At 40.3% G+C, this 65,645-nt stretch overlaps 3 protein-coding genes across 6 annotated transcripts in view; 2 read left to right on the forward strand and 1 right to left on the reverse strand.

The window, feature by feature from the left end:
- ATAD2B (ATPase family AAA domain containing 2B) overlaps positions 1–22,939 on the reverse strand; it is a 93,389-nt gene extending 70,450 nt beyond the window's left edge. For both annotated transcript variants that reach the window (XM_042469199.1, XM_042469192.1), the window contains exons 1-2: positions 22,535–22,939; positions 2,589–2,743 (exon numbers count right to left, since the gene is read on the reverse strand). In XM_042469199.1, coding sequence (XP_042325133.1) covers positions 2,589–2,743; positions 22,535–22,720 — 341 coding nt within the window. In that variant the 5' untranslated portion in view covers positions 22,721–22,939. The remainder of the gene's footprint in view (positions 1–2,588; positions 2,744–22,534) is intronic.
- Positions 22,940–31,044: 8,105 nt separating this feature from the next.
- UBXN2A (UBX domain protein 2A) lies at positions 31,045–57,519 on the forward strand. Its single transcript, XM_042445950.1, has 7 exons — positions 31,045–31,152; positions 41,090–41,140; positions 42,790–42,928; positions 45,498–45,607; positions 48,210–48,347; positions 51,051–51,209; positions 52,242–57,519. The coding sequence occupies exons 2-7, from the start codon at positions 41,100–41,102 to the stop codon at positions 52,432–52,434; spliced, it is 780 nt and encodes a 259-aa protein (XP_042301884.1). The 5' UTR covers positions 31,045–31,152; positions 41,090–41,099; the 3' UTR covers positions 52,435–57,519.
- A 4,844-nt stretch (positions 57,520–62,363) lies between these two features.
- The window catches only part of MFSD2B (major facilitator superfamily domain containing 2B), a 47,751-nt gene continuing 44,469 nt past the window's right edge, over positions 62,364–65,645 (forward strand). For 2 of the 3 annotated variants that reach the window (XM_042477322.1, XM_042477328.1), the window contains exon 1: positions 62,364–62,605. In XM_042477322.1, coding sequence (XP_042333256.1) covers positions 62,450–62,605 — 156 coding nt within the window. In that variant the 5' untranslated portion in view covers positions 62,364–62,449. Of the gene's footprint in view, positions 62,606–64,594; positions 64,663–65,645 lie in introns of those variants that run through there. The other variant, XM_042477337.1, reaches the window with a different exon arrangement.

Raw genomic sequence — 65,645 nt, forward strand, 5'->3', positions numbered from 1 at the left:
GTTTCCTTGCCAAACTGAGCAAAAACAAATTCTCTGAACTTTTGAAAATCCAACATGCACATGTTTTGAGCTGCACTATACTTCAGAGATACATACATCTAAAATAAATATTTAATCGTCAGGAGAGATACAGAATTAAAAGCTCTTGTTACAAAAACGTATTTTACTTTTGGGAGATTTGTTTTAAGATCAGCCAGCTCACAAACTGAGAAAATGAAGTGGGTTTGCTTGATAAAAGCTATCAACAGAAAAGACTTTTCAAAGAGTCACTCTATGTATGTAAGCTCAGACACACCACCGACTGCAAGATTCATCACTACAAAGGTAACCTGAGAACCACAAATCCTGTTTCAACATTACAGGTGCAAACTACAATATGTCAGCATCCATCTGTGCAAATCTGGAAATCTCACAGATGAATACATTTTATATCATACAGTTGGCCATTTCCTTATGCGGGGATCCATTCAGGACCCCCCACCACCACCTATGGGAAATACTACATATGTTTGAGCACTTGGGGCTCATGCATGTGGTGCGGCACAGCGCACGCACCACAGACACGCATGCATGCCATTGCTGCTTCTGCTGCACGGTTTCAGCATATTCTGAAAGCCACATATGGTGCATCTGCGTATGGCGTGGGTGCACTGTATTATCAATGAACAGGAAGTTCCCGCTTATTCAACACTCTAGGGACTGTAGCACTGTCAGAAACTGGAATAGTTCAAAAAGCAGGACCTGTGTAGGGATCATGAGGAGGTTCTTGTGGCATGCTTAGAATTCCATGCTCATGTACTGCTTGGAACGCCTTTCAGTTGGCTTGATGCCTTTTTCCCCTCTTTCATCTCAATTTATGAGCAGCATGCATGTGCACAGTAGATCCCAAGAACCCCACCCCTGGTAGGCAAGAAGAACTGACAAAAGAGTGGATCCTAATGGGATTAATGGAATTTATCCTTAATTTGTAAATGTTGAAAAAGCAAATCGAAAGGAAAGGGCTTGGTATACAGTGGACCTGCTAGGGTTTAATTCCAGGACCCCCTGTGGATATCAAAATCTGTGGATTCTCAAGTCCTATTATATACAATGGCATAGTAAAATTGAGTCCCTTATAGAAAAGAAGGAAAATCAAGGCTTGCTTTTTGGATCTGTATTTTTGAACCATGGTGAGTTGAATCAATGGATGTAGAATCCATGGACATGGAGGGCCGACAGTACAGTGCTTACTCTAAACAAATGCAACAAGAAAAAAAAATCCTACGTACAGCAGAATAAGAAACTCCCACACATTCTAGACACATAATACATGCTGAAGACAATTTTAAGTCATATTTGGGTAAGTAAGCTTCACAATACAATTTGCTTACGTTAATTCAGGGAAACCATGCCATTGTCATGGAGCAGTCCCATAGATCAAACATGGGACTGAGCCATTTAGTACACACTGAACAAACACAGAAACATTCACATGCTTTCAGCTGCTGCATGTAGATGTTTGAATTAGTTAAATGTTTGGGATTTAGAACAGTGTCCACAGCAGACAAAAAACTGCACTGCAATCACAAGGAATTCCAGATGTTTTAATGTAAGCAACAGATGGAGTTTCCACAAACAAAGCTCTGTCATTCGTAATAAAATGTTTTGGAGGGGGGCATGGAAGAGGAACAAGCTACATCTCACGCACACATGCATAAAGTCAGAAACTTTGGGTAAATGCAGAAAATAAAAAAGAAGGTTCAGATTATGAGAAACACAGGACTTGCACAAAAAGCAACACGCCAACATCTAATCTCTCCCTTTCCTGCCCCAAGAAGACACACACTTAAAGTTCATTTCCCTAAACCCATATCACTGACTGTCAGTGGATTTATAACCTCATGAAATCAGGACACAAAATACATGTTACTAATGGGAACCAACATGTCATAGAGAAGCTGGTTTAAGCAACATCTTAAACCAAACCTGAACAGATATTACTCTAACATCTTTTTCTGGAAAAGAGTGTACATTGCTCATGATTTTATCAGTGGATTTCCAGAGTTTAGGAAAATGATGAGGATGTCATCAGAACACTGATTCTCAAACTGTGGGGCAAGATCCCTAGGGGGAGGGGGAGAGTTGTGCTGGCGCGGTGTGAGACTTTGGAGACCCTGATGTCCCTTCTTCTTCCTCCACTTCCCAGACTGTTTCTGTCCTGGACAGGAAGAGAAAGGCAAGGAAGGCACTTGCAGCCACTGTCTGAAGAGGAGGAGGGGAAAGAGGAGGAAGAAAGGGAAGACTACTTCTTTATTAGATGTTAAAATAGTAATATACATGAATATGAGGATGAAAATATGCACACTAAAGCAAATAAAATATTTTTATCTATACACTAAGTCAAATGGGGAAGGAGGCATGACATAAACGAAGTTACAAGGGTAAAAGGTATGAGAACCACTACATTAGACAAAATATATGAATACTTTTTAGATTGTAAGCCTGAAGGCAGGGAAATGTCTAAATGTAAGCTGCTCTGATAGTCTTTGGTTGAAAAGCAGGATATAAATAAATAAATATTATTAATAATATTATTTTGATTTTCTTACCGGGACTGTCCAGTTGAGACGCTCCATTCCTCTCGCTGCCCAGTACTGCGAGATTTTGATTTGTCTTTGCGTACAGAATCAGCATGTTTCAACGTACGTTTGGCTGGAGGAGAAATGTGACTATCACTCAAGCTACCATCGCTGCCATCATCTCTCTAGAAAACAAAAAGTTTTGATGATGATTTCATTTTAACTCGCTTCTCACAATTAAATAATTATTCTTCTGCTACTTAGGTGTAGAGAAGGATTCAGGTTTTCAGAGAGCAGTTTTATTCAAACCAAGGAGTTTTAGACAAACATGTAATAACACAAAACCAGAAATCTTGTCCTAGAAAAAAATATATGGAGAAAATGGAAAGGCTGCATTATATCTTTTTCAAGAAGCTATAGCAGATTTCTCACCCAAGTTCTAACACTTAAATTGAGGGAGGAAATAACAAACTAACATTTCCTCTTAGCAGGCTGCAAAACATGCAAGAACAACAAGCTTACTTTCTGCTGTTCCAGAGAATAGGGCATGCAACAATGGATGAATGCTACAGGAAAAGAGATTCCACCTCAATATTAGGAGGAACTTCCTGACAGTAAGAGCTGTTCAAGAATGGAACACACTCACTCAGACAGTGGTGGAGTCTCCTTCTTTGGAGGTCTTTAAACAGAGGCTGGATGGCCATCTGTCAAGGGTGCTTTGATTGAGAGTTCCTGCATGGCAGGACTGGATGGCCCTTGTGGTTGCTTCCAACTCTTGTGATTCTTTGATTCTATAATTCTGAGGATCACCATAATGTATTTACATGCCATATAACCTCTGCAATTTACAGGGTAATAGAATATGCATCCTACATAAGTTTTTAGTATTTCTTTCTTTTTAACTAAGATCTTCATAAGCAGTGTAACTATAAGAATTTTTCTGTGGTGCTTACAAATTATTCCTAGCAAACAGAAATTTGATGACTTTTTCCCCAGCTCTGTCCAATAATGAATTCAAATAAATCAAAGACAGGCACTTTGAAGATGTCATATGCCTTTAAAAAATAGTTATGAAACATTTTTTTCTATTAAGTCAATAAACTAAAAATCCAAGAGCCTACATTGTCTAACATAACTGCAAAGATGGAATTTTGTCATCATAGTTATGTCTGATGATGCCACTCCAAAAAAGTAGCATTTCATCCTGACAGTGCGTTAACCAAGGGGCTTCTGGGATGCTGTAGACGAGGACACTGGTATATGATCTCTGCAGCACTCTCTCAGTTGTGGAGCACATCAAAAACAAGAAGCTGGACAGACGGCTTCAGTTCCTGCCACAACAGCTTTTCTCCAGGTGCGCAGCAACCCAGAGAGCACTGCAGACCTCATTTCAAAGCAGTCTGATCAGTGGCATTACAGAAACCCTTTTATTAAGGCACTGGCAGGCTGATACAGTAGATGTTTGAAGTCAAGTTCAACAGTTAATGATCATACATGTGAATTGTCAACAGCTATGACATCACAAGTCCAGTTAACAATTTGGACAGGATACCAACCAAATCACATGCTCTCAGCCTCAAGGGAAGGCAAAGGCAAATCCCCTCTGAACAAATTTTGCCAAGAAAACCTATTATAGGCATGGAAACCTTCAGTCTGGCAGAGGATTATGGGCTGTGCTTCTCAAAGTGGTGATCCCTAGTCCAGACTCAGACTGAAAGCCATTGTCTGCTACATGTGGAGAGCTTCTCAAAAAATAAGAAACAGTGATGGCGAACCTATGGCAAGCGTGCCAGAGGTGGCACTCAGAGCCCTCTCTGTGGGCACATGTGCCATCGCCCCAACACAGAGTTTGCCAGAGTTTGTTACTAGAAAGCCAGAGGGACATGGAACTTTGCAATTAATAAGTGGGTTTTGGATTACAATTTGGGCACTCGGCTTCTAAAAGGTTCACCATCACTGGTATAGATTATGAGCACAAATATTTTATTAACTTTTGACACATTAGGAAAAAATAGGTTAAGAAGCATTGTCCCAAAACACATTCACACTGACACCATGGAAATGTTTGTCTAAGCCTCACAGCTCTGCTTGGGTGGGATTACCATGGCGGGGGGGGGGATCACACCTGAGGAGACTAGGAATAAACCTCTCCTCACCACTCAATAGGAATCTCAGTAAAATTTGGAACTGTTTCCTTATAAAGGTAAAAGAAAACCTAGCTGCTGCTACCTAAATTATTAATGTAACATGTAGTTTTCCCTCCACCTCTTACTAGGCACTAGACATCCTTTACCCTGTGGGAAGCAAGAAAGTGCCATGGAACACATTTGGCTCTCTCCAGGAGTTGCACGCTGCAAGGAAAGATCAGCAGCGGCAGACATGCTGTCCATTAAGCAAACTGTGGCTACCAATCATTTTGTCAGTCTGGACTTCACAGAATATAATGTCAACATCACACTATTTCTAACATTTCTGAATAAGCTACAGCCAACGACTCTGTACTGAAGAGCGGAATACTGTATATAAATTGTACAGATATTTTATGTAACCTCACTCTGTTTTTTAAATTTTAAACAGCTACCTACCAAACCACAGACACGTCTGTGCATGCTGTGTGAACTAGCCAACGGTGCTCTTTTATTAATAATGAATTATGCACACGATGCAATCCAGCTCTTAATTAAATATTCTGAGTAATTCTGAGTAAGCAGAAACTGAAGGTACACAACCAGTTTGAAACCTGTTTGATTAGTGTAGGAGAGCTTAATTAGATAAAGCAGGCGGAAAAAATGTTGCATCACTATCTGAAGAGATTAAGAAACAACCTATACTCGGTGTTCTGTAATTAAAATAAAACACTGAAAATATTAAAATAGGCAGCAATAGCTTTCAATGATGTTTTCAGCTTATCTCTAATGACAGTTTCAAGAAAATTAAACAGGCTGACAGTTGTTAACATTTACCTGCCTTCTAACTTTGGAGAATTTCACAAAATCTGCCAGAATCTGGGTGTGAAACTGTCAGGCTGCATTTAAATGGGAACTGAAAAGTCTGGACTTGTTTTGATGAAGACGCTGCACAACCCTCATCATGTTTCTAAACTAGTAATGGGAAAGGCTAATGTGCAAAGCAGTATTTTTTTTTCCACATTACCTAAGAAACCAATGACTTTGCCCCTCAACTTGCCAAATACCTGAACCTGTTTCTAGCATGGAGAGCGAACAGAGAAGAACCAGGGCACACAAAAATGTGTATACAACAAGCAATGGAGAACTGTGGAAAATCAGATAAGCTAGGAAAAGGACAGCTTAGTTTTTGAGACTGGAAGGCAGTATTCCATTTATAAAATGGTAGTGTCCCATTTGCCTTATGACAGAAAAGACAAAAAGTATGTTAGGATGCCTGCTGCTACAACTCCCAATCAATCTTTAAACCAATCCTGTCTTTTAAGATAGGACTGCATATACGTAGCATGAAGTGGTATGTTTTTGTGATCTAGGAGGGTGAACCATATCTCAGATTGTGAACCTATACCATTCATGCAACAAAAGGCTGACAACATTACACTGATCAGTGAACTGGTCTTCAGAGTTTTTTAAACTCCAATGAACATTTACTGGCAAAAAAATGTATGTTCAACGCATTGTCAGATAAGTTAGTCCTGTACATAACTTCTAATAATTAAAGGAAGTATCCAAGCACAGGAGCAAATCACACTTTTAAAGTGAAAGATTTATCTGGTGTCACCTCACACAGGGCCAAAATCTATGTGATCTCTCAGACTTTGAAAGAGATGCTTCATTCAATCATTTAAAATGCTAGTTCATATTTGTAGGAAATAATGAATTATCCTTGTAAAAGAAGCAAGCACACCAACTTTATAGATATTTTAAGCCATATGTGATAGCTGGCCTCTGTACCTTTTTAAAATAATTTGATTATTTTGATTTATTTCAGACTGCTCATGGATGAACATAATATATTTCTCAGACTATAGAAATCCACAACTGTAACAGCATTTTCAAGCACCCCTATGGTACCACACAGTATAAGAACATTTATTCAGCTAAGATAAGCTCATGTAATGAAAACTTTGTGTAAAACAACTTGTGTACAAAATCAAATATGATACAGCAAGCCTGCAAGCTTTAAGTATTTATCATCTTCTTAAAAACTGGTAAAACTGAACACCTTAGAGGTCAACAAAAATTGTCTTTGGTTTTTACACTAAGCCGGCTCAGACCCTACCCTACCCAATGGGGAACAGAAGAGCTATGCTTGGTGTTAGTACTCCAAGCATATTTGTTTTTATATGTAACAAAATGGGGAAAAAATCAAGAGAGCACTGAGTATTTTTCCCCCTATAACTGAGCTGGAGATGCAAAAGTTTGTTTTCTAGAATGCAGCGTTTCTTTTTCCTACTTTTCTAGCATAATTCAAAGTTCAAGAAAAGTTTCATTCACATTTTCTCCTGATCAGCATGATCCCAATTTGTAATTAGAATCAAAACAGACTACACAAAAGAACTTGATTTCTTTCCTTTAGTGTAAAGGATAAGATATTCTTAAAGTCTTTAGTGTCTTCTAAATCCAGCACCACATCAATTAATTCCTATTACAGTCAGTTTGTGACAGAAGCCCAGTAAAATGCCCAGTATCAATTTAAAACCACTTATAATTTTAATACCAAACAAAAACCTTAGACTGAACTAGACATTACACAGTATGAAGTTATCTCCTGCCCTTTTCCTATCTGAAAAGTAGGACAGAAACTGCAACAAATAATGAAAGAAGAGAAGAGAGAAAAGCTAACCTAATCCTTTTAAATATCTAAAACATTTTTAGAATAACCCCATCATCATTCTACCACCCTCAGGAGAAAAGATACAGGGTTTACACTACTTATTTTTCCCCTTGTGCTAAGAAAATTACTTAGAGCATGAAATGTTACACAACTGACAGAAGGAAAAGGCAAAGTGCATTGGTTGTAACAGTCCACTGGAAGGGACACTGTCCTGTAGTGATCTTTCAGGAAAAAAGAAGTCAAGATACTTCACCTATCTCTCAAACAGTTTGGGACGCTCATCATTGTGTAGCTATAGGTGCAAGTGTGGAAAGGTGGCTTGTATATAGCATATACAAAATACTATAGTGCCTCAAAAGAATACTGGAAAATGCATTTTTTGAATGTGAGATAATAGGTTTAGATTTCTATCCCAACTCTCCCAGGGCACTCCTACAATACCAGTGGCCCCACAGGTAACTTTTTTATTATTATTTTTAAAAGGCTTGTGAGGATCAAAGAGGGGGCCTTCTGAGTAGCTGCTCCCAGACTATGAAAAACCACTGTAAAGGAGTTGAGGCATATATTATTATCAGTATCGTCAACATAATCATCCAGATTGAATATCTCTTATCTGAAATGCTTAGGACCAGCAATGTTTCAAAGTTTTTTGGATTTTGGAATACAAGTAGCGTAGTATGTACATCCACTGTATTTGAGAAGCTGGAGAGAGATACAAGCATCTGTGAAATGATGGGAATCCAAGCACAGTGCTTAGCACAAATCCACACCTCCCACAATTCCACAGATCCTTACATCTTTCTCCAGCTGCATCTCCCTCCAACCTCACATTATGAAAATTGAAGTGAACACAGGCAGTGGCAGCAACAACCAGTAGCACTTCACTGAGAGTGAAAGAGGTGGGGAAGAAGATGACAACGATAGGGGTTTGTTTTGAGTTTACCAGTAACTTTTTCCATGGTGGAGACAATGAAAAATGGGAGTTGGAATCTCTAGGTCCTCCAGTGTGACTTGATGGTCAACATCTGGCAGAAACAAACCTCCGAATCACACTAGAGGACCTAAAAAAGGCCTAGAGAGAACACAATGGTGGGTTACAGATGGCTCTCAAGGGGCCGTTTTCCCACTGCCGCCATTCGCTGCGGAGGGAAGCCCCAGCGACCAGACTGCGAGGCTTCCCGGTGCAGCGAAAAAGGAGTGCCAAAATGGTGCTCCTTTTCGAAACATGGAAGTGGCGCTGCGAGGGGCGAAGCACGCCCTCATGGCGTCACTTCTGGATGCACAGCGTCCAAGACATCAAAATGGCGGTGCCCATGTGGATGGGCGCCGCCATTTACGACGCGCTCCATGCGTGTTGAAGCCAGGGCAGGTTAGGAAGGGGCGACTCTTCCTAACCCTAACACACCCCTTCCTAACCCTAGCACGCATGGAGTGCGTCGTTAGTGGCGGTCTGTAACCCGCCTATGTCATTCATTTCAGGCAGGAAAAAGAGCTTTCTAGATTATATGTGACTTTCATATTACACAAAGGGTCTCCTTGAACAATCTCTAACGTAGCACAGGATTTGATTATGCTACTTATTTAATCCAAAATACTCTAAAATTGAAGTCTCAAAGCATCACATCAGTGTTCAAAGGTGTTTGGATTTTGGCAGTTTGGAGATTTCCAGATTAGGAGTTCTCAACTTGCATTTACAGCCCATCTTTTTCTTAGTTTGGGACTCAAAGCAGTTTACAAGAAGTTTTTAAAAATAGTTGAAAATTCATAAAAATACAACAGTTAAAAAGTGATGAAATTATGAAGAAAATTTAAGCCAGTTAAAATCCATTTTAAAAAACCAACACAAAAAAAAAACGAATAAAAAAATCAGCATGCTGTTTAGGCAGGACAGGGCCCTGTATAGTCATTCTGTAAAGATTAATCGAAACAGAACCACGGGGGGGGGGGGACACCCAGCATGCAGCTTTACTTCCAGGTAAAGCCACGTGAGACACGGAGGAAGAGGGCCCAGCACTGCCCCACAGGACAGGGAGTTGAGCGTGTGCCCTTTTGGCTGTGCCCCCAAGCCCCACTTTCTGCACCGGGTGACACCCCAGTGTGGGACACCACTGGTGCCAGTTTAACCCTTCTGGGAGGGGAGTCCCAGAGCCTGGGGGCAGCCAGTGAAAACGCCTTTTCCTGTGTTTCCACCAGATGCACCTGTGAGACAAAGAGAAGGACCTCCCCAGCAGATCTCAAAAAATGGCCAGGTCCATAAAGGAGAATACTGACCTCCAAATAAGCTGGACCTCAGCTGTATAAGGCTTTACAGGTCAAAAACAGCACTTTGAATTGTGCCCAGAAACAGACTCAATAAGTGAGTTGTGTGTTCCCTGTAGCCAGCCCCAGTCTGCAAACTGGCTGCAGATCTTTGAACCAGCTGAAGTTTCTGAAGACTCTTCAAAGACAGCCCCATGTAGAGTGAGTGTCAGCAATCCAACAGGAATGTAACTAGGCCATGTGTTACCATGGCCAGATCTGATATCTCAAGGAATAGGTGCAGCTGCCACTCAGACCTTAATTGTGCAAATGCATTCCCGGCCACTGACAAAACCTGAGCTTCCAGGCTCAGGGTTGAATCCAACAACACATGCAAACTGCAGACATGCATCTTCAGGAGGAGCATAACCCCATGCAGCAAAGATTGAATCCCTATTCCCTGATCTACCTTTTTACCGACCAAGAGCACCTCTGTCTTGTCTGGATTAAGTTTCAATTAGTTCACCATTATACAGTCCATTAGTGATAACAGGCATCAGTTTAGGACTGAAACAGTTTCCCTAGAGTCTAGTATAGTTCCCTTCTCTGTTATTCTTCCACTGGCAGATCTTTGGCAATTGACTGTTTGATACAGACAGGACTTTTTAAGGACAATTGAACTTTTAAATATTTTAGTTTATAATTGTGTTTTTGCTGCTATTTTTTAGATTCTACTAAAAGTTGTCTTGCATATCGGCCATGAAAGAAATATAGAATATAAATCAAAGAAAGAAAGAAATCAGAAATAAAAAACAGAAAGACAGAAGTTAAGTCCAACTGAACGCAATTATAATGACAAACAGATAAAACACAGCAATGTACCCTTAATCTCACTCTGTATAGCACTGAATCCTGAATCTCAAAAAATTAACTTTGTAAATTAGAAATCTAAAGAAAATGATCTTATGAACAATAATTTATTTCAGTACAACTTCAACAGTTGTGTGAAACTAAGATATGTTATTTTTTCAAATATAACCTCACTAGTTCTGTTTACACTAGACAAAGCGATAAAACCTAAAAAATCAAACATACATATTCTACTGTATTTCTTCTGTACAGTAGCAGAAAAGAACAGGTTGCTTACCTGCAACTGTGATTCTCTGAGTGGCAATCTGTGCCATCACACAAATGAGTTTCATGCCTCCACAGAGACTCCATTCAGAAAGTACTAGAGCTGAGTGGCTTGGTGGAAACCCTGTCCCCTCACCCTGCCCCCTCTCAGTTACCACACATGTCCTAGAGTTAGCCCACCAAGTTACTGTTCCTGCCATGTTTTGAAGCCTGCCATGACGTGTACAGGGACCTGGAAAAGGGGAAGTAGGGCGGGTTTGTGCGAGGGTAGACATGACCAGTGGAAGAACCACAGTTACAGGTAAACCATCTGTTATTTTTCTTCGTGGTCTCTGTGCCTCACACAAATGGGTGACTACCTACCATAGGTTGGTGGGTCAGATCATTGAAGAACAGAATAAAGTACAGCATGTCCAGGCTTGGCATCCATTTCGGCTCTGCAATCCAGTCTACAGTGTTGGACAACTATGACCAAGCAGCAGCTTTGCAGAGTTCAAGCAAGGGAATGCCATGAAGCAAAGCAAATGAAGAAATGATTGCTCTGCTGGAGCGTGACCACAAGCTGAGTGGAACAGACTGTTTAGCCAATTCAGAAGTGAGTTTGATGCCCTGTACAATCCAATTGGAGAACTGCGCTGAAGAAATCTGCTGCCCCCTTTTAGCAAACAAACATAACAAACTAAGAGCCTGTTGGAACTACGAAATGCCACCATGCAGTGAATGCCAAATGTCAGAACCTGGTGTACATCCATACAATGTAAAGTCGGTTGTGGATAACAACTAAAGAAGATGATGTTCTGGATGAGATGGAACTACAACACTACTTTAGGGAGAAAGGTAAGGTCTGCCAAGCTCCTCAGCTCCAGAATTTTTCAAATGGAGTTTCTACACAGATGTGAAATCCATGTGTGTGAGCCAAAGAAACCACAAAGGACAGTGCCACTTCAAACAATCTCATCCCTTGATCCATTTAGAAAATAGAGGATTAGCTAGTAGATGGTCCAGCTATTGAGAAAATACATCCATCTTCAACTATGCTCATCTGAGAAAAATTGAAATCATCTTTCAAAACTATAACAAAATATTATCAAGCAGCTCTTCTTTAAGATATGTAGCTCTTAAAGAAAAACTGCTTGGCTGTATAAAGTGAGTCCTTGGTATCCACTGTTTTGTTCCAGAAGCCCCCATGGATACCAAAATTCATGGATGCTCAAGTCCCATTAAATACAATGGCATAGTAAAATGGGTGTCAATTATATAAAATGGCAAAATCAAGATTTGCTTTTTGGAATTTACATTTTGTTTTGAGTAATGTCAAGCCAAGGATGGCTTCACCATAATTCAAGTATATGCACCAACCACAGAGGCAGAACAGGAAGAAATTGATAGATTCTATTAAGAAGTACAGGAAGAAATTGACAGCGCACCAAAACACGATGTCAAACTGATCACTGGAGATTGGAATGCAAACACTGGACACAAAGAAGAATAAAAAATGTAGGCAGATTTGGATTAGACAGAAGAAACGAAGCAGGTGAACATCTGAAGCCAACAACTTAGTCATTGCAAACACATTTTTATACAACCAGAAAGAAGGCTATACACATGGACATCACCAGATGGTCAACACAAAAATCAAACAGATTATATAATTGGAAGTAAAAGATGGCACAACTCTATACCGGTGGCCAAGACTAGACCAGGTGCCGACTGTGGCACAGATCACGAAATACTCATATTAAAAATAAGAGTAAGACACAAGAAAAAAATTAAATCAATGATTATACCAACATATGATCTAAATAATATCTCAACAGAATTTACTGACAACATAAGAAACAGACATAAGAAACAACATAAGAAACAGATTCACAGTACAGTTGGCCCTCTGTTTGTGTGGGAGATCTGTTCTGGACTCAACGAACTCCCGTGAAAACAGACGCTTGCGTGTATTCAAGCCTCATAGGCTTGAATAGGGCACGCCTGTGCATGTGGCCCGGGCGCACGCGCCATTAGACATTATGGAGGTAAACTTTCCGCACATAATTGAGGTCACGGATGTCAGATCCATGAGATAGGAGGGGCGACTGTACTAAATATAATAGACCAAGAACCAGAGGGACTATGGTCTGAAGCTAGGGTCATAATAAAAGAAGAATACAGACAGACATTTTCAATAAACAAAAAGAAAGAGAAAAAAACATGAGTGACAGAAAAAATACTACAAGCAATAAAGAAAAGAAAAGAAAAACAATATGGAGATAGGAACAAACTAAGGCTTAATGTTGAACATAAAGAAAACCAAAATAATGACCACCGAGGACCTTCACAAGTTCAACCCAGAAAATGAAGAAGTAAAAATAGTAAAAGAATGCCATGTCTGGGATCAAACATTGATAGAAATGGGGACTGTAATCAGGAAATCAGAAGAAGATTAAAAATGGGGAGGGTGGCTATGAAAGAACTAGAAAAGATTCTAAAATGCAAAGATATACAACTCAGCACAAAAGTTAGAATCCTACAAGTCATTGTTTTCCCTGTTACCATGTATGGATGTGAGAGCAGGACAGTTAAGAAAGAAAATGGGATGAAAATCAGTTCATTTGAGATGTGGTGCTGGAGAAGAGTGCTAAGGATCCTATGGACAGCCAAAAGGACAAACAAATGGGTCCTAGAACAGATGAAGCCGGAAACCTTCCTGGAAGCCAAAATGACCAAACTGAGGCTGTTGCACTTCGGACACATCATGAGAAGGACTCACTGGAAAAGACAATAAAGCTGGGAAAGGTGGAGAGAAACAGAAAGGGAGGAAGGTCACATGCCAGATGAATGGATTCTGTTTAGGTGGTCATGGGTATGGGGTTGCAGGACCTAAGCAGGGCGGTGGGGGACAGGGGGTCTTGGGGATGTTCTCATCCATAGAGTCACCATGAATCAAAATTGACTCAAGGGCAGTTAACAACAAAAATGGTTGGATGGATAAAGAATCCGTGGCTACTGGAGGCCAACTCTGTGTGTGTGTGTGTGTGTGTGTGTCTGTGTGTGTGCGCATGCTTCTATGACTAAGTGAGATTCGAACTCCGGTTACCCAGAATTTTAGTCTGACATCCAAACCACCACACCAACTCTTTGTTACATGAGTTTAAACCCAATTATAATCATATTTATGGAGATACATCCCATTCATTTCAACTTATCTTACTCTGAAGTAAGCATGATTAGGAATGTGACTTTAGACTAGGATGAGCAACTGGGACAGATCCCAAGAGCAATTCTGTGCCTCTGAAACCTTCCTGGCAACTTAAAATGCCTCTTCAAGACAAAACAAATATGGAAATGGGCCAGATGCACACTTCTGGTTTTGTAAAAAGAAAATTAATTAGTGCGGGGGGGGGGGGCTGCAACCTATTTAAAAAGTAAACTGTCATTCCTTAAACTGTCATTTCCAGAAGACACAAGTCACCTAAGTGGGAGACAAAGTGTGTTACAGGATGTCTGGTGGGATCAAGGCCTTCAAAAATAGTCTTGGGGGTGCATGTAGGCCCAAGAGCACACTCATGTCTTGAACTATCATCAGATTGAAACTGACAAAATGGTTTATACTGTAAAATTCCTCCAGTTGTATTATCAATGTTTGAGACTGATTTATCCCTTAAATATGTGAATATGACCCACTGTGCTCATTTTACAATGACTAGCTAATTTAGCAACAGTAGTTCATGCACTGGTGATCTCCTGATTATACTACTATAATGTGCTGCGCTTGAGGACAGCTTGGAAGCTGCTGCTACTGCAAAATGCAACAGCTAAAATGAGCACAAAAATACCATATAGACAATTCTTACACGACTTTTACAGCTGTCACTGCACTTTGGTTTGAATTCAAGGTGCCTGTTATGACATTTAAAGCCCTAAATGACTTGGTGCCTAGATATTAAAAGGAGCACAACTCACAAAATATGTCTGCTCAAGAACTGAGATCTTATGGAGGGAGCCACCTCTATGTCTCACCAATGAGGACTATACAGTATAAAGATGTGGGACAGAACTTCCCCACTTTTAACACAGCAGTTGAGGAATGTCCTCCCTTCAAAGGTCCAACTGATTTACTTTTGATGCCATGTAAAATGATATCTGCTTTTGGGGCCTAACTAATTTACTACAAAAATGTTTATACGTGTGGTTTTAAATTGTTTTAACCATTTTAAATAATGTTTAACTTTTCAAATTATTTAATATGTTTTTGTTTAATTTATTAGCATTATTTTTAATTTTTTTAATCTGCATAAAATGATAAGGTCACCATAAGTCACAAATGGCTTGAAGGCACACATTATTTTACTTTTACTGTGCCATGAAATTTTGATATAGGGCAGAATATAAATATTTTTATAAATAATAAATAGATTAATATTTTAATATAATCCTTTTTTTCAACTGAAACCACTGCAAAGATGGATATGATCTGTTTTTTTAATAAACAATCAGAGATATGCACATCTAATTGTGTGTGTAATATGAATATAGGTGAAATTATTTTTTGTTGTGGTATGCCTTCAAGTCATTTCCAATTTATGGCAACCTTAAGGTGAACCAATCAGTGTTTTCTGGGCAACATTTTTTCAGAGGAGCCTTGCCACTGCTATCCTCTGAGACTGAGAGAATGTGGGTCTGGAAACCATGCCCTATGAGGAACACTTAGGGAACTGGGGATGTTTAGCTTGGAGAAGAGAAGGTTAAGGGGTGATATGACAGTCCTGTTTAAATACTTGATGTCATATTGAGGAGGGAGCTAGCTTATTTTTTGCTGCTCCAGAGACTAGGACCCGGAGCAATGGATGCAAGCTCCAGGAAAAGAGATTCCACCTCGACATTAGGAGGAATTTCCTGACAGTAAGGGCTGTTTGACAGTGGAACAAACTCCCTTGGAGTGTAGTGGAGTCTCCTTCCTTAGAGGTCTTTAAGAAGAGGCTGGATGGCCATTTGTTGGGGACGCTTTGATTTAGATTTCCTGCATGGCATGGGGGTTGAACTGGATGGCCCTTGTGGTCTCTTCCAACTCTGATTCTACTTGGTTTCCATGGCTGGGTGGGGATTTAAACCCTGCTTTCCAGAGTCATATGCCAATGCTCAAGCCACTGCACCATGCTGGCTGGATACACATGTTTCTGCATGTTATAGCAATGTTTATTGTATAGACACACAAACACAAAAGACCTACCAATAGAAACCTATTATGCTGAAGAGAGTCGTCACCAGATTTTTAAAAAGCCAATATAAAAAAAAAATCTAAGCAAACTAAATCTTCAAAGCCACAATGTAAAAATTCAGATTGATAAATATGGAATTAGTATGGAAGACTGTTAAAATTGAAGAGATGTTCATGCAAAGTCTTCCTCTTGAATGAAAAGAACTGGGCACAAAGATTTCCACAAATAAGAACATTCCTGCACATAAACAGAGCTCAATATGTGCATCAGAATTATTGCCTCACATCCACAGCCTTTCATGCCATCTTGAACTCCCTGGAGGAGAGGCTGGACTACAAGTAGAATAAACAAACATATACATTTCAAGCCCAGGCAGGATTGCATATGGAATAAATACATACATACATTTCAAGTTTAAAATTTCAAGATTCTCAAGCAGAGGCATGAAGTGAGAACAAGTCTGAATTCTTGTTCGTCTGGTTTGAAAGCTATTTTAAAATATCATACAATGCTTACCAATCCCAGGTATCACAGTCAATATGACCAAGATGACACAAAGTATGACCAATTTATTGACCCTATTGTTGAGAGGGAAAATCTCAAGATATGCAATGTATATAAAAACTATGTGCCTTAAGCATAAAGCTGAGAACTGCTCCACTTCTTAGGAGAGTTATATAAAAATGCTGAATTCAGATCTTTCACAGAAAATATACCACTGAAGGATGCCAACAAGGCATAAAAATGTCATTTGCTGAGCAAGCTGAAAGAGTTCTTATGTTTTGTAAAAGCAATGAACTTTACCACTTTCACTGTAATAATCTCTGTACAAATGTGCCATACCTGAACCACTTATGTTCAATTTAAGCTGCAACTCTATGCAACATTCACCTGAGCAGGAGCTTCACTGAACTCAGCTGGACTTACTTTTTAGGATTATGGACATGATTATAGCATTAAACACAATTTTATTACTCCACATCTGCTCAAAATGAGATACAGACCTATGAAATCCTTTAACATTTCTTGCAAGTCATATTATTGTATGAAATTTTAAACACAAAGAAAACAGTGTCCTTTACCGCTCCAATGTAAACTACTGTATATATTTGTTTGTAAGTCTAGACGTTTTAGTCAAAAAATTGACACCCAAAAAACAGGTCAACTTATCCATGGGTCAACATAAGCACTGTACAGTACTGTAAATCCAATCAAAAAAGGAACCATCCCTTTCTTTGCTTAGAGTAAGGCAAGAGCTTAAAGCATCCTATAAGAACCTTAAAAACCATCAACCTCCTCTACTCTCTTTGCCGCAGTACCATGTCTGACCTTTTTTTAATACAGTACCTGGATGGGAAAATGGTGGTGGGAGTTTCCTTCTCATCCATCCAGCTTTTAGGGTGAGCACAAACATTTATGGCCTTGTTTTCTTTGCTTCATCCTTTACATCCTTTGTTACATGCCCCTAGGTTTTACCCTCTACTAATACACAGGTCATATCAAAATCCATAATTTTGGCCCCAAAACCTGTCCTTAACTTACACACAAGGTTACACACATATACGGTAGCTCAGAGATCATATCACACCTAAGTGCAGCAGTAAACTTTCTTTCCCCTTACAGTGCAGTTATTTTAATGGTTAAGCAAATTTAAAAGTGGGTGAAATTATGAAGATGAAATAAAGCAGACAAAATAATAAGGAAGAAAACATAAAGAGTTTGGAGTAAGATAACAAAAAATATATATGACAGACAACAAGAAAGTTTCTTAACACAAAGTTTATTATGTATGCCACACACAACTTTACAGCAGAAAACACAGCTGCACTGCCATTCATGAACTAGAAAATGCACTTGTATACCTTTTCCAACATAAAATTTAATGACAGTTTTGTAAAAATTTAAATTAGCTCTATCGCTCCCACAGACATTTTGTTATAACTAAACACTGTTTTGTCATTTAAAATTTTCTTATGTGTCTTTTTACAAGATCCAGATGCTTATCTCTATTATGTAATATAAAAGAAAAGGCATATAAATGTCAAAAATGGAGGGTGTCACTCAATATTCTATGATGCTTTATAAGACTACAGATAGCTAGACCTTTTTCAATTTATAACTGCCTTTTAGCCATCTGCAGGGAACACAGTAGTTCATGTTGCGGTAGCATCTTCTGAGACCATTTGCTTATACTACCCTGTGCTGTTACAAAGAAGAGAGCAACTTTTCTTCCTGTTACTACATGCCTGTCTGTGTAGGAGGCACAGACAAACTGGCAGACTGTTATGCCAGGCAGCAGATTGGGAGGAGGGAGAGATTTGAAGTTTTTAAGACTGTGCCGCAAGGCCAGTACATAGTACAGTATTCAGACTAAATCACAGTAATGGTGGATGGGGCACCAATTCAACATTCTTCATTTTGGAGCCTTTCAGAGGTAGCTGTGCTAGTTTGAGAATAAACAAGGAAAAAAGGGTGTTTGTGGCACCTGTGGTTGGGACATTTTTTTAGCATGTGTTTCGTGGATTATAATCATTTATTCAAATATATAATGAAGCCCAATATGCAAGCTTCAGGTATATACACACACAGGATTGCAGTGATATGGGACAAAGAAAATGTCAACTATTTTACTACCACTGGCCAAAAAACCCCCTTCAAATGATTGTTTTTGCAATCATTTTGCAAGGGCTGTGTGTGGGTGAGTGTGTATGTGTCCTCAGGTCACCTGATGACTTATGGTGACCCCATGAATTTAACAGATTCTCTTAGGCAAAGAAAATTCAGAGGCTTTGTCAGTTCCTTCTTCTCAAATATAGCCTACAGCATCTGGCATTTATTGGCCATCTCCCATCAAAGTAGTAACCAGGTTTGACCCTGGTTAGCTTCCAAGATCTGATGGGATTTGGTGCCTTTAAGGTATTTAGGCATGCCGCATGAGCCTGCCAGAAACGTGAGATCTTCAGAGGAAACCTGATGGGTGTCCAAGCACCTCTTGAACGTAGGTTGGTGGTTACACATAACAGGGCTTTGTGAAATATTCAGCCTTTTCTCTCAGACAGCCCTGGTGTCACAATAAGCTACAAATCCCAGGATTCCACCATGACAGTTAAAGTGGTGTCAAACTGCACTAATTTTGCAGTGTTGTATCATCCACGGGTTGGCATCTTGCTAGTTAGTTCCAACTAGACTAAAAACATTTTATCAATCATGTGAACAGATAAATCTAAGAAATCCAGTCGGTGTACAGTGGTCAGGACTAGAAGAAAATTTAGCCCACAGATTATGAACACTGAGCTGTAACCTGACATATTTGTTTCAAACCAGGTTTAAAAAACATTGTACTTCTACAGATTTTTCAGAAACAAAGCTGTGTCCCTATAATGAGAAATTATCCAAACGAATGGGATGAATGAGAATTTCCTCCTCCCATGGGGAAAACAACAGGCAATATATGGGAAGAGACCAATACAGGTTGAGTCTCACTTATCTGAAATTCTGATATCTGAAATATTCCCAAATCCAAAAATGTTTACATCGGTGGCTAAGGCAGTGACACCTTTCTTTCTGATAGTTCAGTATTCGTTTTATGCTCAAAATTATTTTAAGAAACCGTGCATAAAAATGCCTTGGATCCCATCTCCATGACCCCTCATTATGTACATGCAAATATCCTAGAACAGATCAAGCCTGAACAATTCCTGGAGGCCAGAATGACTGACTGGAGACCAGGGTTCAATTCCAGGTTGGCCATGAAACCCACTGGGTGACCTTGGGCAAGCCACACTATCTCAGCCTCAGAGGAAGACAATAGCAAACCTCCTCTGAACAACTCTTGCCAAGAAAACTCCATGGTAGGTTTATCTTACGGTTGCCACAAGTCAGAAACAATTTGAAGGAACACAACAACAACAAGTAAGCCAGTATTCTAGAACAGATCAAGCCTGACCTCTTCCTGGAAGACAGGATGACTAAATTAAGGCTGTTGCACTTTGGCCACTTCATGAGAAGGCACAACTCATTAGAAAAGTCATTAATGTTAGGAAAGGTAGAAGCTGGTAGCAAGAGAGGAAGACCTCATTCAGTGATTCCCCAAGTTTGGTCCTGCAAGTGTTTTGAACCCAGCCACCTTGGCCAACACTCAGGAATTGTGGATGCTGAAATCCAAAACACTTGGGAGGACCAAAGACTGGGAATCACTGGACAGGTACAATCAGGGAGGTCAAGGGTCTGAATATATATACATTTAATGCAGTTACAACTCTTTAAACCCCTCACACACACACAAAATTGGGTCCATGGTTTTAGGAGCAATCCCGCTTTGAGCCTTGGGGGGAGCAAAGGCCCCATGTTGTGTGACAGAAAGAGACACAACACACCAGTCTCTCCATTCCCTATCAATGCCACACTGAAAGGGGCTGGGGAGGGGATGGTTTGCAGCTCTCTCCCCCCATATTATAGACAGTGAAGGGGGCCAGGGTCAAGGAGGTGGTGGTTTGCAGCTCTCCTCCCCCCCCCCCCCCCCCCGGCCCCCCTCCCGTATTTTAGGGCAGGCAGTGTGTCCTCATCCTCTTTCTCTTGCTGCTGCTACTGGGCTCCCTGCCAAAGCTTTTAAGCATAAGCAGCCTCCTCCCTTGCAGCGTGGAGCTGGGAGCCATCATCCTCCTCCTACCTCAAATGACCTCCCCAGGATCCAAGCGCAAAAGCACAGCCCACTCCCTTTGCAACACACACACACACACAACCCTGGTCTTTTGGGGGTTGTGCAGACAACACCGCCCCAAATGCAAGAACCCAATCTTGGGGGAGAGAGAGAGAGAGAGAGAGAATAGCATTATTTCCCAAATAAGGGACCCCCAAATCCTTCCCTTCACATACACAGAGAGAAAGAGAAATACATCTTGGTCCTTCCTCTCTCAGGCCTACCATGACTCCTAGTCAGCAAAGGAAAACCCCACAGCAGAAGGGCCCCATTATTTTCCAAACAGGGGGATCTTCACTCCTTCCCCACTCCACAAATACACACAAACACACACCCAGACGGAGAGAGACATTTTGGCCCCACATCTCTCAACTCCACCAGGCCTCCCAGTCCCCTAAGAGGAAGCCCCACACCAACAGTGGCCCACTTATTCCCCCCAAACAAGGGACCCCACTCCTTCCCCATCTCATAAACACAAACACACACAAACAGAGGCATACATCTTCACCCCAGGCCTGTCAAACCCACCAAGTCACCCAACAGAAAACCCCACACCAGGAAAAGAAAACCTCTTCTTTCCCAGGTCACAAACACACACACACACAAACATATACAAACACAGAGAGACTTACACAATGGTCCCACATCTCTCACACAAACACAAACACACAGAGAGACATCCTGTACATTTTGTCTCTCAAGCCCACCAGGATTCCTAGTCATCAAGGGCAAACCCGACACCAGCTGAGACCCACTTTTCTCCCTCAAACAGAGGACCCTCTCCCTTTCTTCCCCACCTCTCAAACACACACACACACCCCTAGAGAGATATACATATTGATCCCACATCTCTCAGACCCACCAAGACTCCTAGTCCCTAAAAGAAAACCCCATACCAACTGGGACCCACTTTTTCCCCCCCAAACAAGAGGACCCTTCCTTCCCCACCTCACAAACACACACAAACACACAGAGATATATGTGTGCGTGTCCCACATCTCTCAGACTCATCAGGACTCCTAGTCCCTAAAAGAAAACCCCACACCACCTGGGACCACTTCCCCTTCCTTCCCTACCTCACAAACACACATCTTGGTCCTACATCTCTCAGACCCACTAGGACTCCTAAGCCACCCAAAACACAAACCCCACCACCACCATCACCACTGATGCTGATTCAGGAGTTTGCCTAGAAGCCTCACACAATCACAACCTCTCACTCTCTCACACATACACAAACACACAGAAACCTCGACACACACACACACAAACACGACTCTTTCATTCCTCTTCCCCTCCCTCTCTCATTCATTGTTGGAGAAATAAGGGATTATGTAGTATTACTTTTATACGTACTTTATTATTTTTATTGATTTTTTGGGGGGTGCCATTGTAACCCGCCTCGATCCGTAGGGAAAGGCGGGACATAAATCCATTTGTGAGTCTTATTCTTATTATCATTGTTGTTGTTGTTGTGCTCTCGCCTAGAGTAAGTGAACACTTCCAAGCCTTCCAACCCTCGCATCGCAAACCTTGTATTGTATTGTAACCCGCCTCGATCCGTAGAGAAAGGCGGGATACAACTAAATTTTATTATTATTATCATCATTACCATTATTGTCATTATCATTATTATTATCATTATTGTGCTCTCGCCTAGAATAGAGTACAAAACACCTCCGACCTTTGCATTGCAAACCTCGTATTGTAACCCGCCTCGATCCTTTGGGGAAAGGCGGCTTAGAAAAACAATAATTACAATTATTATTATTATTATTATTATTATTATTAACCTTGACGACAGCAAGGAGACCCCCCCCCAAAAAACACACACACACACACACACACATGAGACACAAAAACACACACACACACACTCGTTGCTCTCTTACCCGGGCCGCCTCCTCTTCCTGCCCGGCCGCCGCTGCTGCTGCTGCTGCCGCCGCGGCCGCCTTGGCGCTGGTCCTGGACAAGCGGGTCCTGGATGAAATGAAATGGCCGCCGCCGCCGGGGGTCGCCGCCGCCGCTGCTTTCCCTGCCAGGCGCTGGGACTGGGAGCTCTTGCGGGTGTTCACCATGGCGCCTCCGCTGCTACTGCTACAGCCTTGGCTCCGGAGGCGGAGCAGGGGCCCCAGGGCACGACAGCAGCAGCAGCGTCCTCTTCCTCCTCCGCTCCGCCGCAGAGACTAACTGGCCGCCATTACTTCCCTTTCTCTCCTCGGCCGCCGCCACTGCCTTCGGCTGCCGCTAGGGGGCGCTGCTCCGCCTCCGCCGCTCATAGGACGGCCTCTTCTTCCACCTCCTCCCTAGCCCTGGCAACATACAGAACGGAGGCGCAAGGTTAGCCCTGCCCTGACGCGCACAGGACTTCCGGGAGGAAACGGAAGTGGTCCACCATGTTATGAGCCATGGAGGACGCTCTGGCCCTTGGTGGCGTCTCTATGGTTGCACAGCCCCCATTCTAGAAATGAGCCAGTTTGACAGCATTTGCTTTAAAATAATAATAATAATAATAATAATAATAATAATAATAATAATAATAATAATAATACTTTATATTATTATTATTTTAAAATAAATGCTGTCAATCTGGATTATTTTAGCATGTAAGATAAAAATACAAAAGAGTGCAAAAGCATTATACATACATACATACATACATATATATACCCTAACTCTCCCACCATTACAGATAATAAGGTACACTGTCTATATGGTAATAAAGTCCTGAAATAATAAACTTGAGTTTCCAAAACACACTGCAGAAATAATCTAGTTTGAGACTGATTTGTCCAGCCTGGTTCAGTACTAAGGAATTCTGGGAATTGTAGTTTTTTGGGAGACATTTAGCTGCCTCCTCTGGTCCAAAGCGCACTGCGGATATAATCCGGTTTAATTTTTTATTATTTATTTATTTATTGTTTTTATTGCACCTTTCTCCCAAAACAGGACCCAAGGCGGCTAACATATATAAGACACAGCGATTAAAAGTATACAATTAAAATCATAAGAATATAAAATTACAAATACAAAACAAATTAAAATATACAGTGTTGAGGCCACTTTAACTGCCCTGGTTCAGTGCTAGAGAATTCTGGGAATTCTAGTTTTGGGAGATATTTAGCCTCCTCTGGTCCAAAGCAGACTGGAGATATAATCTAGTTTGAGGCCACTTTAACTGCCCTGGTTCAGTGTTATCCTGACAGAGAAGGCTAAATGTCTCACAAAACTACTGTTCCCAAGATTCCCTAGCATTCAGCCAGGGCAGTTAAAGCGGTCTCAAACTGGGTTATTTCTGCAGTGTGTTTCAGACCTTTAACTACCCTGGTTCAATGCTATGGAATTCTGGGATACATAGCTGGTTGTGGCACCAGAGCTTCTCTGACAGGGAAGGTAAAATGTCTTACATGCTCTGGTGCCACAACCAAGTAAAGAACAGAACTCCATAGCATTGGAGTTTATCAAATGGGACGGGAGGCTCTCAATTTCGAAAGAGAAGATAGCACCGTCAATTCAAAAATTCATGCAATTACGTTATTACTTATCACACCTTAAATTCACTGTAATGGCCTCACCGAATGCAACCCAGATTCTGTGCAAAGTAAGCCATCACATTGGTGGATTCTTAATTGCGAATTGGCCCCCTTGCGCATGCTCAGTGAGACTCCAGATGACTGGAGCATAGCATATTTAGGCGAGTGAAAGAGAGGAACCAAGGAACCCCACAATTTACAAAAGAGGTTGGAGGGGGGGGTGGGAAGAATGGTTGAAAGAACATGCTTTATTCACATTAAAACGAGCATATATTCACTCTTGTCACATTAACAATGTGAATATAATGGTTATCCAATATCCCCCCCCCCCCCAGCAATGCTGAAGGACAAGCGGAAACAAAATTAAAGAGGAATTGCAGCATGGCTTAATGGGAAACCCCCTTCTGGATGGGGGGGGGAACCAGGCCCAAAGCAGATACAGTATGCACATCACAACAAACAACAGCGCACTGAGTGCAAAGTTGCTTAGGAATAGGGTTTGTGACTTCACTTGTTCACTGAATTTACGTAACAGTGGATTGATGCGTGATTACGTTCGGAGTGCATTCGGACTGCCAAATATTGCATGTGGTAACCTTTTGCGCAATAACGGGAATACACATGATTGCGTTCAGGATGATACTGGAATATATTTCCAATTTCAGTTGTGTGATATCCTCCATTGAGCCAGGGCAGTTAGAGTGGTGTCAAACCAGATTATTTCTGCAGTGTGGATGAGGTGCTAGACTGTACATTAGAAGTAAGAGTGGGAGCCTCAGTCCGATTTTGTGCTGGAAGGTTTCCACAGGATAGCTGCGGCATAGGAATCATATATTTAGTATTTTTAGTACCGAGCATTTATTATCACTCTGTAAGCACCCGAAGAATTGGCTTTCTATCCACAAAAAAATCATGCAAGAATAAAAAAGAAATAAGTCTCAAATGTGCTGCATGCAAAGGGTTCTTGTAGCACCTTTGAGACAGGGTGAACAGGTGTCATTTTTGCCCAGGACATGTCCTACATTTTAGTCCAGGAGGAATTCCAAAATGCCCTCCATTTTAAACATGGCTGAGAAGCATGGATTTATATTGAATGTTTTTAGCTTTGGTTTTGTAAAGTCCTGCATTTCTCTTGAATGCCCCCCATTTTGCAGTGCTTTGCTCTCCTTTCATGCAGGGCATCTGATCACCCTACTTTGGGACTACTAACCCTCAAGATGCATGGAGTTAGTCTGACAGGTGCTATAAGACCCCCCCCCCTGCATACTGATATGCCAGATTAATACAGCAATATCTCCACATTAAAGGTGCTGCTGCATTCCTTTTTTTTCCTCTACCTCATTCTCCCCTCTTTCTTCATTTATTCTTGTTAAGTGACTTTGAGTTAACCTCAACTCATGGCAAACCTGCGGATGAGGCATCTCCTAAAGACCCCCCTATTCTCAACCTCTCTGCTCAGGTCCTACAGGTTCAGGCCCATGGACTCCCTAATTAAATTTAATCATCCTGTCTTCCAGGGAGAGCTCAGGTTTGATCTGTTCAAGAACTCTGTTAGTCTATTTGGTCATCCACCGTATCCTCAGAACTCTTTTCCAGCACCAAGCACTACATTATATCATCAAACTGTGTGAAGAATTTGCAGTTTGGGAAAAGGCAATCTGAGGCGCGTTACAGAGTGCCCATGAAGGGCGCTCTGCCACCGCCGCCAGTTACTGCGTCCAGGAACCGCAGCGGCCAAACCGCGTGGTTCCCAGGCACAGCAAGAAAGAAGCGCCGAAATGGGTGCATGCTGTCCCATAGGGGTGGTTTGTATAGCTCCTGAGTTCAAAGGGCAGAGTCTTGCCCTTCCTAGGCTCAGGCCAAATCAAGCTGCTGCAGCCCTTCCTGACTTTTGTGTCCTTCTTTATTAAGAACCTTTGCCATCTTGATGTGGTATGGCCATGTGTGTCCCCGTTTTTAACTGGTAAATGTTAAAGGTTATGTTGCAACCCTTACCTGTGTTTTGGTAAATAGTGGTATCACTAGGGGGCACGGACTGCAGGAGGTGGTCGAGGTGACGCTACTGTTCCATAAACATCTGCATTTGGGCAGAAATGGGCAGTGGCATTTGCCCCTCTCCCTGGAAAAGACTAACATTTGGCGTGAATGGGGTGAGGCTCAGTGGGAGAAGAAAGGACAGGACCCAGGGGTATTCTTATTCTTATTATTATTATTATTATTATTTTAAATTTTAATTTCTTTTAAAAATTGTAAAAAAATTAAAATTTTCTACTTTTAAATTTTCTTTAAAAACATCATATCTTACCATTTAAAAAAAAATTTAACCACATGAAACAATGTGGATGTAAATACATTTAAGCTGTGCATGTGATATTGTAATTTAAAAGTATAATTTTAATTTTGCAAATTGTTTATACCACAACTATTGCTATTACATTCAGTGATATACAGGAATTATGATTTATGAGTAACGTTAGTATAAAAACTTTACTAAGGGTTAAGTATGGTGTACTATGGGAGGATTTCAATGAATGGGGTTACACCATGTGTTACTGCACCAGGTGACTCCAAACTGAGCGACGCCACTGCATGTGAGGCAGCCATTGACTAGCCAGTTTTCATCAGGGAAGCCTACTTTACTTCAGCATTATTCTACCTTGCCAGAAGGTAGGCGGTGACCCTATATTTATATTACTCTCTTCTTTAAAACTTTTCACATGAAGCTATGTAGCATATGTATTCCAAGTTCTCAGGCAAGCAGTATTCATTGGAGCAATGCCCAGAGGCCCCTTCAGGATTCAAATCTTTCTGCTAGAGCAAGAGGAACATATGGTGAAAAGGGGAGCAGTTTCTGAGCAGTCAGAATCCCTAACAGAAAGACTAAGATTGTATAGTGATCTCATACATGATTAAATAAATGTTTGTCTGTCCTAGTTAGACTTGACTCCTGCCTGTATTTTATTCTAAAGCAAATGCATATTTGAAATGCATATTGGATCTTTGTTGCCCTTAACCAGGTAACAACCTTATTCTGTTCTCTGAGTCAGTAGACAAAAACTTGGCAAAAACAATAGCCTTTGTCATCCAAGGAGATTATTTAGAGATACAGTGGTACCTCGGGATACGAAATACCCAGGTTACGAATTTTTCGGGATACGAATAAATCCCATAGGGATTTATTGTTTCGGGTTACGAAAGTTTTTTCGGGTTACGAAAAAACTCCGGCGCTGTTTTAAATGGAGCCGCGGCAGAGCCGCGGCTTTTTTCCCCATTAGCGCCTATGGCAATTCGGCTTACGAAGGTTTTTCGGGTTACGAAATTAGCCGCGGAACGAATTAATTTCGTAACCCGAGGCACCACTGTATTTGCAGATTTAATCCTGAGTTTTTCCCCCTCTCCATAAGTACAGGTTTTATCAGATTCCAGCCTGCCATTTCAACCAGCATGGGATTTGCTTTTATTGTAAGACTGGGAGTGGATGGTACAGGATTGTATGCATGGAAGCAGAAAGAGTGCTTCTGAAGACTCCTTTCTAAGTACTGTCTTGTGGTCTGTCAAGTTGACAACTAAAGAGGCTACCAGGTACCTCTTTAATTATGGAGACTGGCTGACTGCTCAGTAGATAGATCTTGCTTAGATCTTCTGAACGGCTTGAAGGCATGTTTTTCTACCCGCACTCCTAGCTAAAGATGAGGTATCCTAGGCCTGCACATAAAAAGAAACAACAGAAGCAACTTTTTGAGCCAGTGACAAGTAAAGCAGACTAAGAAAAAGAAAAGAGGAATTGTTATCTGTAAGCCTTTTGGGCTGCCTGTGTCTTTCTTCAAACAGCTGATGTACAACAGTTAAATTTGCCGCTGGAGTGTTTGTACAGTGTGCCTCCACCTGTGCTGACTGAGCCATTATATTTTGAAACAAACTCACTTATCACAAGATAACGACAATATTTGAAGACTTTCTCCTCCAAATTACACCCACTTAAAGTAAGCAACCTGCTCCTGGAACCTCATCCTGAGAAAAGCTGGATTGGCATAACAGTACCATCACTGGCTGGTTACTTGCATGTCAGTAGGACAGTGAATCTGCTCTGGGTGTTATTCCAGACTTTCAAAGGCAGAATCCACGATGCCGAGCCCTGTCCCAAAATGAGGACAGCACCTTGGATAGCTCCTTTGATGTCTGGAGTAACTCTCCCTAGAGGTCAGGATTACTACACTGAGGCTGCTGTATTTTGGCCATATCAAGAAAAGGATGTAATAATGGGAAAAGACAATGATGCTAGGAAAGGTAGGGCAGTAGAAAGGGAGGAAGAGCACATGCCAAATGTGGTATCATTCAAAGAGGCCACGGGCCTAGGACTGCTTCCAAAGCAGTGGAGGACAGGGGGTCTTGGAGATGTCTTATCCATAGAGCTGTCATGAGTCAAGGTAAACTTGAGAGCAGTTAACAACAACAGCATAAATGTATGACTGTACCACTGATATGGAAGCCTTCAGTGAACCATAATGCAGAAGTGCATGTAATTTCCTTGATAATACAGTTGGCCTTCCATATCCATGGATTCTTTATCCATGGGTTCAAGCATTCACAGGTTGAAAATATTCAAAATTATATAATATAAAAATATTCAAAATATATAAATTAAAAACCTCAATTTTGCCAGTTTGTGTAATGGACACCATTTTACTATGCTGTTGTATTTAATGGGCCTTGAGCATCCACAGGCCCACTGTATATAATGCAGCCTTGTTTGCTATAGAGAATCCTACACAGGTGAGTGAATACACTGGTGGATAAAGGATGGAACTCCAGCTAGTATGTGGTCATCATTTCTGATCATTTATAGTCAACATCATAAAATTGAAATGTTTTTATTTAATATACTGTATTCTATGTTGCTAGAGGTTGGTAGTAATAAGGTCCAATTTAGTTGCCTGCAGTGAGTTACTAAAAAAACAAAAAGGGCACTTCAAAAGTAATGGAACAAATTACTTTACTGGTACACCATGTAAAAATTCTAGTTACTTTTAAAATGTTAATCTTCATGGGAATGCTGAAGAGGCATTTCGACAGAAATTTCCCATTTTTAAACCACTATTTCATCCATTCAAAGGGTTCTTTATAAAATTTATTTAAATAATTAACAGGTTTTAAAAAAGTAATTAGCAAGTGACTTTACTAACACCAGAATACATAAGGGCAATCAGTAACTTCTTCAAATAATGCAACAAATGTAATTGGGATTTAATTAGTTTTTAAAACTTTTCCAAACTTTGTGTCGTGAAACGTGATTAGAAGTTAAAAGCAAATAAACCCAATAAAAACCACAGATGATCAGAATCTTAACATCCAGATATATACCAGAGAACATCTAGAATCTTATTACTAACTCATACATGCTGCGTTCAGTCACTGCTGAAAAACCATGAGGCACATGTACAGAGAAAGACAGATATGAGTCAATGTAGGAAGGAAAATTCCACTACTTTGCAAAATCCTTTTCTTATCATTGTTGATCTGAGCTGAATTTGTGCTATTAACAAAACATTGTACATTCAAGACTGTTAGCACATGGCTCTCATGTCTCTGTGATTTTCCAGGTGCTAAAAATTACTGTATATTCCACAAGATAGCTAAGAGGGTCAAATCACTATCTATTTTCTTCTTCTTATCAATTTATTATTACACTTAATTTCTTTAGTCCAAAACAGACCTTTTTGATAGAGAAGTGTGCACAACTACATTGTAGCAGCTTGTTACCAAGTTACTGGCGACCCTAAGACCTATCATGGAGTTTTCCTAGCAAGTGTCCAGAGCGGGTTTGGCTTTGCCTTCCTCTGAAACTGAGAGAGTGTCGCTTGACCAAGATCACCCAGTAAATCTCCATGACAGGACAAGGATTTGAAGCTGAAACTGAAAGAGTGTGATTTGATCAAGATCACCCAGTGATTTTCCATGACAGAACAAGGATTTGAACCCTGGTCTCCCAAAGCCATTGTCCAATGCTTAAACCACTACAACATGCTGGCTCTGCATTGCTAATTATCCGCCATCTACAACTTTTTTCCCTACTTGATCTGCTCTAGGAGCCATTTGTTTGTCCTTTTGGCTGTCCATGGGATCCTCAGCACTCTTCTCCAGCACCACATTTCAAGTGAGTTGATTTTCCTCCTGTCTTCTTTCTTAACTGTCCAGCTCTCACATCCATACACGGTAATAGGGGATACAATGGCTTGTGGGATTCTAACTTTTGTGCTGAGTTGTGTATCTTTGCATTTTAGAACCTTTTCTAGTTCTTTCATAGCCACCCTCCCCATTCTTAATCTTCTTCTGATTTCCTGATTACAGTCCCCATTTCTATCAATGTTTGATCCCAGGTATGAGAATTCTTTTACTATTTCTATTTCTTCATAGTCTAGGTTGAACTTGTGAAGGTCCTCGGTGGTCATGATTTTAACGTTTCAACATTAAGTTTGCCTTTACACTTCCTTCTTCGATTTGCCTGCTCCTCTTACTCCTTTACGCCTTACTCCCCAACCCTGGGGAAAGGCCTGGTTGCTTTGCAAGGCTGGTGTGGGTGTTGTTGTGTGTGTGTGTGTGTGTGTGTGTGTGGAAAAACAGCCACCTGTGAGTGTGTGTGTGAGTGTGGATGTGTGTATTAAGTGTCTCTCTTTGCCTCCCAACCCCTTCCCCAGTGCAACCCAGGAATACAAAGTAAGAAATATACTTTGTTACTCCTTCTTCCTCTTCCTCTTTTACTCCTCCCCAACCAGAGAGAGGAAGAGGAGGAAGGACAGGCTCTAGAGCCCCCTCTTTCCTGCCCTCCCCTCCTGCCTCAGTGGAGGCCCTTCCCCTTTTGGAGGTGGGAAAAGACTGAGGCAAGGCAAAGCAAGGCAAGGCAAGGCAAGGCAAGGCAAGGCAAGAGGATGCGCCCTGGCCAGGCCATTGCCTCTGGCTTTCTTGGAAGAGGGGCTCTGGTGAGTCCAGAGGGGGAAAAACTGGGGGGCAGAGGCCTTGTTGGGGGGCTTAGGAAGGGCTAGGGGAAGGAGGGACAACAGGGACAAGTGGGGATGCTGCTGCCTGGGACATGGCAGCAGGAGCAGGAGGAGAGGCTGGGCTGTGCGCAAAGAGGAGCCAGAGCCAAGGGGGGCAAGTCCTTCTGCAGCCTGGCCAGGCAAGTCCTCCTTTCCTCCCTCTTTGGACTTGCCCTCCAGTTCAGCCTTCTGCCCAGGAGGCTGGCATTCCCAAATGTCCCCCATTTGGAGCAGGACTCACAAGTAAGGATTTGTCTTTTCTAGGAATGTCTGGAGCTTTTGTTTACTGTCCAGGAGGGAATTCCCAAATGTCCTCCATTTGGAGCCTGATTCAGAAGTATGAGCTTACACTCCTAGGGAGTGTTTTGAGCTTTTATTCGCCCATGTCCTACCTTTTTCTTGGCTGCCCTTCATGCCAAGGGTGGGGAGAGAATAGGGTGACTAGAGAGGTCCTCATCCCCCCCCCCAGAGCCTGTCCTCCATTTCAACCTCCTCTCCAGGAGGGCATTCCCAAATGTCCTCCATCTGGAGCCCCACTCAGAAGCATGGATTTACCTTTTTAGGAGTGTTCTGAGCTTTTAGTCTGTTCTTTCCTCCATTTGTGTTGACTGTCCTTCCTGCCTCCTTCCCAGCCCACCTACTTCATGGCCTTGTCCTCCATTTCTGGATATTCTTCTGTCCAGGAAGAATACCAAAATATCCTCCATTTGGGGCATGACTAAGAAGCACGTGTCCACATTTTATGAGAGTGTTTTGAGGTTTTAGTCATGTCCTACATTTTTCTTGACTGCCCTACATTCCAAGGGGGAGGAAACAGGGTATCCAGGTGTCCTCCTTTCCCCACAGGCCCTGTCCTCCATTTCAGCCTATTGTCCAGGAGGGATTCCAAAATGACCTCCATTTGGAGCCTGACTGAGAAAGCAAGGATTTATATTTTCTGTGAGTGTTTTCAGCTGTTATTTGGTCTTGGATGTCCTCCATTTGGTGGTGCTTGGTCCTCCTTTGCAGTTAGGACATCCAGTCAGCCTGCCCTGGAGGCAGAGTGACCAGCTGTCTTAACCGCAAAGGAGGACCAGGGCCTGCCAAATGGAGGACATTCGAGAAACAGGGAGGATGTGACCAAAGAAAAGCTAACAACACTCATACATGTAAATTCATGCTTTTTAGTTCTCCAGATGAAATACAAAAATGCTCAGCCTTTAAACACCACACAGTTTGTTGCAGAAGGCAGGGCCATGTTACAGGGCCTTTGAGAGGGATATTAATGGGATGGACATGCAGAAGAAGAGGTTAGCCTTCATCCTAAACTGTCGAGGTTGTCATAGGCTAGAACCAGCTCTTTGAACTGCATTTAGAAATAAGGCGGCACTGTCAAAAGTGACACAGTATGTTGTGTGTCTCTGAACCATAATATTTATGTGTAGTTATTGCAGTGTAGTGGTTAATGATAGACTCCCATGCATGTCTACTTCAAAGTATCTCCTGTTAAGTTCAGTGGGACTTACTTTATGGCTAATGATACAATCCCATACATGTTTAATTCAGAATAATTCCTGTTGAGCTCAGTGGAACTTACTTTTAGGTAAACGCCCTTTGTTTCTGCAAACTAGATCATTTGCGGATCATCATATCCCATATTATTAAATGGCGGCAAGGTGAACACAGACATGCTGAATCCTTTCCTAATATGGGGTACTACATAGCCATGTAATATCCTATATTATATGCTATATAATATCCAAACCAAATAATAAACGAACTATATTATATATATATATATATATATATATATATAGCAAAGCTATATAGTCAGACTATATAATATAATATATATAATAACCAAACCTGCACCATTCCAAAAGGCAAACTGTAAAATTTTGCACATCATAAGAGAATGAACTCTGAAGTGCCGGGTGAGATCATGCCTCTGTCTTGAAGCTGGTAGATGGCAGTTAGATCTGTTTTAGAGTTGTCATATAGATCCTTGTAATTATGTATTTGTGGTGCCTTGTGGACCGCAGAATATGTTAGTGTCAAACAAAACAATTGTCGTCATGCCTTGCAGCAGCTTTTCAGTCATTCCATCTTTTTTGGAATGATGGGGCACCCACCAAGGAACCCCACCAAATAGATTTGGTGAATGTCACATAACCTACATTTTTAGTCAGACTAAATTTATTTTGGAAATATATCTTCTGATATCGAAGTATATGCCTACTCCATATTGATATCCTATACCTTCTTCCCTTTACCCCTTCTTTCCCTGCTGTTTCTTTTCTTTGTAATCACACTTTAAAAATTCAATTAAAAAAAAGTCAGGCTATCCCTAATATATCCTCCAAATTTGGTGCTAATTGTTTGGCCATCTGCAATTCTTTGTTCCACATAAGCCACATAGTTGTTGTTGTTGCTGTATGCCTTCAAGTCATTTCCAACTTATAGTAACCCTAAGGTGAGCCTATCATGGGGTTTTCTTGGCAAGATTTGTTCAGAGGAGGTTTGCCATTGTCTTCCCCTGAGGCTGATAGCATGGCACTTCTTCAAGGTCACCCAGTGGGTTTCATAGCCTGTATTGTAAATCAGATCATCTGACATACGCCCTCCAAATCTGATGGAAATTGGTCCAGTTGTTTTCATGTGATGTGATAACAAATGGAAACAAACTATAGAAATATAAATAGAGTTATCTTTCATCTGACCCTGGAAAGGTTGGCTCATATTGATAGAACATGTGCCTTTTGATGAAAAAGGTTCTCAGAGTCATTTCTTGACATTTCCAGGTGAGGCTGAAGAAGCCCTAGAGCAGTAGATGTTATTCACTGTCAACAGTATTAAGCTGTCAGGCTTGGTAGAAGGCAGCTGAGCATCCTAAGTTCTTTTTTATCTTCTGTCAATGGGTACAGTATATATAGGCTCTACATCTTTAAATATGGAGGTGACGGTGCCCTTCCAACATACTTCAGTTCATTTTTATTACAGTCATAGACCAGCACAGGTACAGTCCTTCCAATATAAATATGTGGAGAATTGTATTGTTGGTGTTAACAAGCAAAGGAATTTGCAAAGGAATGCTAACACAAATGTGAGAACAAGGATAGGCATGCCCTGATGAATGAGCAGATAGACTGTAATTTGTAAGAGAACTGTGACACCTTTTTGCTTTACTGTTCTCTCTTTATTGTTGCTTTGCTTGATGGTATACCATGGTCAGGGTAGCAGCAAATAAAAGAAGATACAGGTTTGCCTTAGTGTTTGGGTCTGACTGTAGCTTATATTCAGGCCAAGCAATGAACTGTGATGTTTTTAAAGGCAGAAATTGACACTCTGTTGGATGATGCATAATACTCTCATGAAACCAAACAACATCAAACATACCATCAGGAGCTCATTAACCTGCAAATTTGTGAACATCTTACCATCCTCCCTTAGCTTACATGTACTTGTAGCAGCAAGAGGATAAATGGAGTCAAACTGGACAGCATTTGTTCCTTGCCAAGAAACCACTGAGGTTTTTTGTCTTTTAGGACATTTTCCTTAAGATAGATCTGGTACTAGATTTGATGCCTTCTGGATGTGTTAGACTACAGCTCCTACCATCCCAGCCATGTGTTGGGGTTTTCTTAAAATAATTTCAAAGGTGGACCTCCACTGCCAAGATCCCAAACTGAAATTCAGTAGTAATTTTGAGTGAAGAATACCATAGTTGTAACAAATGGCTAGTTCACTAAAGAAAGAAAGAATTTGTGCCTTTTTGGTAGGATTTTGCATCTTTGTCTGTTCTGTGTGATAGTCTGAGCTTGGAAATGTTACATTTTGGGCTATAATTCTCAGTATCCCTAACCAACATGTGATGGTACTTTTACATATATACCACCATCATGTTTCATTTACTTAGGGGTTCATTTTTGTTCTTAAATTTTCCCATCAGGGTATATTTATCTATCCTACCTGTTTCTAGCCTTGTGTCCTCCAGATATGTAGAACACAAGTCCCATAGCTAGCTATAGTTGTAAACTAGATGTAGAAAATCATGTTATTCTCTAAAGCAGGGCGGCAAAATGTGGCCCTTCAGATGTAACTCCCATCAGCCCTAGTCAGCATGTCATCTTTCTTCTGAATAGATATGTGTAGGAGTGATCTGTGTGGAAAAAAAAGATAAACAATCTTTCTACATAGCCTATCACTAAAAATATTTTAGAAAAACTAAACCAATTTGCATTGTAAGTGGGTAAAAAACTAATTGAAAAGTCTTGACTTGGAAAGTCCTGGTATATTGCAGATTAAGAATAGATAGAATAAAGTTTTTCTCCTCAATACCTGGACTTCCACAGTTACTAACTTACCTGGTAGAGGTTGTCTAGTTACAGTGGACTGCTTGATGGTGGTGTTGGTGAGAGGGCAGTTCATGTAGTACAGTATTTTTTAAAAAGGCCTACTTATTTGTTGTTATGCATTTTCAAGTCATTTCTGACTTGTGACGACCCTAATGGGAGCCTATCACAGGGTTTTCCTGGAAATATTTGTTCAGAAGAAGTGTGCTACTGCCTTCCTCTGAGGCTGAGAGAGTGTGACTTGCCTAGGGTTACTGGGTGGGGAAGCTTCTTTGGACAAATGGGGATTTGAACATGATCGCCAGAGTCATAGTCCAACACTCAAACCACTCTTGCCTAGTTTATGTTAGGGTTTTAGTGGCTGAATTTTATTTGACTTGACACTTGCTGGGAAGAGCACTTTGATATCCACCTACAGGGTTTTGTTGTCATTGCTTTGAAAAAATTGCCATTACCACTGAGGCAGAGCTGTTTGCATAATGCTTTTTCAGGCCTAAGGGCTGGTGTGTCTGTGTCAGAAGGGAAGCTGGCTTGTGTTACAGTTCTGACAGCATGTCTCTGGAATGCCACTAAAGCATCCTCACAGCAAACAACAAATATAAACTTGGATGAGTGACTATAGGTCTACTTACAGTGGGGGATAAGCTTGCCAGAATAAAAACTATTAAAACTATACCTTTAATAATTGTGTGGAAGAGGGGATTTTGGTAAGCATTGCTTTTTACCTCCAGAAAAATAGAAGAGCAAAAGGACGGGGAAAACCTACAAAGTTCTGAATGTGTATGTCTGGCTTCCGTAAATCCAGAGTGTTTTTGTGTGTTTTCTTTCCCCACACACAAATCTTGGGTTTTTGATATTAGTCCTGGAGTCCTCAGTGTGGTGCTTGCATGCACTGTTATGGCCAGGGACATCTCCTTTGGTACCCATACGGCTCCTGTTGTTGTGTGCCTTCAAGTTGTTTTCAACATACGGTGATGCTAAGGTGAACCTATCATAAGGCTTTCTTGGCAAGATTTGTTCAGAGAGGTTTGCCATTGTCTTCACCTGAAGCTGAGAGCATGTGACTTGTCCAGGGTCACCCAGTGGGTTTCATGGCTGCAGTGGAAATCGAAGCCTGGTCTCCATAGTTGTAGGCTAACACTCAAACCACTACACCACACTGGCTCACAGTCCAGCTCCTAGTTAATCACAGATGTGTTATATGTATTGTGTTTGTTTGTTTATTACAGTTAAAAAAACTGGGAAGGCTATTATGCTACCTTGCAGCCTTCAGTAGCCTCCTTAAATATAAAAATGGTCGGGAGCATGTAGAGCAATTTTCATTCTATCTTGGTGTTGCAATGAAGTCACCAGCCTGGAAATGCTTGAAGAAAGAATTCACAGCTGATTTCAGCTGGTTTACACTTTGTGGGCAGAAGGGTGAAGTGGAGCACATTTATTCTTACTGTTTTGACACATTAAATTTCTGGTGCTACCAGAAGTCTTCCTAGAAGCCACAAAACACTCAAATCTATTTTGATCTACAAGCGGGAAGTGTCCTCTGGCTTCTTTCAGACAGTTTTGTTTTAGGAATTGAGATAGGCTGGAGGCAGGAGCTGGCCTTTTTGGCTCAATCAAATGGTCTTAGTCAAAGCAAGATCCAGGGGAAAGTATCATGCAGTCTAGGACAGAGCAGTCCAATCTGAGAGACAGTGAGTAGTCTGGTTACAACACAGGACCAGGAATGAAGAGATCAGGTTGTAGTAGTCACTATCTTTCAAACTAACCTACCTCATGAGGCTGCTACAAAGATAAAAAAGAAAGGGTCAAATATGATTCCTTGAGCACTTTGGGGGAAAGACAGGGGAGCAGTATGGCAAAGAAATAATGCTTAAATCCAATTTCATTTATAGGACACCATTCATTTTAAACCAGTTAATTTAATTGTTATCTTTTGGGGATTTCCCCAGTGATCTTTGAGGATGGGAGAAGCTGCACCTTCTGTGCCTCTCTTATCTATCTGTTCATTCATTCATTTAGTGTTTCTGTATCACCTTCCAGCCCACAAGGAAAACTAATTGAGGTAATTAACACAGGAAAACTAATTGTTGCTGTATATCTTCAAGTCATTTCCTTAAGGCAACCCTATCACAGGGTTCTCTTGGCAAAATTTGTTCAGAGAGGGTTTGCCTTTGCCTTCCTCTGAGGCTGAGAGGGTGTGACTTGCCCAAGGTCACCCAGTGGACTTCTATGGCTGAGTGGGGATTCAAACTCTAAAATTCAGTGCTCAAGCCACCGCACCAAGCTTGCCCTCTAAAAATTAAAATTAAAGCAATAAAAATATTTTTAAACACATTAAAACACTTTTAAAATGCCTAAAACAAGTATAAGAACAATCCTGGAATCCAGTTTTGAAACAGTTAAGGCAACATTTTCAAATACTGAATGCCATGTAGGGATGGGAGATTATGGGCCCAAACAGACAGGCCAAAATAAAGCTGCTTCGGGTCACTTTAGAGGTATGCACTTTGGAGACACATGCCTCTTAAGAGGCCAGAAGTTGCACCAAAGCTGCACTCCAGTCCTTAAGACTGGAGCCTGGCTTTGGTGTGTCTTCTGGCGTCTTAAGACATATGCCTCATTTAAACAGCATACCTCTAAAGTGACCCGAAGCAGCTTTATTATGATCTGTCTGTTTAGGCCCTATATTTCAGTGGAAAGGCTATCATCCCTCTCCATGCCACTGCTTGATCCTTCAGTAGTTTGGATGGCATTGGGGGTGTGACAATACTAATCTTGTTCTGGGTTGATTCACCAGCTGGAGCTTCTCTAGAGAGTTGGCTCTACTATGTGTAGGCGCCACAATTTGTAGCTTCTACACCTTAGGTGTAGAAACAACTCGAAGGCACGCAACAAAAACTATATGTATACTTTCCACACAGGCTGAAATTTCCCTGTCCCTGTCTCTAGAGTAGGAATTCTCTCTGGCAATCTGTGTTCTCTGTCCCTGAGGCAAGCTCCCTTGTCTGTTTGCTTTGTAAAGTGTTGCCAATGTGCTTTCAGCTCATTGGATCTATATCTGGAAGAGGCTAAATGCCCTCTTCCTTGTATGTTGGAGGCCCAAGAGCTGTTCCAGCCTAGCTTTGACATTGCTGTGCTCCTGCTAATTTGTAAAGTCTGAAGTGCAGCTGCTGCTTCAGCTATCTTGGCTTTCCATGCCTTTTGGCAAAATGTGCTAGAGAATCAAAGCAAACGCATGATGTACTTGTATTGCTTTATTTGTGCCCTAGTAGAGTGTTCTTACAGTATTGGAAAACCAAAGGTTTTCTTCTTTGTCATGTGAATGCCAATAAAAGGAAATCATGGGATATTTTTGGCAGGCTCCCAGCTTATTTTAGAAATAAAAAAGACAGTGTCGACAGATGCCACCTTGTTTTCTTGTCTTGATTAAGCTGTGCCTTGGTGTTTTAGAGGGCATTCCTGCAGCCACAATCATGTTGCATTGCAGCTTTTTTGGAAGCAAAGACCTGGAAAGAGAGATCATGATTTGGGCAGCCCTACTTTTAGGCCACCTGGGCATCTGACTCAAGAACATAGATTCTGAATGTCATGAAAGGCAGGGAAGGAGACTGTTACTTTTTGTTTTCACCCTAATTTGACTAGGAAAGAGATCTATCGTATCTTTCTATCTGCCGGTAATGTGCAAAGGAGGAGGGAGGAAGGAAGGAAGGAAGAAAAAGTCTTGGCTAACTTTGGGTATTTATACCTTGACTTGAAAGAGAGCAGGGGCATTTGCTGATTTGTCTCAGGCAGCAAAATATCTGAGGTTTGGCCTGAACCATAGTTAAATATGTGGCCTGATCATATAGATACCAAGAGAAGGATAGTTCATGATGGTGAGCATAAAGTGCTGGGAGGTAGGACCTAACCTTTCAACAAAAGAGAGGACCTAAACTTTCAGCAAAAGAGAGTGGCATTTGATGAAAGCCTTAGGGTCCTGTAAACATCCCTGAAACAACTGCAAACCTGTACCAGCTATTAGTGTTGAGGAAAGATGCCTGACAAAGCCCCTTTGGAAGTCTTGGGCTTTCGTGCTGTATTAACTTTAAAACTCTCAGTGAACAAAGCTACACATTTACATGGAAGAGCTGTACAAGCTGGAAAATCTGTATAAATGCTTAGGACCAGAAGCGATCTGGATTTCTGATTTTATTTTATTTTTTGAATATTTGCACATACATAATGAGATATCCTTGAGATGGGATTCAAATCTAAACATGAAATTCATGTTTTGTATACATCTTCTTTATGCACAGTATTTTCAGTATTTTTTTTTGTATGAAACAAAGTTGAGTATATTTAAACATCTGAAAACAAAGGTGCCATTACCTTAGCCACACATGAGGGCAATTTTGGATTTTGGAGTATTTCGGATTTCCTGGGTAAGGGAAACTCAACCTGTAGTTAGATCTTCAAATGTTTTCCCTTTCAGTGACATGAGCAGTCACACAGAAAATAGTATGAGATGTGGCCCAACAATTTTAAATAATATTTTGTAACTTAAAGGGACTACATTTTCCAAACCACATCAGTGATTGCCAATTCCAGTACTATAGCTCTGGTCTTTCTTCTGGCTACAGCAGGACAAACGTACTGATATCCTGTTCTTGTGAAGCAGAAACTTAAAAAACCAATAACCTTGAAAGACTGACAAAATCAGAAGTAGATACAAAGTAGGACTAACCCTAGACAAATACCCTAAATGCACCAGATCCCATCTGATCTTGAAAAATAAGTAGGGTTGGATGGAAGACTGCCAATTAATATCAGGTGCTGTAGACTATATTTCAGAGGAAGGAAGTGGCAAAACCACCCTCTTGAGTATTCCTTGCCTAAGAAAACCCTATGAAATTCATGGGGTTGCCATAAGGTGATAGGCAGTTTGAAGGTGCATACATACATGACACTGCATACCCATTTGTGTTTCAGGGTCCATTGAATGACCAACTGCATTTAGGGATGTTGTCAGTCATCATCCAGACATTTATGCACTCTGGTCCAAAACACACTGCAGAAATAGTCCAGTTTGAGACCGCTTTAACTGCCTTGGCTCAGTGCTAGGGAATCCTGGGAATTGTAGTTTATTGTGGCACCAGAGCTCTCTGGCAGAGAAGGCTAACTGTCTCACAAAAATACTGTTCCCAAAATTCCCTAGCATTGAGCCAGGGCAGTTAAAATGGTCTCAAACTGGATTATTTCTGCAGTGTGTTTTGGACCTTTGTGACTTATAAATATAATTCACTGATGATTGGGGTTGCGCCAATGCAAGGTGCCTTAAATGTTCCCTTCTTCCATGTAAGTGGAGATTAGAATCACACAGTTGAGAGGCCTGCACAGTAGGAAGGCCATTTGAACAGAAATTCACCATCTCACAAATTAAAGAGCAGAAGTCTCCCTGTAGAAACTGTGTCTACTGCAGACAAATTACCTTGAGTGTTTCAAAATGCTGTCTTGTATATGTATACAACTGACTTTATTATGATGGCAATAACTATTTTTTGCACTATTAGGTGGAGCAGAATGCAAGAAGTCAACAAGATTGAAACTTTGAAACAAAAATGGTAGGTGTATGTATTTTGTCCTGTATAGAAAAATTCATACATCTTCAGTTCTAGTGCAAAAGAAGTCATACATTTTCATATACAGTACTACAGAAAGTATTTTGAGTAATATAAAAGTCTAATGTGATAGAATTGTGTATATCTTTGAGGCTGGCACAAATTCACTTTTGTTTAAACTGGATAAAATCTTGATTCATAGTTCACTGGGAACTTCTTGGTCTGCTTCCCATTCAGGCTAGCAGTGGCAGCCCTGGCCTTCTAATACAAAGTTTGTTATCACTGCCAGTAAGAGGAAGTGGGAATGCTTCCATGGTAGCATTGTTCTTTGCCCAGTTAGTCAAATTAAAGTAGTCAGAACCTAAACATGCATCAGCCAGGAGGTATGTTCCATTGTTAGGGGGTAAAAAATCTTCATGTGGAAGGTTATCTGTTCTGAGATCTTAAACAACACACTCTCCACAATGTGGAAAACTCTTTTTTTTAAAAACTCTCCTCCTCCTATACCCCAGAGAGACAAGAGAATTTTAAGTAAAGGAAGGAAGACAGGATCTCACTCTGTGAGCAAAAGCATGCCCAGAAAAGATTTTGAATCGGCAAGGGAGGGTGGAAAGTTGGTTTTAAAAATGGGATATAGAGGAAGGTGATGAAAGAAGCTGTTACAAGAAAAAGTTCAAAAACTACCTTTTCGAAGTTTTGCTGTAAATATATACATTTAAGCTTCTGCTTGCAACTCTTAAAATCCAGCTCATCTAATTCTTTCAATTGATGTGCCTTGCTATGCAACCTGAATGAAAAAATAATTGTGTTTCCCCCCCAGTGTCCCCAAAGTGAAATTTCCCGTACACTATGTAGCCTATATTTGAGGTCAGACTATAGCAAGTGTGTCCTCCAAATACGTTGAAAATCCAATGAGAAAATGAGTATTTGTAATAAATAATTAGTGTGTGTGTGTGTGTGTGCGTGTGTGTATGTGTATATTAAAATATGTTGTTGTATTATCATTTGTATATAGCAGTTTGTGCTTGTAGCATTTCTGTATAGCAAATTAGGGACTGTTGACATTCTGATTAAATGACATTATTCTCCTATATTGTAGGCATTAAAGAATGTATGGCAAGCATAGATCACTTTGGCTGCTGCTACACTGTAGAAATATAAAGCACCACTTTAACTTCCAGGCTCAATGCTATGAAATTATGGATTAAAATGGAATCAGTTATGCTGCTAAACTCACATTGAGAACAACTATTCTAAATCTGAACTATGAAACAAATACCGTACAAGGAAAGTGTACCATAGATCAGCTATCTAATCTAATCAGTGAGAGATTATTTTCTGATCCTATACTGTATATATAAATTACTGAGGTCAGAGTACTTAAAGACTTATCTGGAACTAATCTGCACCTTAATATTTATGGACTGAGGAACTTGTTCTTTCATGGCCAGCTTGACTTGCAATAGTCGTTACGTTACAAATCAATCTATAAAGGACAAGATACAAATAATTTCCTGGAATATTTACTTGCTCAATAACAAGAATGGCTGCTTTAAGTTTTAATATTGTTGGTAGGCCAATAAAAACATGGTTTAGGTGAAACTGTGAATTTCATATACAACATTAATTATTTTAATGTTCTCATTTTACAGGGTTTGCACAACAAGAAATGCTAGTCAAATTCAGAATGGCACAGACCAGAAAAGCTGTGATATTTTTGTGGATAACCTTTTTGAGGAAGCTCAGAAAGTCAGGGCTGTATGCACACAGCAGGCCAAAGTTAAAAGCCAAGTAAGTGGATTTAATTTTGTAAAATGTAAAGCAATTAAAAATTGTGTTTAAACTTTTAAGGAACAGCATCCAACAGGATACTTTCACTCCTTCCATTGGCAGGTCTGGAGTGGGTATTCTTTCTCTCCTGCTGCCCTGCCATTTCAGCCTGCAGTACATCCCCCTCGCCAAAAAAATCTGTACTTTGGTTAACAAAACCTTTGGAGGCAGTTTTTGGTCAGCATCATGTGGTAGAGAAGGGAGGAAAACAAATGAATATTTAATTGGTCAGTGTCCATTGGAAGTAGTCCATTGTTTTTATTTAAGGAATAATATAAAAGCATGCCATTCCCAAGAACCACCTTTTGAAATCTCTTACTAGTAGCCCAGGACCCATTTAACAAAGAGAGGTAAAAGGAGTGAAGTGAAGCAAAAGAGTAGAGGCGAAGGTGAAGCAAACAGCAGGACGTACAACCAGGTACTAAAATTTTTCTTTTAGTAACTCCCAGGGTGTAGCCACACTGCAGAAATAAAGCAGTTTGATACCATTTTAACTGTAATTATTCTATTCTACAGAATCCTGGGATTTGTAGTTTACTGAGGCACCAGAGCTCCCTGACAGACTAATCTGAATTCCTCACTAAACTACAAATCACAGATTTCCACAGGTTGAAGCAATGGTAGTTAAAGTGGTGTCAAATTGTAGCATGGAGAAATCCCCAGAAGTCAAAGCTGATGCTGTTGGAAGTCCAGCTTGTAGCATACCTGCTTAAATATTGTTTGCTCTTTCACTCTTGGTTTTAGAAAATTCCCCCTTCTGACAGTCACTTTGTTATGGACTTGAGGCTCTCAAAATCATTTACAGTCTGCCCTTCCCTTACGCGGGGGATCTGTTCCAAACTTCCCCATGTAAGGGGAATTTCGTGTATGCTCAAGCCTCATTTAAATTAATGGGGCTCATGCACGTGACAGCATGGAAGCATGTGCGCAGCATGCGTGCACACCATTATCCCTTCCAGGGTACACTCACCCTTCTTCTGGAGCGGCTTTCAGCATTGTATTTAGCATTGGAGAACATCTGTGTTTCCTAATGGGTCATATAGGTGATCTATGATAATTTAGCAAAATGGTAATTACCTGTATAATCTCTCTGGGGAATGGAAGCTGCAGATCTGTGTACATTATTGTAAAACTTTTCCATTGGCTATAATGTTGAGGAAAATAGTGTTTACAGTGTGATTGTATGCAAGTATACATATAAGTAACCTATTTATTTATAACTGTTTTACTGAGTTCAGTGGGGCCTACTTCCAATAAGCGTGTAGGCAATAACAGCCTTACTGCATGCACAATCCTATCCATGTCTACTCAGAAGTGAATTCTGCTGAATTAAATGGTCGTTACTCCAAAGCAATCATGTGTAGAAGTGCAGTCGTAAATCAATGTTTGCAGTGATAATTCAGTTGCAGTGATAATTCAATATACATAATCCAAATGCAGTTTTTATGAATTCTCAAATATAGTTTTGTCAGACCCAGCTAAAGGTATTTGCATGTAGCATCAGCACCCATTATCCCTTTAGCCTCCTTTTGTGAGGATTAAGTGAGAGGAGGAGGAGTGCTTTGCATGAAGCCTTGAGCTAATTGAAGGAAAGATAGGATATGAAAGTAACTTATAATAAATAATACTGTTTTATGTATATAAGCACATAGATTTTTAATGCAGCATCTTATGGGTAGTGTGGGTAAATAGATAGACAGACAGACAGAGGACTTGGGCTGAATCCACACTGCAGAAAAAATCCAGTTACTTGTAGTTTTGTGTGCTATTTAGCCTTCTCTGTCAGAGAGCTCTGGTGCCACAACAACTACAAACCCCAGAATTCCATAGCAATGAGCCATGACAGTTAAAGTGGTGTCAAATTGGATTATGTCTGCAGTGTGAGAAAAGTTTATATTTGGAAGAAATGGTCCCCATACTAAACATTGATCAGCAAGCTTTGGATTAAAACTGTATGCTACGATAGGTGGAACATGAATTTAAGGAATGCTGTAAAGAATTGAAATGCAAACTTTGTAGATGCTAATTATCCCAGTTAGGGAGTTGTGGAACACAGAGTAGCTGAAATATTTGATTTATCTTTTGCAAGTAATTTGGACTCATCACTCTTTTCCCTGTAAAACCGTGCATATTTATATGTTCTTGGTGTCATTCTTTTGATATCTTTGATATCAGAAAACATTAACACAGGAATTCAACTGATTCCTTAATGCTGACAATAACTGCACAACTGACCTGCTTCCAGTTGTGGGAAAGCCAACTGTGATTAATGGATTCTTCACCAGGCTCAGTGTTAAACGCACATGCTTTACATTGCAAAAGATCCTCTGTTCAATCCCTAATGTTTCCAGGTAAGACTAGAATAAAGACCCTTATATGAAACCCAGGGAATGTAGATAATACTGGGCTAAATGGATCAGTATTTGACTGTGAGGTACCTCTCATGTTTTTGAGTCCTGCATTGTCCACATGAATTATGTGGCTCTGCCATTCTTATAGGATAACGTTTAATCGTGCTTTTGTTTCCCAGGTTGATACGACAATTAAATTATGGAAAAATGGATTCACGGTGAATGATGGTGAACTCCGAAGCTATACAGATGTTGCAAATCAGCGCTTCTTGGACTCAGTCAAAAAGGGGTAACTTAGCTTAGGTCTGAAACACACAGGCTTCAGGCTGATCTGGGGGTGTGGCATACAGATGATGCACGCTCCCAGATCGAATTGAAGGTGTGCCGCGGCTGCCAAAGGCAGCCTGGGAACACTGGCAAAAGGAGTACAAAACAAGTGCTCCCTGCCAGCAGCCTATTCCTGACCGCACTGTCTGATTGCCATAGCCCCGTGCTGATTGGGGGACCACCAGGACTAGAGCTTGCTATGCTTGTTATGCTTGCATGTATTGCTAACTCCATGAACTATCACAGTTGTTGTGTAAATGTATTGGCACTGTGTATTTATGTATTACAGTCAACCCTCCATATTCACAGATTCTTTACCCATGGATTCAAGTATCCACAGCTTGAAAATATTACACACACACACACACACACACACACACACACATTACAAAAAGCAAACCTTGATTTTGCTGTTTTTGTAGTAGTAGTAAAATTTATTCGGTTGTTGACCAGTATAAAAAATAACTTGATAAAATAATAATTGCAAAATACAATTATTAATAATTGTTAAAAACAATTTCAGATACAAATTCAAGGTCATTGCTGTTTTTGTATAAGAGACACCATTTCACTATCCCTTGTATTTAATGGTACTTGAACATCCACAGATTTTGGCATCCACAGGGGGCCCTGGAACCAAACCCCAATGGATAAAAAGGATCCACTGTTTTTAAAATATTTGGATGCTGTCTACATAGTATTTCACAGCATTTTGATGCAAGGATGCAAATAAATAAATAATAAAAAGATGACATGCTTTGCATTGTGAACAGTGCTTTGAAATAGCACAAAAAAAAAACCTACTCTTGATGGCTTGCTTTACTCATATGTGCTTGCAATGCAGTCTTACAGAGTCATTTAAGAGATTCTAGATAATCATTTGGCTTACCAGGATTTGGTTAAACAAATTAAGTAAGAGGCTCAAAATTTTTGCAAGCACTGCAGTTAGTCTAGGGATTTTAAAAGCATCCATTTGTAATTTAAATATCTCTCCTCTCACTCAGAAACTGTCATTTTTTTAAAAATAAATTCTATACTTTATAATGTTATAGAACTATTTTTCCCCTATTATTTTATTTGTATGTCATATTTTTCCCAGAATGGGACCTAAAGCTCCTAAAGAAAGTCGGTTAAAAAGCTTAACAATAAAAATGTAAAAAACCAAGTTTAAAATCTCCATATTAAACAGTATAAAATAACTTAAAAGATGTACAAAAGCACATTAAAAGTGTGCTTAACCAGAAATCTGCCCACAAAAGGATAGGGCCAGCCTAGCTCCCTGAGAGAAGGAGTTCCAGAGGTTGGGAGCAGCCAGTGAGAAGGCTCTTTCTCATGTCCTCACCTGTGATGGTGGCAGGACCAAGAAAAAGCCTTCCCCTGAAGATCTTAGGACCCTTGCAAGTTGGTATGGGGCAATACATTCCTTCAGATAGCCTGGACCTAAACTGTATAGGGCTTTATGACCAGCTCTTTGAATTGTGCCCTGTAAGGCACTGGTAGACAGTGAAAGTGCTTTAGCAAGTTTAGATGCTCCCTCTTGAGCTAGTAAAATCAGCATTCTGGGTACAGAATTTTGAACCCATTAAAATTCTCCAATATTTTCTAAAGTAAGCCTGACGTAGAGTGTGTTATGGTACTACTAATAGGATATAATTAAAGACATGTGTCACTGTAACCAGATCTGACATCTCAAGGAACGGGCACAGCTGGCATGCTAGTTTTAACTGTGCAAATGCACTCCTGGACACATGAATTGAATTTCACAGTCTTCCAGAGGAGGTTTTTAAGGCACACAGGGAGGGCGGCTGTAGGAGGGATAGTGGTCCCATCTGCTTCCATCCCTAAAAACATATTGTTTGATAAGGCACGGTCTTTTCACACCATATTACTACACATTGGATTTTTGGAACCGAGGGCAGGTTAATCTATTAGTTAATTTGCCAGTGAGGGTGTGATATAGTGACACTTGGATGCTATAATTGCTAATGCAAGGATGGGTAATCTATGGGCTTCTAGACGTTTTGGGACTCCAGCTCCCCTAAGCATCATCTGTTGTGTCCATTAGTCATAATGGGAATCATGTTCCATAAATATTTGGAGAGCTTCAGATTCCTTACACCTGATTTAGTGTAAGTACAGATGTTCTTATCACTGTATACTGGAGAAGATCTTAATGGCCTGTTACAGACAGGCCAAAATAAAGCTGCTTCGAGTCACTTTGGAAGTACTGTATGGTATTTCAATGATGCATGAGTTCTAAGAGTCTGGAAGCTACACCAAAGCTGCACTCCAATCCTTAGGACTGGAGCGTGGCTTTGGTGCAGCTTTTGGACTCTTAGGACGCATGCATCATTGAAATATCATACCTCCAAAGTGACTCAAAGCAGCTTTATTTTGGCCTGTCTGTAACAGGCCAATGAAAATAAGAAAACGGTGAAAACAAGTTCTTATGATGTAATTACCATTTTTAACTTGTTTGCAAGAGAAAGTACTCATGCATAGATTTATACCTGCTCTGTTTGTGGTGATGATAGTGTGTATTTTTCTGATTTTTTTTTAAAAAGGGAGTTGCCTCCTGAGTTACAGAAGATATGTGAGAAAGAGGAAGTAGATGTGAAGGTGGATGATAAAAAGGATGAGTTGTATACCGTGAAGAAGCCAGTATTTCATCCTTTCTCTGGACAAGGATACAGACTAGGAAGGTGAGGAAACTAGCATTTCTGATATTGAAAGCTGATTAAGCAAAAGAGTTAAGGTTGACTGTAATTTCTCCAAGTCCTGCCTTCTGGGCAGAGGAGGGTACTTGAAGCCAAGAATTCTGAGACTTGTTTGTAAATTGCTTGACCAATGACACAAGGATTATCCAAGCCAACCTTCTGAAAATACATAGGCTCTGAAGTCACATCCCACCCCCAGAAGTCAGGCATTGGAGAAATAGGCTGCTGGAAGCCAGCAGCCTTTCCTTCCTGATGAGAATAGTTGTCTGTCTTCATTTTGCCAGTGCTGCAAAGCCTTGATCTTTTTCCTCCTGCTGCTGTCACCTAGGCCAGTGAAGTGTGTGACGGGGTCTTGATCTTGGATAGTAACCTGTAAAGGAGATCACTCTGTACACAACAGTATACAGCAGCCAATGCCCTATCATCACCAGTAACTCAAAGAGCTGTTCATGAATAGTAAAAGCAGGTAACAGCTGCACTGATGCCAGTAGAACCCATAGCAGCTGCATTAAACTTTCATCAATCACTGCTATCTCCAGAAAACATGTCCAGGAGTAGCTGTGTTGGCCATACAGCAAATGTGATGTCCTGCCAGGACTATTTGAATCTCCCCCTGCATTTTCTTTCATGTTGGTTCAGACCATAGAATATTTTAGTGTAGGAAAATTCATTGTAGTAGTTGTGGGAGGAGCTGTAGGATCCCCTGCATTTTTCCAGGTTTGGTTTGCCCCTTCCCAGCACGCTCTGTTTAGCTAGAGGCTTTTTAGTTTGGAGCAGTATTTGCTGTGACCAGGCAGAGAGCTGTCTTTTGGTGGCAAAGAAGCCCAGACAGCCGGAAAGGGCATTTCTTACACATTAGCCATTTTAGTTACCAGTAATTAGTTAGCCGATTGAGTTACCAAGAACAAGTTAGCCAAATTAGTTATCTACATCAAGTCAAAGAATTCAGGAGCTGAAAGACCCTGCACCAGCTCCATTGAGTGAGAAGATCAAACCCAGAGAGATGACATCCTGAAGATTGCTGAAACTCAAACTGTAAAGTATCTTTTATCTAGAGCTGGGGAAGAGAAAACTCTTTATTTTTGTTCTTTAAATTAAACTTCCCCCTTTTTGAGTAGAAGAGTTTGATCTCACCAGGGTACCGGCGTTGCACACCCAAACCTGCCACCACCTTTAGTTGGGTGTGTCTTCACAGGAAAGTACAATAACATCCAAAATCCACAAAATAGTAATAGCTTCATTGGACCATCCAAAGCTGCACATAATACATAATGCAAGCTTTCAAAGTTTCACTGGCATCTTCACCAGGCAAAGAACATTATACAGTCATCCCTCCATATTTGCGGCTTTGATATTTGCGGATTTGATTATTCATGGATTTCATTAATATGTTCTCTCTAGGACTGTCTAGGTCCTCCAGTGCAACTCTGTGGTCAACTTTAACTAAAAGTTGCACCAAAAGACCATTTGTAGCTACTCCAGTGCCATTCTATGGTCAGTGTATGTTGGACATTGACCACAGAGATGCACTGGAGGACCTAGAGATTCCTAGAGAGGTGTCCTCTCAAGTAAAAACAGTGTTTTTGTTATTTGCAGTTTTTCCATATTCACAAGGGTCTTGTTCCCCTAACCCTAGCGAATATGGAGGGACAACTGTATTTACTAATAAGATTATCAAAACAATATGCAATGCCTTCTGTATTTCAAGGCGTAGAGAGGTGTCTACAGGAAAAGACTACCATAACAGAATGACACAGTGTAATCAGAAATATGCAGGATATTCTGGATTTCAAGATTTAACTACCCTAAAGGCACCAGATCCCATCTGATCTTAGAAGCTAAGAAGAGTCAGCCCTGGTACTTGGGTGGGAGACCATCAACTAATAGCAGGTACTGTGGGCTATGTTGCTGAGGGAAGAAACTGGTAAAATCACCTCTGAGTATTCCTTGCCTAGGAAATCCTTATGAAATTCATGGAGTCACTATAAGTTGACAGGCGATTTGAAGCCACAAGCACACACTATGGGAAATGACTATCTTAATGGAATGATACAGTGTAATGAGCAATATTTTCATTGTGCTATTTCCTATGCATAACTGAGACACATGTAATAAAATAAATTTTATATATAAAATTTAAATGGCTCAGTTATGCATAGGAAATAGCACAATGAAAATACTGCTGATTACACTATCATTCTGTTAAAGTAGGCTTTTCCCACAAGCACCTCTCTAAACCTTGAAATCCAGGAAATTAATATCCAGTCTTTCTACTAAAAGGTGTTGAAATACCATTTCATACCATAAACTTGCAAAATAATAAAACATTATTCATTCAGAGAAAGAATTTGAGTAGTCAAGCATCTTATCGGTTTGGAGAACAAACAGGGCTATTCAGAGTAACAAGGGTTTCTACACACTAGTCCTTGAGGGTTTTTTTCTCAAGCTTGGAATGCAATTTTTAACATTTTGTTATCTGCCTGCTAATAAAGTCTTAATCTTTAAAAACATGATTTAGTTAAATATTCTGTGATTATGTCTTGCAAAAGCTAATGTTTTATCTGTTTCTTGTAGTCACCAAAAAATAACGATAAATAAGTTTGTTGCATGATCTAATGTTATTTAACATCCCATGATCTAATGTGGAGATGGATTAAATCTTCTCTGAATTTATTCTTTATTTTCCAGTGCCACACCACGAGTAATTTATAAAGTAAAAAGAGATGTTGAAGAAACTGAAAAGAAAAAACCAACAGTGGTGTTAAATTACTCAGAACCCATCACTAGTATCCAGATCTGGTTAGCAGATGGAACCAGGATAGTACAGAAGTTTAATATTTCTCATAGGTAAGAAAAGATGATATTGGTCCAAAACACATTGGAAAAATAATCCCGCTCGAGACCGCTTCACCTGCCCTGGCTCAATGCTAGGGAATTGTGGAAACTGTAGTTTCGTGAGACATTTTAGCCTTCTCTGTCAGAGAGCTCTGTTGCTTCAATAAACTACAGTTCCCAGGATTTACTAGCACTGAGCAGTTAAAGAAGTTTCAAACTGGATTATTTCTAAAGTGTGTTTTGGACCATTGACTCACATATTTGCATGTGCAATTTAATCCTATATATGTCTACTCCTTTGTAAGCCCCATGAAGCTTATATCTACAAGTGAATATATATAAGATTGCAGCCTGATAGCCCCATCACAAGTGTATTTATGGCACCCTGGACAAACCAATTCACTCTTCATTTGTGCAGTTAACTACAGTTTCCTATTTTGTCCAAACTGGAAATATGTGGTTAACAGCCTTAAAGCAACTCACAATTTTAAACGAAATTGGTGAGATACAATCATGTAAACCCATACTTTGTATTAACTAAACCACTTTCTTAAGTCCTCAACTTGATAGTTACCAAAGTCTGGCTGAGTCATCCATTCTACATTTGTCTCAAATTAGTTCAGATGAAATTGTGTTTGTGCGTATGTGTATATATTTTCTATGTTTGAATCTGACAGAGTTTTATTCAAGACTACAAGTCTGCTGCTCTGTATACCATTGGTCTGGTTGCTTTAAAAGTCATAATAATGGAGATGTTGTTGCTGCATTCTTCAAATATCATAACTCTTTCTGCTGTTGCAAGATTAAATTGTGTGTATGTGTGGGGTGGTGCATTTACATGTGCACCTGGAGCCAAAAAACTTGTATATATGGGGGTCAGGGGACAGTGTCGGATGGACTAACTGCAGTCCCTCCTGCATTGCTATTGCAGAGGAGAGACTTCCTACAAAGTGGGCACCACTGAAAGAAATTTCTTCTTTTAAGTTTTTGATTTGAAATACTGAACATTTTTTTAAAACCACCTTTATTTGATTTTCTTTTCAGAATAAGCCATGTAAGAGACTTCATAACGACTTACCAAGGTCATCAAGGAAGGAGTCCCTTCATCTTGACCACATCGCTTCCATTTCGGGAGCTGCTGAATGAATCCCTCACCCTAGAGGAAGCTGACTTAAAAAATGCTGTTGTTGTTCAGAGACTTAAAACAATGGCAGAGCCTTTCAGGGGTCTGTCTTAACAGCCTCCGTCAAGATGGCCTAAAATAAATCATTACAAAGCTGCTACAAGGAAATCTTGGAGAAGAGGCAGACCATACCCCAGTGGCTTTCTCTTAGCTGAGTGACTCCATACCAAAAAGAAACGAATAGCAATATCTGTTGTCTGTAGTATGCAGTCTACAGCATTGCTCTGAAAGAGCATATGGCATGTGCTGTACTAAATCTACTCCATTGTGTTCTCTTAGCTCTTTTTATCAAATTAATGGCCTGGATGTAGAATGTAGTAAGCAGTATTTCACCAGGCCAGATATTTTAAGCTGCCAACTAGATAGCTGTGCTAGTCTAGTAAAGAGACTTGTAGTGAGAGTCTTCAGCTTTTACTTGCACCTTGAATTATTGCTGGACAAATGTTGCACTTTACTTTGAAAAGTACTATTACCTGTACTTGATTTAATTATTGCTTCTTTTTTTACTATTGCCCATTGTGCTTTAGAGTCCTTGCAATGCTTCATTACAAAATTGTCATAGGTTGATACAGTTCAATCTAAAATTCAGTTTCTTAGAAAAATCTATACCTGAGATAAGTTTTTAAATTTTGTAGTGGCTTCTGCCTTCCTTGGAAGCCTTTCTGCCAATGCATGTATTAGACTGCAATCCTATACATACTTACGTGGAAGGAAGTCCCACTGAATTCAGTGGGGTCAACTTCTGATTTGAGATGGCTTGTACTGTTTGTCTCTTTTTTGTGTCATAAGAAAGAGATCCATACATTATCCAAACCTCAGTAGATTTCAGTATGTGTGAGTATGCTTAGGACTGTAGTGTTAGCTTATGGCACTGGAGAAAACAGTGATTCTACACAATGTCAGAAAGGCTGAGTCAGTTCAAAAGCTGGATTGCAGCTTGCCATGTGTAGGAAATCTTTGACAAGGGACAATTTCAAACAGTGAATCACATGGATTACGACATGTTGCAGTCTTAGTGGGAAGACTGTGCCATGTTAGAAGTGCATGTTTGAATTGGTTTACTGAATAATAGGAACATGGTTTTGAAGAGCAAACCAACTAACTTCATAAAGCTTGCCTAAAATAATTAGATTTATTGGATACTTGCATGTCTGACCATGTTATGAGGGTGGGAGGTTGAATAAGAGTGTTGCTTACTGCGTTCCCTACTCTGGGTTATGATTATTCCCTTTATTTATTGCATTTTTAAAAGATGTATTTAATTTCATTTCAAGATGCTATACAAACATTAAGAAAACAGTAATCTTTCCTCACAGGCTTGTAATTTAATATATATGACAAAGAGGAAAGGAGAGGGGGGGGGGGAAGAAAGAAAAAACAAGTAAATGCAGGCACATCACTTTCATAGTTACATAAATGCTTAGTGACTGAGATACTGTATTGTTTATTTTATTGTATTTGGTTTTGGTACTGTAGAATTATAGCAACTACTTTGTCATGGCTACATCCTGTGGAATCATGGGGGTTGTAGTTTTGTGTGAAATGTTGAATTTTTGCCAGAATGTGCAGTGCCTCACAAAACAACAAATCCCAAGATTCTTTAGTGTACAGTCATGGCAGTTAAAGTGGTATCAAAGTATGTACAATGATAGTGTAGTGTAAAAGAGACCTTGGGCAGAATGGCTACTGAAGCGGGGGAAATCAAATGGCAGTTGGTTCCATCTTAACCAGTGGAGTTGGCCTTGTCATCCTCTTTCTGTGGATGCAGTCAGACCTATACATCCCAGAATTGTTTGTCTGAATTAAAAAAAGGGATACTTAAATGTATTTTCAAGTTAGCGCCTGGTGGTGCTGGGTTTTTTTGTTGGTTTGTTTACATTTTTTGTCAGAGGGGTAATGTTGGTAATTCTCTGTATTTTTTCCATAGTACTATGGTGGCACTGTGTTGACAATTGGAAAAGTTCTTCCTCTTACACTGCATGTGCAGAGAAGAAATAATCCAGTTTGACACCAGTTTAACTGTCATGGCTCAAAGCTGTGGAATTCTGGGAACTGTAATTTGTTGTGGAACCAGAGCTGACAGGTTAAATATCTCACAAAACTACAATTCCCAGAATTCCATAGCATTGAGCCCTGACAATTAAACTGGTGTCAACCTGGATTATTTCTGCAGTGCAGATGCAGCCTTAGTAATCAAACAGTAACCTGTAGATACTAACAATGGGAGCAGCTTTCCAGGGCTCCAACATGGATTGTACTTAGATAGAATATAGTAAAATATTGACAGATGCAATATCAACCCATTTTTTCTTTTAGATTTTTCCTCCAGTGTGATCTTCTTTCTCACTCTCCACCATGTTTGCTACAGGAAAACCACTAAAAGAATACCATTGTGTTTATTACCTTATTCTAGTTAGTTGAACAGTAGTCAGAAGCAAGTTGGAATCTCTCTCCCAGGATCAAAGCTTTGAAAAATGGTCACACCGACTGGTAGATTATGGGAGTCCTAGTTGAAAAAGTGACTTTTTCAACTCTTCTCAGGATTCAGTATTTTCCAGTACAGTATACCATTAGTCAAGACTGTCCCACTTAACATAGGATCTTATCACATGAAGGCACTTACGTGGCTAAAACATTGCTGAACTGTTGCAGAAGCACAAAGGTAGGATCGTCCGTCATGCTTCTAAAACATAATAGAGGCTTCCCGTTTTCCTTCTGTTTACGAAGTGTGCGCAGAGAAGCCAGGAGAAGCCATTTTTTGAATAACGGGATCTTCTGCTATTAAAAAAATGGCTTCTCTGCAAACACTTCATAGACGGAAGGAAAGCAAGAAGCCTCAATTACATTTTAGAAGCACAACGGACAGTTCCATATTTGCGCTTCTGCAACAAATTCAGCAACGTTTTACCCACGTAAGTGCCTCTGTGTGATAATCCTCATAGCCCTGGAGCATGGAAAGCTTGGCTGTATAAGTGAATTACCATTGCTAGTGGGATAGTCTACTTTCTAAATTGTTTGCAAGAAGGATTGCTTTTTTTTTTTTGATTGATACATATAGAAGATACTGGAATGGCATATTTACCAAGGAGTCAAAGCCTTGTGTTCCTTTATTCACCATACTTTTTGTGTTTCAAATCCTGTTAACATTTTGCTTGTGTTCTAGTACAGTCTGTACTGTTATGTTAGTAATCTGATGGCAGTGGGAGCTGTCTTATAGTTGAGGGGCTTATCTGAATCCTGGGTGTAGTTAAAGACCCCTTTCCCTTATCTGCAGATAATCTCTAGTGAATAAGAGAAGGGCCTGTTAACAGTAGTCAAAGCTGCCTTGCAGCGCTTTCAGTGAAAATGAAAGTATGCAGAGAGGCCCAAATTCACTTATTAATTGCTAAAATGAATCTGAAGACTACAGTCTTTGCAGTTTAGCTATACCATAAACAGCTACGATAAGACTCCCACATTTTTTAAAGTTAATATAGTCAATGGCTACTGAATATCTCTGGCTAAAAATGAAGTGGTAATATATGCCAGTTCCTGGGACTGTGGAACTTTATCTACTGCTCCATGCAGAAGTTTCTGGTGTGATGCTAAATCTAACTGTAGGGAAGCAGATTTACTGCAGTTAACACATCTGAATAGCAGTGGAATCCCTAGTGTGATGCCTATGGATATGGCCTTTGAAAGAATCCAGCTTTTCACATTTGTATGTAAGCATGAATATGATCAGGTTTTACTTATGTTCGGGATAGGCAAAATGTGGTCTTAACCCTGGTTTTGTAGCCCTTTATTTCACCAAGTTCTTCAGACCACCCTTTTCTTACATCCCCCACCCCCTGAAAAGGGTAAATTGCCTTTCCTGGAAGTTTCCAAGAGTAGCAATACACCTTTTGTTTAGGTTATAGGACATCCCTGTTCTGTCTAGCATTTTAAAAATACAGGTTGAGTATCCTTTATCTGAAATGCTTATGACCAGAAGTGTTTGGGATTTGAGAATATTTTGGATTTTGGAATTCCTGTATTTCCATATACCTACACAGTGAGATAGCTTGGAGATGGGATCCAAGTCTAAACACAAAATTCATTTATGTTTCATATACATTGTATGCACTACACATAGCTTGAAAGTAATTTTATACACAGTACTTCAAATAATTTTGTGTGTGTACATTCCAACCGTTGAAAGAAAAAGTGTCATTATGTAAGCCACTCATGAAAAAGTTTTGATTGTTGGAGTATTTCAAATTTCAGAATTCTGGATAATTCTGGATAAAGAAGACTCAGTCTATACTAGTTTTTCCAAAACTAGAAGACATGATTACTTGTGTATGTCCTCCTCCTCCAATCTCATTTTTGACAATCTGGGAATCCTAGAAGGTTCTGGGACAGTAAGAAGGTTCCTGGGTCTCCCGTATTCCCCACCCTTGACTTAGGTGGATTGATGGAAAGTCCCTGTTGGTGTGTTCCCACAATGAATGAGATATAGACACATCACAAAACTCACGAATCTCCTGAATTCATGCCAAAGTATTTTAATTTGTGGGAATCAGCCTTTCTTTTGAACACAGTGAAATATGCATGAAGCCACTAGCATGTGTATTAATGTATAGACAGAGAGATGCACATTCATATGCCCATCCTCCCCCCCCACACACACACATTCTTTCTCTGTATTTACATATTCTCACGCACGGAGACATAATCATATTGCACATTGGCTATCATGAACCATCATTTGTACTGAATTTTAAAACTGTATTTTATAGCAAGCCTAGTATTCCTTGCCTAAGAAAACCCTATGAAATTCATGGGGTCGCCATAGGTCTACAGGCAACTTGAAGGTACACGCACACACAAAAAGAACAATATGTAGAACTGGTTGGCTAGGCAGAAGAATATGTAGAATTATCCAGTTTAGAAATTGTGTCAGCGGTGTTAAAACCTTGCTGTTTTTCTCCATTGTGGGCTCTGAACTGTCTTGTATGTATTTCTCAAAGCATGCCTTGTTTATTAGAGATGTACATAAATGAAGTGCCTGCTAATTTGCTAGTTTTTCACTTTGGAAGAGTGTCTTTTTAAGTATCAAGATGGGATTGTTTTTTTCTAAGAAGTCTTGTATTGATAAATATATGAATTAATGTACAATTGAATCTGTTACTTTTACTCTATGCATTGATTTAAGCTAGGACACAGTGACACCCAGTGAAGTAATGTAACATAACATATGTGCAAAACTATACGTATATGTTTCACAGCATACCCAGTATGGTTCTTTGAATTTAGTGCCTTAAGATAAGATCCTGCAGCAAAGACAAAGTGGCCTAATGAAAAAGATGAGCATGGTGTTATTTTAAGAGCCTAGATACTCAATTTAGAGTTTAAAAAACATAAGATTTTACAAGTGGCTGAAAGGTGGCATCACATGGGGCGGAAAATAAACATGTAAAAGTTTTAAGAAAATGGTAGCATACCTTCCATAACTATCCTGATTTGGCAGGGATAATTCCAATTAATCTTCTGTAGTCTCACTTTTCCCGCTGCCTTTAAGACATCACACTGTTCCGCGACTAAAATGGTGAAAGGTCTGGAAACCTTGCCCTATGAGGAACGACTCAGGGAGCTGGGGATGTTTAGCCTGGAGAAAAGAAGGTTAAGAGGTGATGTCATATTGAGGAGGGAGCAAGCTTGTTTTCTGCTGCTCCAGAGACAAGGACCCGGAGCAATGGACTGCAGGAAAAAAGATTCCACCTCAACATTAGGAGGAACTTCCTGACAGTAAGGGCTGTTCGACAGTGGAACAAACTCCCCTGGAGTGTAGTGGAGTCTCCTTCCTTGGAGGTCTTCAAGCAGAGGCTGGATGGCCATCTGTCGGGGATGCTTTGATTGTGATTTCCTGCATGGCAGGGGGTTGGACTGGATGGCCCTTGCGGTCTCTTCCAACTATGAGTCTATGATTCACTTGTCTCCTTTGTCCTCAGCTTGCCTAAGTTGCTGCAAACTGAGTTCAAATTGCAAAATTAATTTGTGCTTAATTAACTCGGGGGACAGACAGGGTTCCCTTCTCTGTAGACTTAGGCAAAAGCAAACTGCTGCAGATTTTTCCAGCTTGTGTGCTCTTCCCCATTTATAAATTTTGTCATGTTGACCACACTGGTGTTGCATGGCCACATATGTCTTGGTTTCCTTCTGCAGTACTGTATATTGTGGGGTATGTGGTAAGAAATATGAGAAATGCTGTTAACTGGTTGAGAACAGAAAATGACTGACAGCATCTCACTGATGGATGCAGTTCATTCTCCTCCGGAAGGTATCCACCCCCACTCAAAAACACCGTATTTCCATTTGGGAGGCAACTATGGTTAAATATTTTCATATCCACCAGGATGTGCGGTAACAGTACATAGTTACTCAAAACCAGTTTCCAGGCTTAGTCTTTCCAATGTTCACATAACTAGAAGATGAGATGAACAAAACCTCTGTTTAAAATTGTGTTTATCTAGAACTTGGGAACTGCAGCTTGAAGAATAATCCTGTACATGTCTAACAAGTGATTTAAATGGGACAACTCCCAAATTTGGGACTTTAGGACTCCAGCATTAGGCAACCATGAGTCAGGTATTGGAGGTTTTTACTTCCTGAAATTACCATTTTAAAACTAGGTAATGTTAAAGCTAAGCTGTGAAGTGTTTCATGATTTTAAGCACAATAGGCTCAAGGTTTCGTTTTATAACTTTTGAGTACCGAAATGGAAAGATGAGGCACAATATAAAAAGGGGGCCTATTTGTAGAATTCTTTGTATTAAACATGAAGAAGAAATGAGAATTAAAAGCTGTGTTTTAAGACTGAATTTTCTTAAGTGTTTTTTTCCACCTTCCCTCGGTTCGCCTGCAGAATCCTATACCGTAAAATAGGGTTTAAAAATCTGAAATGTGCTTATGAAGCTTAGTGTTTTTGGTGTGTTTTTCTAATTGTAACTTCGGAGCACAATGGATTAGACCAGTGTTTCCCAAACTTTGGTTCTCCAGATTTTTGGAATTCATCTCCCAGAAGCCCTAGCCAGTTGGACCAATGGTTAGGACTTCTGGGAGCTGAAGTCCCAAACCATTTGGATGGATAAAGTTTGGGGAAGTCTGGTTTAAACTCACAACTGATTCTTTACTCCTGCATGTGGGCAGTGGGTATGTGTATGTGTTGAGAGACTCGATAGCAATCCAAAGGTGTTCTGCTACAGAACATAAATCTGGTTATCCACATCATTTCTTTTTAATAGTGTTTTAAAGGCTTTACTAGTAACCATGTCTCTTCACAAAGACAAAGATATTTGGCAATTGATGATACCTTGTCAGACTAACAGACACACACTTAACTGAACTCTTATTTATATAAGGCCATTCCTGTCTTCATTCCATGTACAGAAACCAGCTGGATTTGACTTCCAATACACTGACAGTGGGGATAGCGTCAATCTTTATATCTAAGGGTTTTTTGAGGGCCCAGAAAAAGGGCCCTTTCACATCACACACCACTGTAGTGTTATAATTCAACTGTCATGGCATCACTAGGGTTGGCATCACCCGGTGCGGTAATTCACGGTATCACCCCACCATTGACCTCCTTCCCTACCACACCATACAGAATCCTTGCTCATGTTTTTTGTACTAACGTTACTCATAAATCACAATTCCTGTATATTACTGAATGTACTGGCAAGAGTTGTGACATAAACAACTAGCAAAATTAAAATTACATCTTTAAATTACAACATGTATTTATGTGTACATGGTTACATGTGGTTAAAGTGAGAATTTGGTAAGATTTGAAGTTTTTAAAGAAAATTTAAAAGGAATAAAATATTTAATTTTTTTAAATGTAAAAATTACAATCATCCCACTCACACTATCACACTATATCATCCCACTCACACTATCGCTTCAGCATGTTAAAGGGATACAGGTGAACGGCACAGTCTGTTTCTGCCCAAAGGCAGATACAGTGGGCCCTTCTGTTACGTGGGGTATCCATTCTGGATCCCCCCGCATAAGGGGAAATCTTGTGTATGCTTGTGCCACATTGCAAACAATGGGTGTGTGCTCGTGGTGTGGAGCAGGGCGTGCGCCATGGGTGCACGCACCATTTCTTTAATTGTTGTGCAACTTCGGTGTAAGCTTGAAGCTGCGTATAGTGCGCCTGCATATGGCGCGGGTGCACTGTATTTGGAAAGCAGTGGTGCAACCCTCCGCCAGGGTGTCATCTGTTCTGGCTCAAACCCCACTTGTGACACCCCTGTATGGCAACATCCTATGAAATCCTGGGGTTTGTAGTTTGAACAAGCACTAGAGATGCTCCAACAGAATTGTAAAAACAAACAAAACAAAAAACCCTCTAAACTGCAAATCCCAGATCTCCATAGGATTTTTGCCATGGCTATTAAAAGTAGAAACATAGTGCTATAATTTGGCAGTGTGAAAGGGCCCCAGGTTGTGTTGCATATAGAGCGATATTCACACTACAGAATTAAAACTGAATGATTCCACTGTGACTCCCATGTGTCCATCCTCCAGAATCTTGGGATTTGCAGGGTAGTAAAAAAGCATTGAGAGTTCTAGTGCCTCCACAAAGTACAAACCCCAGCCATTCTATGCTGTGGTTGTTGCTGGGTGTTTTAAAGACTCTCCTTACAATAAACCTAAACTATAGAAGCTAAAAATAATAAAAGAATTATTATCATCATCATCAACAACAACACTTTATTTATTGTTTTGTGCCTTCAAGTCCTTTCTGACTTATGGCGACCCTAAGGCGAACCTCTCATAGGATTTTCTTCACAGGTTTCATCAGAGGGGGTCTGCCATGGCCCTCCTCTGAGGCTGAGAGAGTGTGACTTGCCCAAGGCCACCCAGGGGGGGTTTCCATAGCTGGACTCCAAGGTTGTAGTCCAAACTTCAAACCACTACACTGTCTATAAATATAAATATAGAACAATATAATGAGTTAAAATATACCTAGCAGGATTTTTTGGTGGAGAAATCATCAGGACTGCATTGCTGTGGTGGTTGTTGGCTATTTTTAAAGGCTCTCTTTAAAATAACCCTAAACTAAAAATTATTATTAATAGTTATCTATTATTAATGACAATTTTTATTTATTATTATTATTTTATTTATTAGTATAAATAACCCCAAACCATACAAGCTAAAATAATAATAATAAATTTATTTTATTTTTTATTTTATTTATTAGTATCATAAATAACCCTAAACTATATGAGCTAAAATAATAATAATAATAATTTTATTTAATAAATTATAAAATAAATAAGACAATCAGAGCGGCTCCACACGAAAACGTCCACATACAATATACTGTAATACATAAAATTACAATATCCCCCCTTAAAAAAAGAATGAAATATATTACAATTAAAAGTTTTAAAATCAATTTCTAATAAATTTATTATTAATTTTATTTATATGTATTCTAAATAACCCTGAACTATATGAGCTAAAATAATAATAATTTTATTTATTATTAATTTTATTTATTAATATATGAAGTAACCCTAAACTAGATGAGCTAAAATAATAAATATTATTTATTATTAATTTTATTTATTAGTACTTTAAATAACCCTAAACTAGAGCTAAAATAATAATTTTATTTATTATTAATTTTATTTATTAGTATTCTAAATAACCCTAAACTGGATGAGCTAAAATAATAACAATAATAATAAATTTTATTTATGATTATTTTTTATTAAGATTAGATAATGATAATGATAATCATGCTTTATTTGTTGTTGTTGTTGTTGTTCTTGCTGCCAGGATTTGTTCAGAGGGGCTTTGCTGTTTGCCACGCCTTGAGGCTGAGACAGTGTGACTGGCCCAAGAAGGCCATCCAGTGGGGTCTCCCTGGCTGAGGAGGAGGGACTGTGGTCTGCAGTCAGAGTCACAGTCCCAGGCTCCTTCCCCTGCGTCACGCCTGCCTATGTCATAAAGGCCAGAGCAGCCCCACCCCTGGCCACTACTGGCCCTGAAGGGCAGAGGAGAGGAGTAAGCTGGAGGGCTCTCTGGGATGCTGATGGAGATGGAGATGCATGGAGCTGGGAGAAGGCAGCAGCCCCCCAACCCAGAGACTGGGGCCCTGGGAGAGGAGGAGGAGGAAGAGGAGGAGGAGGAGGAAGAAGAAGAGGAGGAGGAGCCCCTCAGGGGAGAGTCTTCTGCGGGAGAGGTGGGTCTCCCCCCCCCATAAAAAAAGCCCCTGCTGCACCTCCTCCTTTTGGCCAGCACCTGTCCTCCATCTCAGCCTCCTTCCTGGCCAGGAGAGTTTCCAAAACATCCTCCCTTTGGAGCAGGACTCAGAAGCATGGCTTTACATCTCTAGGAGTGTTCTGAGCTTTTATTGAGTCATGTCCTCCATTTCTCTTGACTGTCCTACCTGCCAAGGGGGAAGGGACAAGGTGACCCACATCTCCCCCTCCTTTTCTTCCAGGACCTGTCCTCCATTTCAGCCTCCTGTCCAGGAGGGGATTCAATAAAAAAAAAGAGTCCTCTATTTTGAACAGGGCTGAGAAGCATCATGGTTTTCTGTCTCTCTTGGAGTGTTTTGAGGTTGTATTTGGGTCATGTCCTCCATTTTTCTTGACTGTCCTACCTGTCAAGGGGGGAGGGACAGGGTGAGCAGGTGTCCTCCTCCTTTTCCCTGTCCTCCCTTTCAGCCTTCTGTCCAGGAGGGATCCCCAAATGTCTTCTATCCTGAGCATGACTAAGAAGCATGGATTTATATTTTTAGGAGTGTTTCTAGTTTTTCCTTGGGGCCTGGCCTACATTTTCTAGGATGCCCTGCATTTTACAGTGCCTTGCCCTCCTTTGCAGTTTTGGTCACCATCAAGCCCCCTTGTAACTCCAACCCATTTCAGTGCCCTCTCTCTTGGCAGGGCTCTCTTTTGAAACGTGTGTACAATAATGTTTTCGTGGAATTTTTTAAAATTATTGTTACTGTAAACAAATATCGGTAAAAATTATTGTAAATTTATGGATCCATCTTGGATCCCCTTTTGGGAGAAAAGCGTTAAATAAGTTGTTGTCTTCGTTATGTGTCTGCAAGTCCTTTCCAACTTATGGTGATCCTATGGTGAAGCTAGCATGGGGTTTTCTTGGCAAGATTTGTTCAGAGGAGGTTTGCCATTGTCTTCCCCTGAGGCTGAGAGAGTGTGACTTGCCCATGCTCACCTAGTGGGTTTACATAGTCAAGTGGGGATTCAGACCCTGGTCGCCAGAGTCACAGTCCAATACTCAAATCGCTATGCCATGCTGGGTCTCTAAAATTTGTTCAGAGGGAGTTTTGCCTTTGCCTTCCTCTGAGGAATTTATCACACAAAGGAGATTGGGAGTTTATCCCATGAATATCCTGGGGAAATTGTGTAATAACGCTAAACGATTTCATATGACGTTGCCCAAAACTTGCCATTAAAGTGCTCACAAGGAAGCATTAACACACATCTTTTTACTTTCAAGATTTCAGCAACAATGCATTTCCGATATCACGTTATTTGCACAATTGCACACGATAATCATTCATGCAGTTACTCGCTGTTTTCATTTTATTTGCGGGATGCTTTAAATGCGTTTTAATCTCTCTTTAATGCCAAAATTAGCCCCAGTGTGATAATTCCTGAGGCTGAGAGAGTGTGACTTGCCAAAGGCCACCCTGTGGGTTTCTTCTTAGCAGGAATTCGAACCCTGGTCTCCAGTTATAGCCCAGCACTCAAATTACCACACCACACTGGCTCTCTTTTCTTGCCCTTTTTCTTTGGAGGCCTAAACTGTATTTTTCAATTGTGCAACTTTTAAATGACTGCAGCACTAGAAAGTTGGGGGCTGGAGGGAAATTTCATCGGGTGGAGGCAATGCCCTCATTTTGCCCATGAGGGCATTGACTGTGGACCTTCAATGGATGGAAGGTGGAGAGGAATTCAGAGGAGAGGCAAAGGGGATGGAGGGATGTGAAAAATAAGGTTAGAAGAAGTTGTTGAAGGAAGTGGGTATGCCTAAAGAAGTGGATAGTCAGGATGGAGTGTGGTAGGGAATGTGTGCTTGCCACCTTCAAATACTCCAAGGGTGCTGCTGCAAGCAAAGGCAACCTCTCAAGGGATCTAATTTTCAGGAAGGTAGATTTAGGTTGAACATGAGGAGATAAGTACAGGAGATGTAGGTACCGGAAAGGGAAAAATGAGGGCATTGTCCTGCCCAAAAAAGAATTCTGCCCCTCTCCGACATGAGTTTCAAGTGAGAACCTCAAACTCATTCACATTATTACTAGAACTCTGGGCCTGAACAGACAGGCCAAAATAAAGCTGCTTCGGGTCACTTTGGAGGTTTGCTGTTTAAACTATATATGTGTCCTAAGAGGCCGGAAGCCACACCAAAGCCGCACTCCAATCCTAAGGATTGGAGCTCAGCTTTTGTGCAGCTTCTGGCCTCTTAAGACGCTTGTGACATTTAAACCGCATACCTCCAAAGTGACCCGAAGCAACATTATTTTGGCCTGTCTTTTTTGGACCCTAAGTTTCTTCTGTTGGCATATTTCCTCTGTTGGCCTGCCCCTTTTATTTCAAGTTCTGTTAGAATTGATTACTCTCATTTTGTGTATGCAAATTAAGGATATAGCTGGAATATATTTGAACTTGCTGGAAAGCTTTCCTTCTTGAGGAACAGAGGTCTGCTTTATGCTCTGGATTCTAAGCAAGAAAGCTTTGCTTTCTAAAAGTCAACTGGTGAAAAGGAAAAGTTCTATTATTTTCGTGTACGTACATCTTTGTCTCAATGATAAGGCTGTTCGGGAATTTTATCTGGAAGTCCCATGCCCTGTAGTTCCTTTTCTCTCCTTCAGACTGCTACTGGCTTGACCCTGGTGTTTTCTGATAATTTTTTTTAAAGACCACACAGATATACTGATATTTGACTGACAACTTCTGAAATTTAACTCTGCTTCTGAAAATACATCACTTTGCATTGTTCCGAGTTTGGTTTCTTGTTACTATTGTTCAGTTTTAAAAATCACAAACTAAAAGGCATGACTGAGGATCCAGAAGAAAACAGCCACTGTCTCACCACATTTCTGTTAGTCTATTAAACACTTATATACAGAACAATATAATTTTCCATTTTCTCCATTGAACCTCTTAATGAAAATGGTCCCTTGCTGTGCTGGTTTAGATTATATTGATTGACTTATGCTGTAAGAAAAAAGGAGATTGAAGAAGTGAGTT

The sequence above is a fragment of the Sceloporus undulatus genome, chromosome 1 (genome assembly GCF_019175285.1).
Source record: "Sceloporus undulatus isolate JIND9_A2432 ecotype Alabama chromosome 1, SceUnd_v1.1, whole genome shotgun sequence".
Classification (NCBI taxonomy): domain Eukaryota; kingdom Metazoa; phylum Chordata; class Lepidosauria; order Squamata; family Phrynosomatidae; genus Sceloporus; species Sceloporus undulatus.

Bases quoted from the DNA above. Each gene is read 5' to 3' on its own strand.
- UBXN2A (XM_042445950.1), top strand. From the start codon at position 41,100: ATGCAAGAAGTCAACAAGATTGAAACTTTGAAACAAAAATG. The intron at 41,141-42,789 runs GTAGGTGTATGT...CTCATTTTACAG, and splicing joins GAAACTTTGAAACAAAAATG to GGTTTGCACAACAAGAAATG. The intron at 48,348-51,050 runs GTGAGGAAACTA...TTTATTTTCCAG, and splicing joins CAAGGATACAGACTAGGAAG to TGCCACACCACGAGTAATTT.